The 72,089-nt window shown below is 43.0% G+C and overlaps 1 protein-coding gene across 1 annotated transcript; it reads left to right on the top strand.

Moving 5' to 3' along the window:
- Nucleotides 1–43,782: 43,782 nt before the first annotated feature.
- LOC112256731 (E3 ubiquitin-protein ligase TRIM35-like) lies at nt 43,783–51,237 on the top strand. Its single transcript, XM_024430186.2, has 2 exons — nt 43,783–43,987; nt 49,687–51,237. Exon 2 carries the CDS (start codon nt 49,700–49,702, stop codon nt 51,155–51,157), a length of 1,458 nt encoding a protein of 485 aa, XP_024285954.1. The 5' UTR covers nt 43,783–43,987; nt 49,687–49,699; the 3' UTR covers nt 51,158–51,237.
- Nucleotides 51,238–72,089: the final 20,852 nt, after the last annotated feature.

The raw sequence follows: 72,089 nt of genomic DNA, 5'->3' as shown, positions 1-72,089 counted from the left end.
GGGATCCCCTGCCCTGCTCCACTGCCCCATGCTGGGACTGATAATGGCTGGACATGGCCCTCTCCCTAACAGGCAGCTGCTCTCTGTCCTTGGCCAGGGGAACTAGAGGAGGGTTGGGGAAGAGGTGGGTTGGGGAGGTTGGACCTAGGCAGTACCACAGTCAATGGGCTGGTGTTGACAGCAGAGCCCCTGGCTGGCCTGGCTGGGAACAGGACAGTGAGTACTGGCCAGTCATCATGGTTCAGTCTGGGTATTCTGACCCAGAACCATGCCAGTAGTTCTGGGTCCAGTGGTATCAGGCAGGCAGGCATGTTGATTTACTTTACTGGCTTTATTGTCCCCCATGGGGATTTTTTTTTGCAGTGTCATTTACACGTTTAAAGTGGTGTTTTAATATTTTTTTAAACGACAATACAACTTTAAAAACAGTTAAATACCAATAAAAAGAGACTAGCCTGCTGGCCTTACTGGGTCAATGGGAACATTAGACCAAGCTATTTAGGAGGGATATCACACCTGGCACAAATGATTGTCTAGTTCTATTTTTCCTGCTGAGGGTTGTCCTATACCTGCACCAAGTGGGGAGTAGTTCAAAGTCCGGGTACAGGGGGTGGCTTGGGTCTAAAATTATTTTGTGAGCCTTGCGGAGGGCCCTGACCTTAAAGATCTCATCCAGACCTGTCTGTTTGACTCCAAGTACCTTGCTTGCTGTGGTGATAATCCTTCTCGGCATATTTCTCTGGCTGACAGTGGCATTGCCAAACCAACAAACAATACAAAAAGAAAAAATACTCTAAATAAAAGATTTGTAAAACAGAGTCAAAATAGTAGTCAACATTAAGATCCCAGCTTTTTGAGAAAGTACAGTCTCTGTTGACTCTTTTTGTGGATCAGGTCTATACATTTACTCCACTGAAGCTTATTGTCCAAGAAGACACCCAGGTATTTGTATTCCTCTACAATCTCTATATTCTGACCTCTGATAGATGTTGCAGAGGTAGGTGTTGTACGCTTCCTGACGTCTATGCACATCTCTAAGCGTTACTGTAGGTAATACTTTTTTGCCTCTTGTCCCCAACTCTGAGATGTTCTTGAAATCTAATCATGCTAAAACTCCTACACCTCCATCTCCCTCCCTATGTGTCTCTCTCTGTCTGTCTCCCATGCTCACATCTGTCGTTGGTGATTGAAGAGCCCGTTTCTCGCCAACCATTTTCCTCTCTTCCTGTGTTGTTTCTAGAGTATGTGATGTGTGATTCCTGAGACAGCCGGTGCTGGTTAGGCATCACGCTGGGGGACTTCCTTTGCTCTGGTTCCAAGAAAACAACACAGGTTAGCATGGAAACCAGATCTAAAGGAGGGAAAACTGAAGGTGACAGTGAGAGACCCGCCCGTATCAACCCTGACAGACGAACGGCTGGAGGAAGTTAGACTAGGGAAGGGATGGAGAGTATTTTCAATGCACCAAAGTGGGAAACATGTCAGATAATCAATAATACACCACTTGGTTAAGAAAAGAGAGACAGAAAAACTGCGATATGAAAGGGCGAGAAGGAGAAAGGGCGAAGAGGCTTTGAGGTAGAAGACAATTAGAGGTAGAATTGGAGAAGGGTGATAGAGGGAGAGGGGACCCCCACCAGATGTGAGAGCATTAATTATGCCTAATCAAAGCCAGTGTCAGTCTGGTGACAGCAGCAGACAGCCACGAGACAGTCAAGGTCACCAGTGACACACACACTCCTGTGTCTCCTGAGTGTGTGTGAGGAATGGATAGGAACACAGACCCACACCATGACATTGAGTTCCCAAATCCTTCTAAAGTTACAGCTCCCCATCCCTGAAGCCCAGGATTTAGTTTCCCTTTCATCCCACTTGGTAAAGACAATGCTGGTGTTTACACAATAAATAAATAAATAAATCCTATCATATGAAAATGTATGAGGTTATTTACCCACTAACTATGGTTAGTGTTAATGTGTGTTCTGTTGTGTCTGCGTGGTGTTGTATATTAAGTTAAGAGGATTACAGGTTGCTTGTTGAAGCGCAGGACTGGCTGATGGAGATAAAGCGGTGTGAATGTGGTGCAGGTGTTGTACTTAGAGCTTGACAAGGTGCACCGTGTTAGCTGGCATCTGTAGCACTGCAGCCGGGGACCAGCACAAAAAATCACATCGCACCACAAAGTTCACCCAAAGTTCCTGAAGTTGTGGGACATCATTTTCCTAACAGGGTACATACAGTATAACCTCCACAGGTTTCGTTAGTTTAGTCATTTGTACCGGATTTTTTTAATCTCTTGGGATTGTCCTTGATCTTCTTTAAGGGTAATCATTGTCGTTGAATTTGAATGGGTAAAGCAGCTTTGGCTGATTCACCCCATTTACATGGCATTCAGCTGTTATTTATATTGATGGTAATATGAAATATGTACGTATGACCACATCTGTTACATGATAGATATTGTGAAGATAATATTGTATCTTAATCTGTATTCAGTTCAGGTTGGAATTTGCTTGTGCTAATGTAATTACTCATGTGTGTGCTAATGTAACTACTCCTGTGTGTGCTAATGTAACTACTCCTGTGTGTGCTCATGTAACTACTCCTGTGTGTGCTCATGTAACTACTCCTGTGTGTGCTCATGTAACTACTCCTGTGTGTGCTAATGTAACTACTCCTGTGTGTGCTAATGTAACTACTCCTGTGTGTGCTAATGTAACTACTCCTGTGTGTGCTAATGTAACTACTCCTGTGTGTGCTAATGTAACTACTCCTGTGTGTGCTAATGTAACTACTCCTGTGTGTGCTAATGTAACTACTCCTGTGTGTGTAACTAATGTAATTACTCCTGTGTGTGCTAATGTAACTACTCCTGTGTGTGCTCATGTAACTACTCCTGTGTGTGCTGTAACTACTCCTGTGTGTGCTAAACTGTGTGTGCTCATGTAACTATGTAATTACTCTGTGTGTGCTCATGTAACTACTCCTGTGTGTGCTAATGTAACTACTCCTGTGTGTGCTAAACTGTAACTACTCCTGTGTGTGCTAATGTAACACTCCTGTGTGTGCTAATGTAACTACTCCTGTGTGTGCTCATGTAATGTAACTACTCCTGTGTGTGCTCATGTAACTACTCCTGTGTGTGCTAATGTAATGTACTCCTGTGTGTGCTAATGTAACTACTCCTGTGTGTGCTAATGTAACTACTCCTGTGTGTGCTAATGTAACTACTCCTGTGTGTGCTCATGTAACTACTCCTGTGTGTGCTCATGTAACTACTCCTGTGTGTGCTCATGTAACTACTCCTGTGTGTGCTAATGTAACTACTCCTGTGTGTGCTAATGTAACTACTCCTGTGTGTGCTCATGTAACTACTCCTGTGTGTGCTCATGTAACTACTCCTGTGTGTGCTAATGTAACTACTCCTGTGTGTGCTCATGTAACTACTCCTGTGTGTGCTCATGTAACTACTCCTGTGTGTGCTCCTAATGTAACTACTCCTGTGTGTGCTAATGTAACTACTCCTGTGTGTGCTCCTGTGTGTGCTCTATGTAATGTAACTACTATGTAACTACCCTGTGTGTGCTCATGTAACTACTCCTGTGTGTGCTAATGTAACTACTCCTGTGTGTGCTAATGTAACTACTCCTGTGTGTGCTCATGTAACTACTCCTGTGTGTGCTCATGTAACTACTCCTGTGTGTGCTAATGTAACTACTCCAGTTCTTAAAGAGAATGACAGAGAAATCCCAGATTGGCTTCAGATATTACCCATGAAACCTAATGTTCAAATTAGGAATATACGGATGGACATGCAAATGTGTCTGTGTATTCAGTGTCTTACATTTCCCGGCTCAGTTGAGCAAAAGCACATGTAGATGGAGAGTGGTGGCTGTCATCATTCCAACCCCTCTCTCCCTGGGTCCCCTGGGGGCCTCCGTACCATTGGCCACACTCCAGTGCTAATAGTCCCTGTTTGAGAGCCGGCCAGTTACCTTTCTGAGGTAATGCGCCTCACCACAATTTAGCCTGCTGCCATCCTACTGTAGGGAATTTCCCCAGTAGAATCTCTTTCTTCGATAGCCAGAATTATGAATGATACATGCAGAACAAGCCAATCAATCTGCCATATACACAGAAATGTGTGCGTGTCTCTCTATCTGTGTGTGTGTACATGCATCCATGCATGTGTGTGTAGTATACATTATTGCGTAAACAGTACTGTGTGTAGCCCCTGATGTCTTTTTTGCTGCTGAGTGAACAACAACTGGCAGCTAATCAGAGTTCCCCACAGCTTCATCCTCACCCTGTGGTATGTGATATTGTGCCTAGTATGGATGATATTGATATTATTCTGTCTGCTACTGGTCGTCATGAATGCCTGAGTCTCCTCCTCCCCTATCTGGCCCTGTAGGCAGACCATAGAGAGAGGAGCTATAAGCCTCAGACCTCCTCAGATAGGCTTGGCTAGGTAATCGAGCAGCGCTCAATATGACTGCTCAGCCCGTGGATTACTCCTCAATATGGGTTTACAACCCAATGAATGAATGGAGACACAATTCTGCAGCTCAGCTCACATAGCTTTAATACACCAGAGATTTAGAGAGAACTGAAAGGGAATGTCTTTTCTGATCTGTATCGGTTACAGTAGATTACTACTGTCTCGTGTCGTTGTCACACTGCAATACTTAATCCTGGATACATATCTCAAGATGTGACACTCTATAATCTTAATGCGAAGGTATGTCTGAAAGTCCTAGCTATAGTTCTGGACAGGATGAACAAGAAAGACTGAATGACTGTCAACTTTTTATCTGTCAACTTAGTCTCTGTGAAGATCAGTTTGTTTCAGATTCAGTTTCAGATTCAACACAGTATGTCTCCAATGGGTTTGGCACTGTCACTCAGGCCTCTGTGGTCTGACAGGGGTGACCCCAGCCTCACTCAGGCCTCTGTGGTCTGACAGGGGTGACCCCAGCCTCACTCAGGCCTCTGTGGTCTGACAGGGGACCCCAGCCTCACCCTCTGTGGTCTGAGCCTCTCACTCAGGCCTCTGTGGTCTGACAGGGGTGACCCCAGCCTCACTCAGGCCTCTGTGGTCTGACAGGGGTGACCCCAGCCTCACTCAGGCCTCTGTGGTCTGACAGGGTGACCCCAGTCTCACTCAGGCCTCTGTGGTCTGACAGGGGTGACCCCAGTCTCACTCAGGCCCCTGTGGTCTGACAGGGGTGACCCCAGTCTCACTCAGGCCTCTGTGGTCTGACAGGGGTGACCTCAGTCTCACTCAGGCCTCTGTGGTCTGACAGGGGTGACCCCAGCCTCACACAGGCCTCTGTGGTCTGACAGGGGTGACCCCACCCTCACATAGGGCTCTCAGTGTGCATGTCAGTGTGTGTCTGAGGTACTGGTGATGTCAGTGCTGCGGACCCACTTTCCTGGGTTCTGTCTGGTAGGTATCAGCCAGGAGCAGCAGGACAGGTGTAAACCTAAAACAGCGATCCACCTGCAGCCCGACAGGGTCCTCACAAACAGCCCCCCACCCACCCACCATACCCTGCCAGGATGCCAGTCTTCACACGTTTTTCTCTTAATTAAACTGGTGCATGTTCACTGTGTGCTCACTGTGTGTTCACTGTGTGCTCACTGTGTGTTCACTGTGTGCTCACTGTGTGCTCACTGTGTGCTCACTGTGTGCTCACTGTGTATTCACTGTGTGCTCACTGTATGCTCACTGTGTGTTCACTGTGTATTCACTGTGTGCTCACTGTATGCTCACTGTGTGCTCACTGTGTATTCACTGTGTGCTCACTGTGTGCTCACTGTATGCTCACTGTATGCTGACTGTGTGTTCACTGTGTGCTCACTGTGTGTATACCGTGGCTAAGACACAAGACAGCAGTTTCCTAAGTTGCCCAACAGGAAGGAAGGGCTTTCTACAGTAGCAGAGCCAGCTGATGCTATTGGATCAAGATAGCCTGTCTTTGTAGAGGGATTCAAAGAGGGTTTTCAGTGCTAGTCTGAGAGAGCATTCAATGGTACTTCAACATGGTCAAGGGCATGAGCCGGGCACTTAGTAGGCATTACTGCATGATATCAATATTTGTTTTTCATGAAAAGTAAAAGGAGAAAGTAAAGGGAGTAAGAAGGTGTGATGAGATAGGAAGGTTATGTTAGTCATTTTATTGTTTGACCAAAACAATGTAAATCATAATTGTAGGAAACTGGAGAGTGCTGTTGAATAATATGTCACGTTGAATGTATGACATTCTAAAGACCTTACTCCACTCTACACTCCTAAAAGAGTTATTCAGCTGTTCCCATAGGAGAACCCATTGAAAAATGTGTTTGGGTTCCAGCTCGAATCCTTTTGAGTTCCATGTAGAAATCTTTCCACAAAGGGTTCTACATGGAACCCAAAAGAGTTCTATCTGGACCCCAAAAGGGTTCTCCTATAGTCACAGTCGATATTCACATAATTCCCCTTGACCACGCCCACAAATTGGGGAAAACCAACATTCTTTCTTATAGACCCCCATTGTAAAAGAGGCAAATTCGTCATACAGAAATAACAAAAATGCTGCTGTGTTGTTCAAAGTCAATGTAGCCAGGTAATAAATTCTAGCCTACAGTTCGCAATGCTCCCACATAGGGAAATAGAGCCTGTGAAAAGAGCCCTGTGGCTATTCAGTGTGGGAGAGTGGAAAATGTGGGGACCTTGTGTCCAAATAGGCTACACGTAGCTATGTGTGTGGAAAACATTTCATCACGGGTAACGCATTTAACTTGTCCGTTTGTAACTCCACTAACTACCTGTATCTGTATAGTCTCTTTGTTTGTGTTGTTGGTGTTGGCTAGCTTAATGTTCCAGTCAGTAGCTACTGCAACTAGCACTCACTCACTCAAGTGGCTGCTAGCATCGTCATGAAAAGGGGCATGAGGGAAGCCTTACAATATAACATTTTTCTAAGTAGTGAGAACACTAGGGAGAAGGCAATGTTTAAAAGTAATATTTGACATGTCGTACTTGGCCTCCTGAGTGACGCAGCGGTCTAAGGCCCTGCATTGCAGTGATTGAGGCATCACTACAGACCCGGGTTCGATCCCAGGCTGTGTCACTGGCGGCCATCACCGGGAGACCCATGAGGCGGCGCACAATTGGCCCAGTGTCGTCAAGATTAGGGGAGAGGTTGGCCGGCACGGATTTCCTTGTCCCATTGCACTCTAGTGCCTCCTTGTGGTGGGCTGGGTGCATGCAAGCTGGCCTCGGTTGGCAGCTTAATGTTTTTTCTTCCGATGCATTTGTGCGGCTGGCTTCCGGGTTAAGTGAGTGTCAGGGTCGTGTTTCGGAGGACACATGGCTCTCGACCTTTGCCTCTCCTTAGTCCATAGGGGAGTTGCAGCGATGGGACAAGACTGTAACTACCAACTGGATATCATGAGAAAATATAATACATGTTGTACTTTTCTAAAATGTAGTTGTGTAATTCACTAAAACAAGCAGACTACAAGAAAATTGTGTTTAAAAAAGGTCAAGTTTTTGCTGTGAGAGAATGGGGAGCCAATGGGGTAACCACAGGTTGTTTTCCCTACAGGCGGACATTCTATCTAATACTGACTGGGTCTATGGGGACAGCTGAAGAACCCTTTAGGTATCTTCTTTTGTATGAGTATGTGATGGTCTGTTTTTGGAATATAAAGTGGTTAGTCTATCACCATCCAGCTTTTCCTTCTATCTGCCAGTAGAAGTGGAATTGTGATTATCAGAGAGGATCTAAACTGGGTGAGGATGTTTCAAACGAGACACTGTTTTCCTCTGACTGTCTTCCCCCTCTCCATTTTATTATTCTATTCTCCATCTCTTTCAAACCACTTGAGCAGATTTCAAAACCACTCTTTATTTGGAGTTTATCACTCGAGAGATGCCCTTTAAGAATAAAGGGAGAAAAGACTACCTTAATTGTGAGCATGGAGAAGTACACGGAGCTATCCTTCCATACTGGCAGAGGCCCTCCTTTTTGTCATAAAAGGAGTAATCTCAGTCAAAGGAACAGGGAAGCCTTTATGGTGTAAATCAAAGCACCTCGAAGACTGGCCTCCTCCCAGGCAGCCAAACAGGGGGCTTTTGACTTCAGCTCTCTATGTCTCTCTTTTTTACCCCCTGTACTGTCTCAGTTCTCTCCCAGGCCATCTACCTCCAGTTAGAGCAGAGTAGGCATGTGTTGTGTATTTCATGTGTGTAGAGATGAGACTCTGTTGAAAGGGGTGCATGTGGGGGAATATCTGTAGTGTGTCTCAACACACAGCAGCATTCTTTAGAAAGCATGGTTTAAAGACTTGCATACTAACATGTAGGGTTGTTGTAGCCTTGGAAGACATGTTAATCAAACTACACAGCCAACTGGAATAAGGTCTTTATATTTCAATGTCACATTTTATGTTTTTTATTTTATTTTACCTTTATTTAACCAGGCAAGTCAGTTAAGAACACATTCTTATTTTCAATGACGGCCTGGGAACAGTGGGTTAACTGCCTGTTCAGGGGCAGAACGACAGATTTGTACCTTGTCAGCTCGGGGGTTTGAACTCGCAACCTTCCGGTTACTAGTCCAACGCTCTAACCACTAGGCTACGCAGCCGCCCCAATGTGTTTTGAGTATCACCACAGAATGCCCAATCGGACTACCAGGGACTTCAACTCTAGGGGAAACGGTTTGGTTGTCACACTCTTTACTCACATGTGTATTTCCCAGGACCAGTACATCTTACAAGACTCTTTTTGACATTAATAGAAATACCAAGGTCTTTGGTTGAAATAGGGACCCTTTTTATCCTCATATCTTATTCCAACAAGGAGTTATAAGCCATCAAACACACTCTGTCCACTTGTGACAACCAGCCCCATCGCAGGGTTTATGCCTCGAGAACAACGTATTACATTTTGAGTAAATGTGTATGTGTATACGTGTTTGCACATGCATGTGTTTATGTGTGGGTACGTGACAGAAAAAAAACATGTCTGTGAGAGAGAGCACAGATACCTCTGCCCAACGGATGGACAGATGATGCATCGGGAAGATGCCGTTTAGACATCATTTGCTAATTGGCAAGAAGTCTCACAGATGTATTTAGAATACCTCCATTCTAAATTCTACAGTTTCTACATCGGTCAGGCATCAACATTCTATTCTGATGTCCCGGCGAAGTCTTCCCAAACACCCTCCATATTCCCTACACATTTTGATATGTCGGCCAAAGGTGTTCATGTTTACTGGGAAGAGAGCGACAGCAACAGCCCAAAAGAGCTGGGGATTTACAGTATACGGGCAGTGGCAATGTCCCTGAACAATAATAGAGTTGATAGTGACAACCAACTCTACATTTCATGTGACAACCATCCCCCCCAATGCTAATTAAGATGCAAATTACCTCGTGGCTTGACCTAGCAACTCAGAAGTAGGTTTGGAATGTAGCTCTCTCTTTCCTCTTTTCAACAAACAGATTTTGTCATGTATAATCCCATAATTCAAACATTTATAAAGAAAATACCAAGACATCTTTCTCACCTATGGAAAAAGACAAATTCCCCTCACCTCAATGTTTTGTCATGCCGACTTGAATTGACAAGGTGGAGAATTCACACATTTTAATCTTCAAATTATTACACAGCATCCTCAAGATTGGGAGTAATAAGCACCTTGACAACCAACCAAATCAAATCAAATTTATATATACAGTGGGGCAAAAAAGTATTTAGTCAGCCACCAATTGTGCTAATTCTCCCACTTAAAAAGATGAGAGAGGCCTGTAATTTTCATCATAGGTACACTTCAACTATGACAGACATAATGAGAGAAAAAATCCAGAAAATCACATTGTAGGATTTTTTATGAATTTATTTGCAAATTATGGTGGAAAATAAGTATTTGGTCACCTACAAACAAGCAAGATTTCTGGCTCTCACAGACCTGTAACTTCTTCTTCTTTAAGAGGCTCCTCTGTCCTCCACTCGTTACCTGTATTAATGGCACCTGTTTGAACGCAGTGAGTTGCTGCGCAACAGCCTTTTCTAAAAATTTTGAGAGGAATGGAAGATTCAATATAGGCCGATAGTTTTTTATATTTTCTGGGTCAAGGTTTGGCTTTTTCATGAGAGGCTTTATTACTGCCACTTTTAGTGAGTTTGGTACACATCAGGTGGATAGAGATCCGTTTATTATGCTTATTATGCTCATAGGAGTGCCAAGCACAGGAAGCAGCTCTTTCAGTAGTTTAGTTGGAATAGGGTCCAGTATGCAGCTTGAAGGTTTTAGAGGCCATGATTATTTTCATCATTGTGTCAAGAGATATAGTACTAAAACACTTGAGTGTCTCTCTTGATCCTAGGTCCTGGTAGAGTTGTGCAGACTCAGGACAACTGAGCTTTGAAGGAATACGCAGATTTAAAGAGGAGTCCATAATTTGCTTTCTAATAATCATGATCTTTTCCTCAAATAAGTTCATGAATGTATTACTGCTGATGTGAAAGCCATCCTCACTTGGGGAATGCTGCTTTTTAGTTAGCTTTACGACAGTATCAAAAATACATTTCGGATTGTTCTTATTTTCCTCAATTAAGTTGGAAAAATAGGATGATCGAGCAGTAGTAAGGGCTCTTCGATACTGCACGGTACTGTCTTTCCAAGCTAGTTGGAAGACTTCCAGTTTGGTGTGGCGCCATTTCCGTTCCAATTTTCTGGAAGCTTTCTTCAGAGCTCGGGTATTTTCAGGGAGCTAGTTTCTTATGAGAAATGTTTTTAGTTTTTAGGGGTGCAACTGCATCTAGGGTATTGCGCAAGGTTAAATTGAGTTCCTCAGTTAGGTGGTTAACTGATTTTTGTCCTCTGACGTCCTTGGGTAGGCAGTGGGAGTCTGGAAGGGCATCAAGGAATCTTTGTGTTGTCTGTGAATTTGTAGCACAACTTTTGATGCTCCTTGGTTGGGGTCTGAGCAGATTATTTGTTGCAATTGCAAACGTAATAAAATTGTTGTCCGATAGTCCAGGATTATGAGGAAAAACATTAAGATCCACAACATTTATTCCATGGGACAAAACTAGGTCCAGAGTATGACTGTGACAGTGAGTAGGTCCAGAGACATGTTGGACAAAACCCACTGAGTCGATGATGGCTCCGAAAGCCTTTTGGAGTGGGTCTGTGGACTTTTCCATGTGAATATTAAAGTCACCAAAACTGTGAATATTGTCTGCTATGACTACAAGGTCCGATAGGAATTCAGGGAACTCAATGAGGAACGCTGTATATGGCCCAGGAGGCCTGTAAACAGTAGCTATAAAAAGTGATTGAGTAGGCTGCATAGATTTTATGACTAGAAGCTCAAAAGATGAAAACGTCTTTTTTTTTTGTAAATTGAAATTTGCTAACGTAAATGTATGCACGGGGGATATGGTCACTAGTAAACAGTAAATTCATCAGGCTTAAGTCATGTTTCAGTCAGGCCAATCACATCAAGATTATGATCAGGATGCACGGGGGGATATGGTCACTAGTAAACAGTAAATTCATCAGGCTTAAGTCATGTTTCAGTCAGGCCAATCACATCAAGATTATGATCAGTCATCAGCTCATCACTCCCCCTAACTGGGAGAGGGCCAGAGACAATTACCATCACTCCTCAGATCCCCCAGAAAGAGGGCACATCTTCTTTCTCGCTGATTTACATGCTGAAGCTATGTTGCACTTGGTGACCTCTGACTGTTTCATCCTAACATCGTTGGTGCCGACGTGGATAACAATATCCCTATACTCTCTACACTCGCCAGTTATAGCTTTAGCCAGCACCAGCTTCAGATTAGCCTTAACGTCGGTAGCCCTGCCCCCTGGTAAACAGTGTATGATCGCTGGATGATTCGTTTTAAGTCTAATACTGTGGGTAATGGAGTCGCCAATGGGTTTTCAATTTGTCAGAGCTAATGGTGGGAAGCTTCGGCATCTCAGACCCCATAACGGGAGGAGTAGAGACAAGAGAAGGCTCGTCCTCAGACTCCGGCTCGCTGCTTAATTGACTCAACCCTTGAGTCAACCACCCCCGGTCCCACATACTTTGCATTGCTTTGATGCATTGCTTTGATGATTCTTTTTAGAACCAGTCTTCCTAACATTACACATAAGCCTTCCCTGTGACATTTGCTTCATGTCAATGCCTCTGAAGCTTCAAGGACATCTGAAACTGGCTAGTGACTCGTTATCACCTAATTGATATATAATTTATGAGCAGTCCTGGGAACGCTAATTGCCTGTCACTCTGCTTTCATAGCGTTCCTCTGATGTTTATCAACAAAGCCCAGTGAAATACAAACTAGTCTACATTCCTCACTGAAAAGACAGTCTTCTCAGCATCTCTGCTGACTCAAAAGTAAGCCCCAGCCTTGGTTTAGCCCTCATATTATGTTGCGGGTCAATCAGACCCATTTCCACTTTTGAGTTGTCTACAATACTAGTGAACCTCTTTTTTTTCCATTAAATTAAATGGCTTTTCCTCATTTAGGGTCGTGAACCTAACTTCATAATGTGGACACACTGACGTGTTGTGTAATGTCTGTGTAGATTTTGTGTACAAACATGATGTTGTGGGTCATTTTGACCCGGAGGCTTTCATGTGTATAGATATTTCCACGGGTCCAAAATAAACAAGTGTCTTTGATGTATTTTGTTTTGACTGGTTCTGGATGCACTTTTATAATTCTGTTTGGGTGAAAAGGAGCTTTCTCAAGCTTCTCTTATTGCGAAAGCAGCAGATCTCTGACACAGACACTGAAAGATGAACTACAAACAGAAATGGCTTGTTTTTGAGAAAGGTCATATGTTTAGCAAATAAATCTTAAATATAGAGTTTTTGGAAGCAAATGTTCTTGTATTTCTTCTTCCTGAAAGGTCTGACAAGACAAAATCAAGTTTGGGCTGTTTTTACTTGATTCTTTGACTGTCTTGAGTGTGTTTAAACTGTGCGGGTCAATACCATAATGGACGTTAAAAATAAATCAGCAAAGCACAACGGTTAGTTTAGCGTCTACAGATGTAGGATCTTAATTTGATTATTCTTTAGTTGCTGCGAATTTTCCTGCACAGTTTAAAATTTCCACTTTAAAATTTCAGATTGTGTTTGCCTAACAAAAAATGTATCAGCCCCTACAAAAAATGTCAATGAATTATAATCCACATCATAATTCACATTTCCTGTTGCTGAAAGATTGTTTTCCTGCTGTAGCAAACTGGTTCAAATTAAGATCCTACATCTGTATGTGCACATCTCATATGTGCCGCTATTATGTCTTTCACGAATCATTTTGACTCAGAATCATATCAGTGTATGCATGCAGAAGGTTGTCTGCTTATTGAACACAGAGGTCCTTTGTAGCCAATCAACAGAGTGCTGATATGTTCTGTAACAGAAAGTTCTTCATTATCACATTGAAGCCCTCAAAGGAATTGACAGTATGTGCGAGGCCTGCTGTATGAATGAAGAAGAAAGAAACACCCTTAACTGTAGATTTTCCGTTTGTGTGGGCTTAAATCTTTCCTCTTTATAACCCAGACCTGGTTCCTTGAAATGGCTTTCATATCTCTGGAATTGAATCATAGGTATTTCAGAGAACTGCCTCTGACATCTGGTTCTCCTTCCACACACCTTATTCCTCAGCAAAAGTGTAGGCGGCTGGCATAACCAAATCAATTTGCACACTTCTGCTGCAGACACAGGAGACAGATTGTTGTTTGGCATTCCTTACAGCCACAGAAAATCTGCTTTTGGACAGTTTCCCATGCCATATGTGTACAATATGTTGTATACATAGTATATGTGTGTAGACTCTTGAGGAGGGAATGTGCAGAGGCTCTCACATAAAGGAAAGGCATTGGTAGTTGACTCTAATCGGGGCTGTGATATTAATGAGGGGAGGGTAATCTGTCATTTTCCACTCTGTGTCTGTCAGCCTCATTCAGGCGGCCATCCATCAGGCTGCCAGGCCAGGCAGGACTGCTGTGTATGCCCACCGAGTGATTGTGTTTAATGACCACACATAATTCATGCCGCAAGATTAAGATGCTCCACTTTCTCGCATTGACAAACTACCCGTTTATTTAAGATTAACACTCAAAACGGCTACAGGCCATATAACTACAGAAGAGAAGGACCCTGTCTGAGATAGAGGCATGAGGGTTTTAATTCCAGAGAGTTGTCTCCCCTCAGTGGTGGCTGTAGGAAGCGAAAGCTACTGGTCTTCTGTTGCATCCAGGGGTGCAACTTTGGTTTTAGAAGTGTCGGGGCACAAGTATTATACTTTTAGAAGTGTCGGGGCACAAGTATTATACTTTTAGAAGTGTCGGGGCACAAGTATTATACTTTTAGAAGTGTCGGGGCACAAGTATTATACACTGCTCAAAAAAATAAAGGGAACACTTAAACAACACAATGTAACTCCAAGTCAATCACACTTCTGTGAAATCAAACTGTCCACTTAGGAAGCAACACTAATTGACAATAAATATCACATGCTGTTGTGCAAATGGTATAGACAACAGGTGGAAATTATAGGCAATTAGCAAGACACCTCCAATATAGGAGTGGTTCTGCAGGTGGTGACCACATACCACTTCTCAGTTCCTATGCTTCCTGGCTGATGTTTTGGTCACTTTTGAATGCTGGCGGTGCTTTCACTCTAGTGGTAGCACGCCGTGGAGAACGTTCTGCTGCCTGCAACATCCTCCAGCATGACCGGTTTGGCAGTGAGTCAGTCATAGTGTGGTGTGGCATTTCTTTGGGGGGACGCACAGCCCTCCATGTGCTCGCCAGAGGTAGCCTGACTGCCATTAGGTACCGAGATGAGATCCTCAGACCCCTTGTGAGACCATATGCTGGTGCGTTTGGCCCTGGGTTCCTCCTAATGCAAGACAATGCGAGACCTCATGTGGCTGGAGAGTGTCAGCAGTTCCTGCAAGAGGAAGGCATTGATGCTATGGACTTTCCCCAGACCTGAATCCAATTGAGCACATCTGGGACATCATGTCTCGCTCCATCCACCAACGCCACGTTGCACCACAGACTGTCCAGGAGTTGGCGGATGCTTTAGTCCAGGTCTGGGAGGAGATCCCTCAGGAGACCATCCGCCACCTCATCAGGAGCATGCCCAGGTGTTGTAGGGAGGTCATACAGGCACGTGGAAAACACACACACTACTGAGCCTCATTTTGACTTGTTTTAAGGACATTACATCAAAGTTGGATCAGCCTGTAGTGTTTTTCCACTTTAATTTTGAGTGTGACTCCAAATCCAGACCTCCAAGGGTTGATAAATTTGATTTCCATTGATACATTTTGTGTGATTTTGTTGTCAGCACATTCAACTATGTAAAGAAAAAAGTATTTAATAAGAATATTTCATTCATTCAGATCTAGGATGTGTTATTTTAGTTTTCCCTTAATTTTTTGGAGCAGTGTATATATTTTTTTATCCTGTCGGATAAACACTCCAAACAGCCTACTGGACTGCTCGGAGTCGTCCGAATGCTCCTAAACCACACCGTTGACTCGTATCATATCACATTCCAATGATCAAACTGGGGGTGACAAAAATGCAATTTCAGAATGTGGGGGGGACATGTCCCCCTGTCCCCAGTGAAAGTTGTCCCCCTGGGTGCACCTATCAAAGATAGTAAAAGGTGATCATAAGGACCTCATATTTCCTGCTTATGTCATCAGTTATGGTGAAATGGTCAAAGCTGATGCAATGTGCAGTATTGTATCTGACCGTTCCATCCTCATATGCTATTATTACTGTGTGTTTGGAAAGACGTGTTATTCACTCTCTCTTTGTCTCCTTCCATTACCCTCTCTCTCCTTTCCCCTTTCTTCCCACCTCCTTCTATTGTTCCCTCTCCTTTCTCTCTCCATCTCTCTCTTTCTCTCTTTCTCTCTTTCTCTCTTTCTTGCCATCGCTCTCGCTCTCTCTTTCTCATGGTCTCCCCAGCCCTAAGTTCTTTCTACTAAACCCACCGTAGTGTGCCTAATGAACAGCATTCATCAAAGTCCTATCCCTTTGATCAGAGCAAATCCCCTCTGCTATACCTAGTACTGTGCTCCCCAGATCCCCTCTGCTATACCTAGTACTGTGCTCTCCAGATCCCCTCTGCTATACCTAGTACTGTGCTCTCCAGATCCCCTCTGCTATGCCTAGTACCTAGATCCCCTCTGCTATACCTAGTACTGTGCTCTCCAGATCCCCTCTGCTATGCCTAGTACTGTGCTCCCCAGATCCCCTCTGCTATACCTAGTACTGTGCTCTCCAGATCCCCTCTGCTATACCTAGTACTGTGCTCTCCAGATCCCCTCTGCTATACCTAGTACTGTGCTCTCCAGATCCCCTCTGCTATACCTAGTACTGTGCTCCCCAGATCCCCTCTGCTATGCCTAGTACTGTGCTCCCCAGATCCCCTCTGCTATACCTAGTACTGTGCTCTCCAGATCCCCTCTGCTATACCTAGTACTGTGCTCTCCAGATCCCCTCTGCTATACCTAGTACTGTGCTCTCCAGATCCCCTCTGCTATACCTAGTACTGTGCTCCCCAGATCCCCTCTGCTATACCTAGTACTGTGCTCTCCAGATCCCCTCTGCTATGCCTAGTACTGTGCTCCCCAGATCCCCTCTGCTATACCTAGTACTGTGCTCTCCAGATCCCCTCTGCTATGCCTAGTACTGTGCTCCCCAGATCCCCTCTGCTATACCTAGTACTGTGCTCCCAGATCCCCTCTGCTATGCCTAGTACTGTGCTCCCCAGATCCCCTCTGCTATGCCTAGTACTGTGCTCCCCAGATCCCCTCTGCTATGCCTAGTACTGTGCTCCCCAGATCCCCTCTGCTATACCTAGTACTGTGCTCCCCAGATCCCCTCTGCTATACCTAGTACTGTGCTCCCCAGATCCCCTCTGCTATACCTAGGACTGTGCTCCCCAGATCCCCTCTGCTATGCCTAGTACTGTGCTCCCCAGTGTTGTTCTGCTGCCATTCCCTATACACTCGTAACTTGTCATGTAAAAGGCACTCCTATTATGTACTATGTTATTATAGTGCTGTCCTCCCCCTACTCTGCTGCGTAATGCGGCCATGTTGATATGATGTTCTCCAACACTGAGTGTCTTATTGAGTGATGGATGCATAGCACTGTGTGAGAAAGAAGAATGGACAGAGAAAAGATTTTTGCTTGATCTCTTCAGTTTCTCTAGAAAATATCATTTGTCCACCAATAACCCACCAGATATCAATTTAGAATAGCATTCCGGTGTGTTGATTCAGCGAGAACCATTTTGATTCCGTTACAGTACACAGAGACTCAACAATGAGGTACAGGCATTATTCATCCATAGCCATCAGTGGATGAGCTCAACCATCCCGATAAAGCCTGTGATGCCCCCATTCACTCCAAATGGCTGCAGAGTCATTAAGCAGCTCCTGTGTGTCTCAGAAAGAAAGGGAGAGAAAGAAGAAAGAATAGTGTGACAATGGTCATGTGGTCAGGGTCTCGGGACAGATGCAGGGGGAGGAGGAAGAGGAGGCTTGTTGGCAAGATAAATCTATTAACCAGTCTTACAGATTTCCCTCGCTGCGTACATACCCCCATCATCCCCACCACCACCCCTGCCAGTGTAAAAGCTCTGGTCCGACCATTAGCATTCATCAGGCTGTAAAGAGAAAATTATGGTCTGTTTGCAGCTGGGGCCTGTGCCATGTTTGGCCCGCTGAGCGATCACTCGTGGAGGGGATCCAGCACCCTCAGAACCCCTCCATCTCCCTCCTAATGAGGGACAGGATACACCACCACAGCTAATGGAACAGTGGTGAGGCAAGGCTGGCTATGGATCATCATCTTCTGCTGCACAAAGCCAGTGAGGCAGGTTGTGGTGTAATTAACTAAGGTTTTATTCAGACTGAGGAGATGGGGACCTCACAGAGATAAATCCATTGGAATCACATGAGTACACTACCTTTGTGTGCATCCTTTTATGTTTGTACTGGGATCTTGTGTATGAGAGGAGACATTGGGGTATCTGTGTCTACATACACTGAGTGTACAAAACATTAGGAACATTTTCCACTGACCAGGTGAAAGCTTTGATCCCTTATTGATTCACGTCAATCAGTGTAGATGAAGGGAAGGGGACAGGTTAAAGAAGGATGTTTAAGCCTTGAGACAATTGAGACATGGATTGTGTATGTGTACCATTTGGAGGGTGAATATGCATGACAAAATATTGAAGTGCCTTTGAAAGGGGTATGGTAGTATGTGCCAGGCACACTGGTTCGAGTGAGTCAAGAACTGCAATGCTGCTGGGTTTTTCACATTCAACAGTTTCTCATGTGTAATGTGTATCAAGAATGGTCATCCACCCAAAGAACATCCATCCAACTTGACACAACTGCGGAGGCGTCCCTGTGGAACGCTTTCGACACCTTGTCAAGTTCATGAGGAAAAGGGGGGGTTCATATCAATATTAGGAAGATATTCCTAGTGTTTTGTACACTCAGTGTACTGTGTGGAGAACATCTCTGCTTTTAATGAGTGTGTTCCAGTAAACCTGTTACTGAAGGGTAAAAGCATAAATCCACACTCTATTAGAACACAATTGATGCATATTGAGTTTCAGCTATATATTCAACAAGAACCTCAGGCTAGTCCTGACTCCTAACGACTCTGCCGAGCACTGTGGCATGAACAGCCATTCAAATCCTAAATAGAAATGTTCAAATGAAATATCAATTAGGCTGTAAGAGAAGGCTAGTGTTACTTTGTGATTAAAGGAGCTCATTAAGAGTGCCAGCATTCTTGTTAAAGCCGTCAGATCACGTTGAATTTTCCCACAGACCATCTAACTAGTCTGTGTTAGACTTCTATTCCCCGTGTGGAAACCTTTGTTATCAGACTAAAGTTTCACCATAGTGGGGAAGCATAAATCTGAGAAGGTCCTTAAATATCTATTATGATGTTCTAATGGGAGTCCATAATCATCATAATAATCACTTCATATGCATAGATGTTTTTGTGAGCTCTATAAAGCGCTCCTCCGTATCATTCATGTACTGTATCATGCCATCTGAAATTAGCTACAGCTGGTCACTACAATCACTTTTCACATATTTATGCATACATATTTTTGAGGATTCTGCTTTTGATAGCATAGGGATTGAGAATAATCATTCCTGCTGATGTAGGCTATTTCAGCTCTCATCACGGGAGACAATAAAAAAACATACATTTTTAATCATGGGTGGGTTTTTATTCCTATTCTGACCTCCAGCCCATAAAAAGTCCTCTCAATAATTAATTATTTTCCCTCTATGGACCACACATATATATATATATATACAGTGGGGAGAACAAGTATTGGATACACTGCCGATTTTGCAGGTTTTCCTACTTACAAAGCATGTAGAGGTCTGTAATTTTTTATCATAGGTACACTTTGACTGTGAGAGACAGAATCTAAAACAAAAATCCAGAAAATCACATGGTATGATTTTTAATTAATTAATTTGCAAAATACATTTAGTATTTGGTAGCATTGCCTTAAAATTGTTTAACTTGGGTCAAACGTTTCGGGTTGCCTTCCACAAGCTTCCCACAATAAGTTATATATATATATATATATATATATATATATATATATATATATATATATATATATATATACACAAACACTCACAATCACAGTTGAAATGGAGGAGGGTTTGTGGGGGATGAGAGTTGCCTGCTGATGATTTACTTGGTTCTTTACTAGGGATGCACGATATATCGGGGAACATATCGGAATCAGCCGATATTAGCTAAAAATGCCAACATCGGCATCGACCTGATATCGAGTTTAACAGCGATGTGAAAAACCGATGTCAAAGCTGCATACCTATATAATGACGTAATGACGCCACGTAAAATCTTGCGCTACACGTGCAACACAGCATTCCTAACCTAGCTCACAATGTCTGCTGTGTGAATCGAGCAGTCAACTAGTTGAGCAGTCATTTGAAAGAGTAATAAAATTTCAGCGAGACAACTCAAAGGCGAAATCCATTAACGCCAAGATAATGGAATTCATTGCCCTTGACAATCAACCTTTCTCTGTTGTGGGTGATGTTCGCTTTCGCGACTGGTCGAGCACCGGTACACACTAACGTTACCAAATGTGTTATTGTTCAGATGTTGTCCTACCGGAGTTACACAGTAATAGCGTCACTGCTATTAGCTACACGACATACTATGGAACGCCTTTTGGGTCTTTGCGTGTCAGAAAATATACACATCAAATAACACTATTTGACAATAACACTATATGACGCGTTAAATAAGCTTTTCATTTGACACGTCAAATAACACAGTTCTATTATAGAATGTTGTGTGTTCTGAATTTGCACGTGAAAGCCAAGCACCACCACTACTATAAGTTAGCACTGTCAAAACTGTACAAAAAGTCTGCAAACAAGCAAACACCGGCCACAAATGATGTGTTTACAATACTACATTGGTAATAAAGCATTATTTATTTGACCTCAACTTCTGGGATAGCTAGCTAGCTTTAGCTTGGTACCTAGCTAGCACCAATAGAACCAGCCTGAATATAAAAACCAGTAGAAACTGCAGTCATTTTCACTATTCTTAGCAATGATTTAGGAATCCTTGTGAGTAAGTATTAGCTAGATACCCACTTGTTGTTCGCCTATTGAAATTGAACTTTAGTTCCTGAAAATAAATAACTAGCCAGCTACTTAACCCTGTTGCCCAAAGCGAACTTTATAAGCAGCCAGCTAGCTTCATCTGGCTAGTGAGGCTTGACCTGGCCGGGTTATGTGTTATGAAGCTAGTACAATAAGGATTAGGGACAATGGTTGAATTTGTGGTTTGCCTTCAAAATAAAAGTACCTCTTTGAGAGTGATGCAGAAGGTTACAATTGGTGGAATTGTGATATATTTAGACGAGATATTGTTAAACAAGGTTGGAATGTGAAGCAATGAAATGGGGTATCAGTCTACTCGGTGACACCCACAGAACACAACTGGGAAGAGTTTACGCAAATATTAGCGATGTAGCTCTTATCGCGGGACTGTGACTGTGTGAAATCACCTCCCCAGTCAGCCTATTGTGTGTATTGACATTCATATTGCACTGTACAGCTTTATCTAAGGATTGGGATCAATGAAAAGGGGTAACAGTCTACTCAATACCCAATATATTTTTTCCCAACGTCCTCCTCAGAGTTATCAGACTCCAAAACATCCACGCAGTATTGTTTTTCTCTGGTAGTGTTTTTCCTCTGTGTTCAATACACATAGGTTGGCAATAAATGTGGCTCAATTCACAGTTGTTTCAGAGTCCCGCAATAAGAACTACAATAATAATGTTGTCTGGGTGTCACTGAGTAGACTAATACCCCATGTCATTGATCCACAATCCAAAGGTAAGGCTGTACAGTGAAATAAGTATGCCCCCAATGCAATTCTAAAGTATAATACATCCAGTGTGATTTCAACAGATTTTTGTCAAAATAACAAATTATTGTCTTTTGTTGATTTGATATAACTTCATTCCAACCTCGTTTAGTGTTATCTTATCAATTTTGGAATAATTCTACTATTTGTATTCATTTGCATCCCTGTCAGTGACAGTGATTTATTTTGAAGGCAAACTGCAAAGTCCACTATTGTGGCTAATCCTTATTGTGGCTAATCCTTATTGTGGCTAGCTTCACATACATGGGTCCGAACACCATTAATCAAATAAGAACTCTCTCATAAATTAGGGTTATTTTAGATGACACCTAGCTATTTAGTTAGCCTGCTAACATTAGCTACTGAAACAGATTGTCATTTTGCTATGTTTTGGGGAAGAACATTATTTGCATCCATGAGCTAGCTTTTTTTGATTTTTAAGTGTGCGAGACAACATTACCAGCATAATAGCATACGCATCGATGAATCGTTGTTACATATGAAATTCGAGTAATAGTGGAATCAATGTGTAATAGCTACGTAAAAAATTATGTGATGTGCAGTCATATTCAGGTCCTGATTGGTCAACAAGCTTATTTGAGATGTCAAATAGTGTTATTTGACGTGTATCTTTTTTTAAATCCTGGTTGTGTCACGCCCTGACTTTAGTTCCTTTTTTATGTCTCTATTTTGGTTTGGTCGGGGCGTGAGTTGTGGTGGGCATTCTATGTTGTTTTTCTATGTTTTCTTTTCTGTGTGTTTGGCCTGGTATGGTTCCCAATCAGAGGCAGCTGTCTATCGTTGTCTCTGATTGAGAACCATACTTAGGTAGCCTTTTCCCTCCTGGTGTTTGTGGGTAGTTGCTTTCTGTTTTGTACCTGACGGATCTGTTTTGGTTGTTCTTTTTGTTACTTTGTATCTAGTGTTCAGTTCTCTTTAATAAATGACGAACACGTACCACGCTGCGCTTTGGTCCTCACCTTCTTCCACCAACGGCCGTTACAGGTTGAGAATGAAACGACTGAACAAATAAACAACGAAACAGCACAGCAAGTAAGTGAAAGAAATAGGTTTTGATTATGTTTTACTGGTAATGGGGACATACGTAAATGCCAACAAAGTAACTTTTTGGTCAGTGTGGTGTGCATGTGTGTAACCTTTATTTAGCTAGGCAAATCAGTTAAGAACAAATTCTTATTTACACTGACGGCCTACGCTGGCCAAACCTGGACGACGCTGGGCCAATTGTGTCATGGCCGGATGTGAACCAGCCTGGATTCGAACCAGGGATTGTAGTCACGCCTCTTGCACTGCGATGCAGTGCCTTAGACCGCTGCGTCCGTGTGTGTGTTAACTATTTAACTGTACTAGAATGCTTAAAAGGCTGCTACAATTTTAAATATCGGATATCGGTATCGGCCAAAAATGTCATATCGGTGCATCACTCTAATTTGCCTCAATTCTATATTGGATTCCATACATTTTTCTCCCAATAATTTTCTTCCTCACCATCTCCCACACATGAGATATCCAGTATGGAACCACTGGTTGGAACAAAATGATGTTCCTCTGTCTGCTTTCCTGTTACAGTTTTTTACAATTCCTTTGGCACTAATTTCAGAACCTTGTGATCATTTTTCAATACGCTAGACACACAACTCAAAACAGTCATCACTTGAAACACAGGCTGTCCGATGTTCAAAACATTGCATTGTGCATTCATATCTTTAAAGAACCCTTGAACTTGCAGAATCAATGGTTCAAATAACTAATTTATCAGGAAATACCATAGGAACATTAATTTAGATCTCCCACACACAAGATACCGATAGTTTCACTGTAGTTTTTCGTTCAATCATTAAATATTGTAGTACAAAATGTGATACATGTTTCATTATGGTACTACACGTAAATACATCACTGTAAAAGGACTAGTAAAGAGAATACTACAGACACAGTGGAATCATTGAACAAAATCTGAAATTTATTGATGAAATACAATACAATCACTCATAGGTTTCTTTGAATCAAAGCAAAAATAATTAGCTACAAAAAAAGAAAAAAACTACAGTAAAACATCAACTGCAGTGTTCCTCACCTGGCTTGTAAAAAGCAAAACAAAGGATTGATTACTGTACTTCTATATTTCCCTCAACCCTGTCTTGTGGATTTGGCCATAGGTTCTCATCCACATCACAATGGATGTTTTCATTAGCCAAACATCTTGGGAAGAATCTTCAAGCATGGCGAATCCAGGCAGGAACCTGACATTATCCCACACAATGACATAGGTCATGCCATCAGCTCTAAAAAGTACATGCACTTACAATAAACAATTCCCGACAAGGACATGGGGGAAACAGAGGGAACATTTACAACATGTAATTAGGGAATTGAAACCAGGTGAGTGCGACAACCAGACAAAACAAATGGAACATGAAAAATAGATCGATGATGGCTAGAAGACCGGTGACCGCCAAACACTGCCTGAACAAGGAGAGGAACTGACTTCGGTGGAAGTCGTGACAGTCCTACCCAGTACAAACTTCCGGCCGCCTCGCTTCGCGTTCCTAGGAAACTATGCAGGTTTTTGTTTTTTTACGTGTTATTTCTTACATTAGTACCCCAGGTCATCATAGGTTTCATTACATACAGTCGAGAAGAACTACTGAATATAAGATCAGCGTCAACTCACCATCAGCACGACCAAGAATATGTTTTTCGCGACGCGGATCCTGTGTTCTGCCTTACAAACAGGACAACTGAGTGGATTCCATGCAGCGACCCAAAAAGACGACTCCGAAAAAGAGGGAAACGAGGCGGTCTTCTGGTCAGACTCCGTAGACGGGCACACCGTGCACCACTCCCTAGCATTCTTCTTGCCAATGTCCAGTCTCTTGACAACAAGGTTGATGAAATCCGAGCAAGGGTAGCATTCCAGAGGGACATCAGAGACTGTAACGTTCTTTGTTTCACGGAAACATGGCTCACTGGAACGACGCTATCCGAAGCGGTGCAGCCAGCGGGTTTCTCCATGCATCGCGCGGACAGAAACAAACATCTTTCTGGTAAGAAGAGGGGCGGGGGCGTATGCCTTATGGCCAAATCCTTCTGTTCACCTGATTTAGAATTCCTCACAATCAAATGTAGACCGCATTATCTACCAAGAGAATTCTCTTCGATCATAATCACAGCTGTATATATCCCCCCCAAGCAGACACATCGATGGCTCTGAACGAACTTTATTTAACTCTCTGCAAACTGGAAACGATTTATACGGAGGCTGCATTCATTGCAGCTGGGGATTTTAACAAGGCTAATCTGAAAACAAGACTCCCTAAATTTTATCAGCATATCGATTGCGCAACCAGGGGTGGAAAGACCCTGGATCATTGTTACTCTAACTTCCGCGACGCATATAAGGCCCTGCCCCGTCCCCCTTTCGGAAAAGCTGACCACGACTCCATTTTGTTGATCCCTGCCTACAGACAGAAACTAAAACAAGAAGCTCCCACGCTGAGGTCTGTCCAACGCTGGTCCGACCAAGCTGACTCCACACTCCAAGACTGCTTCCATCACGTGGACTGGGAGATGTTTCGTATTGCGTCAGACAACAACATTGACGAACACGCTGATTCGGTGTGCGAGTTCATTAGAACGTGCGTTGAAGATGTCGTTCCCATAGCAACGATTAAAACATTCCCTAACCAGAAACCGTGGATTGATGGCAGCATTCGTGTGAAACTGAAAGCGCGAACCACTGCTTTTAATCAGGGCAAGGTGTCTGGTTACATGACTGAATACAAACAGTGCAGCTATTCCCTCCGCAAGGCTATCAAACAAGCTAAGCGTCAGTACAGAGACAAAGTAGAATCTCAATTCAACGGCTCAGACACAAGAGGCATGTGGCAGGGTCTACAGTCAATCACGGACTACAGGAAGAAATTCAGCCCAGTCACGGACCAGGATGTCTTGCTCCCAGGCAGACTAAATAACTTTTTTGCCCGCTTTGAGGACAATACAGTGCCACTGACACGGCCTGCAATGAAAACATGCGGTCTCTCCTTCACTGCAGCCGAGGTGAGTAAGACATTTAAACGTGTTAACCCTCGCAAGGCTGCAGGCCCAGACGGCATCCCCAGCCGCGCCCTCAGAGCATGCGCAGACCAGCTGGCCGGTGTGTTTACGGACATATTCAATCAATCCCTATACCAGTCTGCTGTTCCCACATGCTTCAAGAGGGCCACCATTGTTCCTGTTCCCAAGAAAGCTAAGGTAACTGAGCTAAACGACTACCGCCCCGTAGCACTCACATCCGTCATCATGAAGTGCTTTGAGAGACTAGTCAAGGACCATATCACCTCCACCCTACCTGACACCCTAGACCCACTCCAATTTGCTTACCGCCCAAATAGGTCCACAGAAGATGCAATCTCAACCACACTGCACACTGCCCTAACCCATCTGGACAAGAGGAATACCTATGTGAGAATGCTGTTCATCGACTACAGCTCGGCATTCAACACCATAGCACCCTCCAAGCTCGTCATCAAGCTCGAGACCCTGGGTCTCGACCCCGCCCTGTGCAACTGGGTACTGGACTTCCTGACGGGCCGCCCCCAGGTGGTGAGGGTAGGCAACAAAATCTCCTCCCCGCTGATCCTCAACACTGGGGCCCCACAAGGGTGCGTTCTGAGCCCTCACCTGTACTCCCTGTTCACCCACGACTGCGTGGCCACGCACGCCTCCAACTCAATCATCAAGTTTACGGACGACACAACAGTGGTAGGCTTGATTACCAACAACGACGAGACGGCCTACAGGGAGGAGGTGAGGGCCCTCGGAGTGTGGTGTCAGGAAAATAACCTCACACTCAACGTCAACAAAACTAAGGAGATGATTGTGGACTTCAGGAAACAGCAGAGGGAACACCCCCCTATCCACATCGATGGAACAGTAGTGGAGAGGGTAGCAAGTTTCAAGTTCCTCGGCATACACATCACAGACAAACTGAATTGGTCCACTCACACAGACAGCATCGTGAAGAAGGCGCAGCAGTGCCTCTTCAACCTCAGGAGGCTGAAGAAATTCGGCTTGTCACCAAAAGCACTCACAAACTTTTACAGATGCACAATCGAGAGCATCCTGGCGGGCTGTATCACCGCCTGGTACGGCAACTGCTCCGCCCTCAACCGTAAGGCTCTCCAGAGGGTAGTGAGGTCTGCACAACGCTTCACCGGGGGCAAACTACCTGCCCTCCAGGACACCTACACCACCCGATGTTACAGGAAGGCCATAAAGATCATCAAGGACATCAACCACCCGAGCCACTGCCTGTTCACCCCGCTATCATCCAGAAGGCGAGGTCAGTACAGGTGCATCAAAGCTGGGACCGAGAGACTGAAAAACAGCTTCTATCTCAAGGCCATCAGACTGTTAAACAGCCACCACTAACATTGAGTGGCTGCTGCCAACACACTGACACTGACACTGACTCAACTCCAGCCACTTTAATAATGGGAATTGATGGGAAATTATGTAAATATATCACTAGCCACTTTAAACAATGCTACCTTATATAATGTTTACATACCCTACATTATTCATCTCATATGCATACGTATATACTGTACACTATATCATCGACTGCATCCTTATGTAATACATGTATCACTAGCCACTTTAACTATGCCACTTTGTTTACATACTCATCTCATATGTATATACTGTACTCGATATCAGCTACTGTATCTTGCCTATGCTGCTCTGTACCATCACTCATTCATATATCCTTATGTACATATTCTTTATCCCCTTACACCGTGTATAAGACAGTAGTTTTGGAATTGTTAGTTAGATTACTTGTTGGTTATTACTGCATTGTCGGAACTAGAAGCACAAGCATTTCGCTACACTCGCATTAACATCTGCTAACCATGTGTATGTGACAAATAAAATTTGATTTGATTTAGATAGGTGTACCTAATAAAGTGGTCAGTGAGTGTACAGTAATGTCAAATCTGAAAACATGGTCTGGAAAAGTGGTACATGAGACCATAGAAATGGTGTCTGATAAAGAATGATGATGAAATATTTCATGATCCAAACATGGAATATTGTTCGTCAGTTTCCATAAAACTATGCATTAAGAGTAATGCAACAGTTACTTATCATTTTGAGCAGTTGTATCAATTGATAGTTAGATCACTGTAATGAAATGAACAGACAGTCATCTCAGATGTAATGTGTGAATTGCATTTTGAAATGGTAATACTTTGATGTTATGTCATTTTGAACAGGTGATTTTAGTTCAATGAACAAATGATCTTAGCTTTATGTGTATTGTATCTAAGCAATTGGAAAAAGTGTTAGACTTTTGAAAAATGTGCATTTTGATCATTGGTTGGGAGTTTTGTGTCTAGAGTTTTGAAAAATGAAATCAAGGTTCCCGAAATTAGTGACAGAGTGATTGTAAAAAAAAACGGTAACTCTGACATGAATATTCCAGAAATGCAAATATTTATTTGGACCAATACATGCATGTGGTTATGGAAACAAATCTAATTTTATTGGTCACGTGCTGAAATGCTTACTTATGAGCCCGCTCCCAGCAGCACAGAGTTAAAAAGTAAGATAAATATTTGCTCAATTTTAAAAAAGAAATACTAACACAATAAAAACAATAATGAGGCTATACACAAGGGGAACTACTACCGAGTCAATGAGGTAATACATTATGTAAATGTGGGTAGGGGTAAAAGTGACTAGCCAACCAGGATATATAATCAATAGAGTAGCAGCATACAGTATGTGAAGTGAGTGTGTGTGTGTGTGTGCCGTCAATATGTACGTGTGTGTGTTGGAGTGTCAGTGTAGTATGTGTGAGTATGTGGGTAGAGTCTAGTGAGTGTGCATAGGGCCAGTGCAAGGGAGCCAGTGCAAAACAGTTCAGATTAATAAATAAATAAATGGTCCGGGTAGCCATTTCATTAATTGTTCAGCAGTCTTATGGCTTAGGGTAGAAGCTGTTCAGGTGCCTTTTGGTCCCAGACTTCGGTACCTATTTCTGTGCAGTAGCAGAGAGAACAGTCTATGACTTGGGTGGCTGGAGTCCTTTACAATTTTTGTGCCTTCTTCTGACTCCATCTGGTATAGAGCTCCGGGATAGCAGGGAGTTCAGCCCCAGTGATCTACTGGGCCATATTGAGAGCCTCTTGCCAGTCAAGAGGCTCTCAATTGTGCAACTGTAGAACTTGAGGATCTGAGGGCCCATACCAAATCTTTTCAGCCTCCTGATGGGGAAGCGGCATTGTCGTGCCCTCTTCATGACTCTGTTGGTGTGTTTGGACCATGATGGGTCACCGAGGAAATTGAAGCTTTCGACCCACACCACTATAGCCCTGTCGGTGTGAATTGGCCACCCATTTCCCATAGTCAACAATAAGCTCCTTTGTCTTGCCCACATTGAGGGATATGTTGTTGTCCTGGCACCAAACCTCCAAGTCTCTGATCTCCTCCCTTTAGGCTGTCTCATCGTCTTCGGTGATCAGCCCTACCACCTCCGTGTTGGCTGTGTGACGACCCTCCCACTCTGTCTGCCGTATTCTCTCTTTGTTCTTGTTTCCTTATTAGGATGCCGGTGGGCGGAGATGGGAGGGTCATCAGCTACATGGGAAACACCTGGGCCAGGTGTGTCCCAGGATAAATAGACCTCTTCCACATTCATGGAGGAGACTCTCTCCATGCAGACACCTTTATAGATTGTGTTGTGGTTCTTGGTGGCCTTTTGTTTGTTTGGTTTGGCACCTTTCAACACCCTGCATTGTCACATTCATGCATGCAAAACACTCACTTACACTACTGATTACTGATTACACACATTTTCCTTAGTTGCTTTAGTTAATAAATATATATTTTGTTACTCCTTATCTCCACGTTGTCTCCCTTTTGTTACGGGCTTTGAGCCGGTTCGTGACAGCTGAAAACTTAATGATTGTGTTGGAGTTGTGCGCGGCCATGTAGTCGTAGGTGAACAGGTAGTTCAGGAGGGGACTGAGTACACACCCCTGAGGGGCTCCCATGTTGTTGATCAGCATGGCAGATGTGTTGTTGTCTACCCTCATCACCTAGGGGCAGCCTGTCAGGAAGTCCATAATCCATTTGCAGATGGAGGTGTTCAGTCCCAGGGTCCTCAGCTTAGTGATGTGCTTGGAGGGCACTATCATGTTGAACGCTGTGCTGTAGTCAATGAACAGTACTCTCACATAGCTGTTCCTTTTGTTCAGGTGGGAAAGGGCAGTGTGGAGTAGGGCTGTTACGGTGACCGTATTACCGCCACACCGGCAGTCACGAGTCATGATGGCAGTCAAATTCCAGGTGACCGTTTAGTCACAGTAATTAGGATTCTCCAAGCTCTGATGCTGCTGATGGTCATTAGTAGCCCACCAACTTGTTAACTGCCTGGTACTCATCACTCTATTGTCCATCTAATCACTCTGACATCAATGCAAATGTAATCGCAAATCTAATCAAACACTTCCTGAGAGCCCATGAGCTCATGTTGGGCAACATTTCTATAGGCTATGCAATTGCGGGAGAAAACCGAGTGATGGCCTCCATTAAAAAGAGGAGGATCCCATCAGCTTTCTATAGGCTAGGCCTAATATATTTATTTCTCAACTTTCCTAATATTAAGCACATTGCTTCTCTTTACAACAGGAGTATAGCCTACCTGGCTGGCATGAAAATAGACCAGATTAAATCAAGAATAGGTGATGGGTGACAATATTAGCCTATCACTTGTGAATGACATATTATCACTTGTGAATGATGCCCAGCTTAAGGCAAACAACGCATGCTTTTTTTGCGACTTGTTCAAATCATAGTCGCACACCTCATGTAGCCTAGCCCATAGGTCTATTGTTATGCTCGTCGTCGGATGATAAATGACCGGACCAAGGTGCAGCATGGTAGGCTGCGTGGTACATTCTCTCTTTATTTGAAAACGTAACACCGGGAAAAAACAATGAACACAAACCGAACGTAAAGCTAGTCGTGCATAAAGCAACGAACAAAGACAAGATCCCACAAATCCCCAAAGGAAACTGACAACTTATATCTGATTCCCAATCAGACAACGATAGACAGCTGCCTCCGATTGGGAATCAAACACACCAACATAGAAACAGAACCTAGAATTCCCACCCTAATCACACCCTGACCTAACCAAATAGAAAAATAAAAAGGCTCTCTAAGGTCAGGGCGTGACACCTACAGTGGGGCAAAAAAAGTATTTAGTCAGCCACCAATTGTGCAAGTTCTCCCACTTAAAAAGATGAGAGGCCTGTAATTTTCATCATAGGTACACTTCAACTATGACAGACAAAATGAGAAAAAAAATCCAGAAATCACATTGTAGGATTTTTAATGAATTTATTTGCAAATTATGGTGGAAAATAAGTATTTGGTCACCTACAAACAAGCAAGATTTCTGGCTCTCACAGACCTGTAACTTCTTCTTTAAGAGGCTCCTCTGTCCTCCACTCGTTACCTGTATTAATGGCACCTGTTTGAACTTGTTATCAGTATAAAAGACACCTGTCCACAACCTCAAACAGTCACACTCCAAACTCCACTATGGCCAAGACCAAAGAGCTGTCAAAGGACACCAGAAACAAAATTGTAGACCTGCACCAGGCTGGGAAGACTGAATCTGCAATAGGTAAGCAGCTTGGTTTGAAGAAATCAACTGTGGGAGCAATTATTAGGAAATGGAAGACATACAGTGCCTTGCGAAAGTATTCGGCCCCCTTGAACTTTGCGACCTTTTGCCACATTTCAGGCTTCAAACATAAAGATATAAAACTGTATTTTTTTGTGAAGAATCAACAACAAGTGGGACACAATCATGAAGTGGAACGGCATTTATTGGATATTTCAAACTTTTTTAACAAATCAAAAACTGAAAAATTGGGCGTGCAAAATTATTCAGCCCCTTTACTTTCAGTGCAGCAAACTCTCTCCAGAAGTTCAGTGAGGATCTCTGAATGATCCAATGTTGACCAGGGGCTGAATAATTTTGCACGCCCAATTTTTCAGTTTTTGATTTGTTAAAAAAGTTTGAAATATCCAATAAATGTCGTTCCACTTCATGATTGTGTCCCACTTGTTGTTGATTCTTCACAAAAAAATACAGTTTTATATCTTTATGTTTGAAGCCTGAAATGTGGCAAAAGGTCGCAAAGTTCAAGGGGGCCGAATACTTTCGCAAGGCACTGTACAAGACCACTGATAATCTCCCTCGATCTGGGGCTCCACGCAAGATCTCACCCTGTGGGGTCAAAATGATCACAAGAACGGTGAGCAAAAATCCCAGAACCACACGGGGGACCTAGTGAATGACCTGCAGAGAGCTGGGACCAAAGTAACAAAGCCTACCATCAGTAACACACTACGACGCCAGGGACTCAAATCCTGTAGTGCCAGACGTGTCCCCCTGCTTAAGCCAGTACATGTCCAGGCCCATCTGAAGTTTGCTAGATTATTTGGATGATCCAGAGGAAGATTGGGAGAATGTCATATGGTCAGATCAAACCAAAATAGAACTTTTTGGTAAAAACTAAACTCTTCGTGTTTGGAGGGCAAAGAATGCTGAGTTGCATCCAAAGAACACCATACCTACTGTGAAGCATGGGGGTGGAAACATCATGCTTTAGGGTTGTTTTTCTGCAAAGGGACCAGGACGACTGATCCGTGTAAAGGAAAGAATGAATGGGGCCATGTATCGTGAGATTTTTAGTTGAAACCTCCTTCCATCAGCAAGGGCATTGAAGATGAAACGTGGCTGAGTCTTTCAGCATGACAATGATCCCAAACACACCGCCCGGGCAACGAAGGAGTGGCTTCGTAAGAAGCATTTCAAGGTCCTGGAGTGGCCTAGCCAGTCTCCAGATCTCAACCCCATAGAAAATATTTGGAGGGAGTTGAAAGTCCATGTTGCCCAGCAACAGCCCCAAAACATCACTGCTCTAGAGGAGATCTGCATGCAGGAATGGGCCAAAATACCAGCAACAGTGTGTGTGTGTGTGACAACCTTGTGAAGACTTACAGAAAACATTTGACCTCTGTCATTGCCAACAAAGGGTATATAACAAAGTATTGAGAAACTTTTGTTATTGACCAAATACTTATTTTCCACCATAATTTGCAAATAAATTCATAAAAAATCCTACAATGTGATTTTCTGGATTTTTTTTTCTCATTTTGTCTGTCATAGTTGAAGTGTACCTATGATATAAATTACAGGCCTCATCTTTTTAAGTGGGAGAACTTGCACAATTGGTGGCTGACTAAATACTTTTTTGCCCCACTGTATATGGTTTTTGAAGTGGCTAAATAACTTCTTAAAATGAAGCACATTAATCCGCTATACAACTGGTGTAGAGCCTATCTGGCAAACTTATTCAGCGCGTGAGTTCCAAGTTTGGGAAAGATGATTTTCACCATAAAAATGCACCTTTATAATAAAAGCCTTACATGCATAATTGCATTTGTCAATTTTGAGAATGTTTTTTTCCTGCTAATGGAACATTTGAGTTTATACTGCCGTATGCGCATTGCTGCACATATAATGTGAAGAAACAGCTCAGTAGTGTATCAACATTTTAAGCCAAGCATTCTCATCTGTTTCGTCAGGCTCATTGCTTAAAACAGTTTTTTTATGCTAGTGGTTGTATTAATTTGGGATCTATTGCATACCACAACTGTCCCGGACTATTTTTTGGAATATTTATTCCAAAAATAGGTCAACTTTTGCACTATGGGAGATAGTAGATTGACATAGGCTAGTGCGTTTGTTGTTCGTTAGGCCTACACATCTTGGGCACAGGGACTATGGTGGTTTGCTTGAAACATGTAGGTTTTACAGAATGGGTCAGAGTGAGGTTGAACATTTCAGTGAAGACACTTGCCAGCTGCTCAGCGCATGCTCTCAGTCCATGTCCTGGTAATCCGTCTGGCCCTGCAGCCTTGTGAATGTTAACCTGTTTAAAGGTCTTACTCATATCAACTACTAGAGCGTGATCTTACAGTCGTCCAGAACTCATCTGGTAGGCTCACTTCCCTGGGCAAATCTCGGCTGGTTTCCCTTTGTAATCCTTGATAGCAGTGGTGGGCCGTCAGGGCCAGCAATGCCTTTCTCTGCTGGCCTAAAAATCAGAATATAATTTTTTTTAAATATATTTTCCCACAAATATGTATTAAATTATTCCCCAGAGTAAGAGTTACACTCTTCATTTCATAGCGTTCCTCTTGGTTGCACTGCTTCCAGCCCCAGGTTGAGATTTGGAGGGCTGGTCTTTATGTTAGATATTTTATCCAATCATATTCAGCCATCATGTGTTGCCAGAGATCTAAAATCTGCCCTCAGGCCTTCAGAATCAACAGTGCGGGCGCTTGTGACTTAAAGTGAATGGAAATTAAAATTTAGTGTCAACGAATCAGCTTTAGAGTTGGCTATTGTACGCCTGCTGGCTGGCTCCAGTGTTACACAGGAGCCAGCTAGCAGGCGTAGTGCATGCACGTCTTTTGATTGGATTACCAATATTGAGAGGCAGGTCCTATATGGGCAGGTCTCAGAACTAGGAAACTGAAATTGATCAACAAATTAATTTGCGTACTACTAAGCTGTTTTTTTCAACCCACAATGGCGGAAGGAGAAGATATCGATTTGGTCGAGGATATAATTCTAACGCCATTCTCAAGACAAACTTTTCAAGAACAGTTAGACATTGTCAGGAGAGGTAGACGCCGACGCTACAAAGTCTGTCACAGGCGGGAAAGGGGTTCGTTCGCCACTTTCAACTATGGGCGCTATCAATGACTCACAGGCTCCGAGAAGCACGGCAAACTGTACTGCTGGGAATGCCTATTATTTGCAAGTGATCGATTTGGTGTTTGGAGCCACACTGGCTTTGCAAACCTGAGTTGTCTAACCAAGGCAGCAACGAGACACCAAAGTACGGCTGGGCACTTACAAGCAATGGTGCTTTTGAAAACTTTTGGGGACACCCGAGTGGATCTACAGCTCAACGAACAAGCGCGCAGGGCAACGAAGCTGCACAATGAAAAGGTATTGTACTCTTCCCCTGCAATTCTCTGAATAAAAATGTCAATTTCAAGGTGACGCAACGCCTGGATATACTGCGTTTCTGTCTAAATGTATAGTGTCTAGAGCCATGGCATCATAATGATGGTAATAAGAGGTGGATTAATTCGGGTGGGACTGTGTAGGACTTCACTGAAGGCCCAGGCCCCAGAACCACGGCACGCTACTGCTTGATAGTTTGCAAGCCCTGCCACATCCAACAAGCTTTAGAGCCGGTGTAGTAAGATTTGATCTTAGTCCTGTATTGACGCTTTGCCTGTTATGGTTCGTTGGTGGGCAAAGCAGGATTTCTTATAAGCGTCTGGATTTGTGTCCTGCTCCTTGAAGGCAGCTCTAGCCTTTAGCACAGTACGGATGTTGCCTGTAATCCATGGCTTCTGGTTGGGATATGTACCAGTTGAGGCTCCTCAGAGAAGGAAGGGGAATTTCATACACATAAAAATAGTGAAACATTAATAAAGTTATCATTTTTAGATCAAACTATACTAAATATATTCACATCACCAAATAATTGATTAAAACACTGTTTTGCAATGAAGTTCTATAATAGCCTCAACTGCGTTCTGTAGGGTAGCACCATGGTGTAGCCGGGGGACAGCTAGTGTCCGTTCTCCTCTGGGTCATTAACTTCAATCCAAAACCTAGAAGCCTCGTGGTTGTCACCCCCTTTCCATAGACTTGCACAGTAATGATGATAAATTCTGGCGGACGTCCTCCAACCTATCAGAGCTCTTGCAGCATGAACTGACATGTTGTCCACACAATAAAAGGATCAGAGAATGAATCTAGTACTGAAAGCATAGGCTACAGCTAACTAGAACTGTGTCACGCCCTGACCTTGGAGCCCTTTTATGTCTCTATTTTGGTTTGGTCAGGGTATGATTTGAGTGGGCATTGTATGTTCTTTATTTCTATGATTTATATTTCTATGTTTTGGCCAGGTATGGTTCTCAATCAGGGACAGCTGTCTATCGTTGTCTCTGATTGGGAATCATACTTAGGCAGCCCTTTTTCCCCACCTGTGATTGTGGGAGGTTGACTTTGTTAGGCTATAATGCCTCTATGTCAAGCTTCACGGTCATTGTTTTTTTGGCGACATTTACCTAAATAAACAGCAATGTATGCTCACCACGCCACAATTTGGTCTACTTCTTATGATGCCCATGACACTGCTTGCATACAATGAGGTGAGTAGTCTCTCTGAGAGAAATACAATAGTTCAACAGTTTTGAACAAATTAATTTCTTCAAAAATGAAGCAGAAGCAAGAGAGCTATATTTCATATTTTTTCAATTACTTAGCTAGCAAATGCAGCTAGCTAGTTTAGCCTACTCAAACACCCGGCTCAAACAGAGAGGGATGCTATGTTACCTAGCTGGCTATGGCTAGCTATCCAACACTAGAACTCATCCAAGTCATGGTATTTTTGTGTGTAGTGATTAGCATGTCTAATATGTTTTTCTTTAGCTTAGTCACAGACCGCTGATGTGTTGTGCACTGAAGTCCACCAGCAAAGGGAAAAGGTAGGTGGAGTGAGCGTATAAAGGAATTATACAACAATCTGGCTGCTTTGAAAGTGAAATGTTTGCATCTTATCATTCCACCAATTCTGTTGAATAATATTTCTTAAATGGAAGCAAACTGAACGAAACTGGGATAAACATACCTGAACTGTTGGTATTGAACCTGTCAACGTCTGTCAACTTGATTACTCAAATTTCTCTCAACCTGTGTACCTACGTTGTAAACTTTAATTTATAGGCTAAATTGTAGCAACCTCATGATGGGTATGGAGAAAATAAGAGTATCAGGTAGTAGCCTAAACCTATCGCTGTTACATTGAACTGGCTGAATGGAATATGAATGACAGTCATCCAATATGCTGTAATAGAAGTAATCCCTCATCATAAATGGCACAACCCAGCCCCTCTGCTGCACTCTACACCTGCATAACGACCCAGCCCCTCTGCTGCACTCTACACCTGCATAACGACCCAGCCCCTCTGCTGCACTCTACACCTGCATAACGACCCAGCCCCTCTGCTGCACTCTACACCTGCATAATGACCCAGCCCCTCTGCTGCACTCTACACCTGTATAACGCCCCAGCCCCTCTGCTGCACTCTACACCTGTATAACGACCCAGCCCCTCTGCTGCACTCTACACCTGTATAACGACCCAGCCCCTCTGCTGCACTCTACACCTGTATAACGCCCCAGCCCCTCTGCTGCACTCTACACCTGTATAACGCCCCAGCCCCTCTGCTGCACTCTACACCTGTATAACGACCCAGCCCCTCTGCTGCACTCTACCAGTGGCCTTAAGGTGAAGGATATTAATCTACTTTAACAATGACTTGTGGCTTGTTTGAAATGCTTTCAGTGTTGTGGCAAGATTAGCAGTTCTGTAGAATTAACAAAGAATGATAATATCCATTGGGACTTGTATGCTTGTGTAGGTTAATGAAGAAGAGAAGCACCCAAAATAATAGCTAAACCACAGCCATGAGCAATTTGATGGCACCGAATAGCAGTGTTCACACGCAAACACACACAGTCCCGGAGCGTACAGGCAGTGTTGATCCTGGCGCAAATTCTGGCGCTTGAAATGGGAAGCATGTTACCATGAATTATGCAACAAATTGCATCAGACTAACAACCTGTTCCTCTCAACTGGTGGTGCCCCCTGGTTCAACTGATTTAAAGAGAGCTCAACTTCAAAAAGTCTAACAGTAACCAAGCTGTGAGTTTCCCAGGTCCACTGTGTGTACTGTCGTTGCTACTCCCTTTATGCTCGTTTGGTTGACGTCTCATAAACCCAATGTGCATGCAGTAGATTCAAAACATTTTTCTTTCCTGTTTAGATGACATATCACATGTAAATCAACTCTATGGAAACTGTGAGGATTTCCGTTGATCTGAACACAGCACCGTCCCGGACCAGTAAGATGAGTCTGGCCGTCAGACACATTTGTATGGATTTGAAACGGATGCTATATTTGATCTGAGTACCTGTCATTTCCTATAACATACCAAGTCTCTAACTTAATCCCTTTCTAAATCTTGAAGCATGGCAAGTTGATTACATATGAGCTTTACCTAGATGTTTTGAAGGAGAAAAATCTACCCCTCAAATACCTAGGTCCTACGGTATGATAGGTTCTTTAAAGATCTATGAATACTAATGGGAGCTTAAGACAGATTGTCCTGCAGTTCCGTACTGAAACTATATGCAGCAAATACATGATATCTTTATGTGGTTCTGTATTGCAGGGTTTATACAACTACTGTTGATTTTATAACTCTTCAGTGTTCCAGTAACTACTGAAAGTGAAGTGATTGGCCAGAGAGACACCTCACTCACGAGGGAAGGCTTAAATCCACTGCTGCTTGAAATGGAACAATGAAAAGCAGTAGCAGAGACTACTGCTCTCAAGGACGGCAGCAGCTGAGCATCCCTGCAACATAATAACCTCAGGCGGATTTATAGAGCTGGTAGAATTAGCTGTATGTCTCTGCAGGTTTACAGTATTTCCATCTCCTTCCATGACATTTAGAGAGCAACAGAGATCCTGTGTGGCAAAGCATTTATCCTGGCTCTCCTCAATGACTCCCCTGAAGAACCCCATAAAGAGTGAAATGCCAATGGACATTTGGGAAATTGAAGGGAATTTGATTGTTCATGGTCCATAGCAGATCTAGGGGGGTAATTGGTAATAGTGTAAGCTATGATATTCTTACCTCATCTGTTGGTGGTGTGTAAAGACAAGTCCATGCTACTTCCTCCATCCCCAGGACTGGATCAATACTGAATTAGCCTCGCTCAATTATTCAGAGTTGACTTGTGATGGGCTCTCATTAGTGTTACACTGCTGACTAACAGCAGGTAGCCATTTGAGCCTGGGAATGGTCCCGTTTCACTAAACAGGTTCTATAATTCACACTGTGGAGTCCAACATCTAAAACTACCTCACTGACTGTCTGCATGAATCCATTTTATATTCTACTGTATGCTACGGTATATATTGCAGCAGGCCTTTGTATTTGTCCTTCTTACCCACCACAGTGTTACCAACCTGTCTTTCCCAAACCAGCAGCACGCTGGGCCAGCCATAGTGTGGCATAGTGTGGACACCAGATGTGGTGGTGGTACTGGCGGCCGCTTGGAGGAAATGGTGTCACTCACCCAGCAGACAACCTAGTTCTCCTCTTGATCACTGTGTTGAATATTTCAGGAGGTGTGTGCTGCATTCCCCTGAGTTATCTGCCATCCCACTGATGATACCAGGTCATTATCATTAGTCTGAATTTGTGCATGTTCAGTCAGATTATAAATAATATTTTAAGGAAACTGCTAAATGGAACGTAGGAAACATTGTTATCTGAAATTGAACTAGGCAGTCTGGATTCTAGGGTGGAATTCGGTCACGGAAGGTGTATGTCATCAGGTGGAGATTGGGTTGGTTGCCAAGCGGAGATAAATGGCTGTGTATAATTATGTGTCTTTTATCAGGCTGAGGCAGCCAGGCGCTGGTACACAACAGCTCTGCTCTGTCACGGCTCCTGAATGGCAGCTTTGGCCAGGAAGTGCCATGCCAGCATGGAGGGACCAATGGCACAGAGAGAGACAAGGTGCCTTTCAGGGAACTTACAGCACAGAACCAGCCAGACTAACACAGCTATTGGAAAATACTGGAAGTTACTATTTTTCTACTGTTACCTTTCCTCCTCATTTGTTGTTGTGAGATTTTCATGTAAGGCTGATATGAAAATATTCCAGAGGCCTTTGCTGCAACCATCATATTTTTCTGTGACTGTGGTCATTCACTATGTTACGTGTGGCTTGGTAGACATGGGTAGGGTCACAAGCTATGTTTCTGTGCTACATGTATATTGTGATGTACACTGCCCCCTGTATTCCATATGAAAACATGCTGGAAGGCTAAAGCAGGAAACTTTCATAGCAGTATGTGTCAGTCAAGAATTCTAAATGCAATTCAGTTACAGAGAAACCCCTCCTGAGTGCTGGTGTTTGTGTATGGTATTTTTGGGAGGCATTATAGACAGAAACAGGTACATCTTACTACCCTGCTCAGCATTCTTAATACAGCCTGAATCTGCCCTGACTGGGGATTTCAGATGGGTTTTTGCCCCCTGCCCCACCTACTGTAGAGACACACATACATACATCACACCTGGTGCGTGTGATGTGAGTTGACACTGGAACACTTACTGTATGCTGGAATATTCAGGCCAATGAGCCATTACCAGTAGATCAGCAGTGCCTGGGCGAAGTGACAAAAGGATGCTCCTTACACGCTGCGTTAGAGCACTGTCCCGGAAAGGGAAGACAAGACATGTCTGCTCCCAAGGTGAAGCAGGTTATGCAGCTGGAAAGGATGACATTGAGTTCCTCATGCATGCGCGCGCGCGCACACACACACACACGATGAGTAATCGATAGGAGAACAAAATGTAGAGGAAGCTACCATGGCCCTATCACTAATCCAAAAAGTAACAACTATAGCAAATGAACAGTTATGGGATAGCTTTCTCTTATCCTCTTATTTTGGTTGGTCTGTTTTGTCCTTTTTGACACAGGTCTCCCTCTTCCCTCTCACTGTCGGCCATTTTGGCCTCATCTTCAACTGACTCAAGGTGAAAGTTGCTTTTTCTTTAAGCTGAGGCCATTTAGAAGATGAAATTGGAGGTCAGCTTCAATAATGTGCTCTGTTATGATGAGTAACATTATCAGGGAACAAAGAAAGCATTAGGATGAAAACAGACTCCCATTTACTTATTCATTTGGTTTTCTCAAGCCACACTTGATTTAATCTCCAGCCCAATAACGCTCTTCAAATTACCAATATTTTTGTGAAACACTCCCATCTTCCCAGATGCATTACCACTGTAATAACCAAGCTTTATCCCCATTATCAATTCACAGAGAAGGCACCGGTGAGATCAGCGTAAACCTGATTACAGGATGACTCGTCGGTGATAAAGTCATTTCCGTAAGCTGTTTGGAGGCCATATTACATGTCACACGTCTTTGAGATAATGCACTATTTAATTAGAAACGGGATATCTCACATTGTTTTTTTACGAGGGACACTTTCAAAAAGCTAGAAGAGGCATCAGAGAATCAGACAGAGGATAGGATGGATAATTGTTGCTCATGCAACAGGGTGTATTTCTCCTGTGCTCCAGGGATGTATTTCTACTCAAGAGCTCTATTCAGAAATGTTGTCCTTCTGATTCACACTCAAATTGACAGAATTCATTCTGATGGATGTCATTTCATATGGAGGATGATGTTTTCTGATTTGCAAGATCCTAGGAAGTTTCTGTTTTTTCTTAAGTTATTTGTGGTTGTTGTGACTTCTTTAAAGTCATTTTTTTTCTCAATCATATTTTGAATGACTTGTAGAAAATACACTATGACACTGTCATAAAGCATTATGACCATCCTGTGTCACTTTACTTGTACTAACAAAATATATTTCATGACACTCATGAAGCATTATGACCATCATAAACATGTAAGCCAGATAGGCCAATCACGTACATGCCCTGATGTCAGTTATCAGTAACAAAGAGGGTGTCTTGTCCTGATCCTGAAATCTGCTCCTGCATTCATCCCAGTCATCAGCAGCAGAGGTAGGTGCATGTCTGACATTGGGGTAGATGCATGTCTAACATCAATGTGTGCACTATTACAATGATAATTTAATAATGTCAATATCAGAAAATGTTAAAATAACAAACATAATGTTGACAAGTAGTCTATGGTGTAATGGAATGTTTTGCCTTGTGGTAGTTTTTTAGGGTTTAGACACTCTTATGTAGGTGTCATAACCAGCCATAAAATAATGCAATATGTCTATATGCAATATGTCTATATAACTATATGGGTCATGACAGACTGTCAAGTTATGACCGTGTCACAATGTGTTATGATGCTGGGTGTTAAGTAAAGTGTTACACACACAGACTCTCTGTGTAAAGCAGGTCCCATCTGTGCAGTGTAAATTACATGCTAATGTATTTGTTTGCTTGGGCAGCGTGACGGACTCATCGGAGCATGAAAGCTTGGTGGTTTGTTGGTGCAGTGTTTCAGCAGGAGTTCCTCAGCCAGCAGGACACGGCAGGAGGGACGCCCAGGGGCTTTGACCTTGTACCATGTCACTATCCTGGGGTGAGAGGGTGCCAAAATACTGGCCCTACTCAGACTGTGGGCCACTGATAACACTACTTAAAAATCCCCCAATATTTAATGCTTCTTATGTGTCCAGTCCCAAGTGAGACTTTCTGAAAAATACATTTTAAGGAGGAAGAGACATTGCTAGGTGGAAAGGTTGAAGCAGAAATGAACTTATGGTGACTCCATCTCCAACCTCCAATGCATCTGATCTAACTTAACTAGCATATGTAATTACTTGTCAACCGTGCAAAGGTTAATGTATGGTGTGTGAGCTGTTCATGTATAATGTATATATCTTTTTGGGGGGAAAAATGCACATTTAGATGTTATATTCGATTTGTATGTGAGCTCAGCATTCCCCTCATAGTGGAGATGTACTCTAGGTAATCACAATCCAACCTACAGAAGCACACCCACAGTAAGCTCTCCCTATAATATATTCTTCTCATGTTATATGAGGCTTTGGCACTTAATTTGTACTGGGAGGTGGAGAGTTGATAGTATAGAAGGTCTGATAGGAACACTGTGAGGAGATCAACATGCTGCTAATGGGATGTATGCTATCATGGTTTTAGCCACCCACAGGCCCTGAATCCCAGGTGACAGCTTTGTGACATAACAAATGTCCTGTGAGGAGAGCAGAGTTTGAACTATCAAACTGTGATCACTTGTGGTCCATGGCAGAGAATAAACTAGGATGGCAGGACCTCCTGACAGGGCTGTGACATGCACTTCTCCACTCCGCACCACACTGGGAGGCACCGCTCTGATTTGTGGCCTCAGTGTCATGCGGCAGTGAGGGAATAAATAAAGACTGGGCACCTGTCACCTAGAGAAGTATAAACAATTTGTTCTAAATTAGATGCCCATAAAACACTCACCCACTTTCTCAACTAAGGCCCTATTTTCTCTCTTTCTCTCTCTTAACTGTTATGAAAAGGAATCGGCTGTTCCCTATCAGTCAGTGAAAGTAGTCCTCAGCATGTTACAGCCGCTGTCCTGACCGCTACTCGATCCGCCTGTAACATCCAGAGCGTTGTGTCCCATTGCCCCATTTCCCCCCAAAGCATGATGTTTCCTCCTACTGGCTGAGTCTGCCAGGTCTGTTTAAAATTAGATTAGAATTTATGAAGATTGCATCACCTGGCTCACTGGTGTAATATATGCTGTTGTAATTCACGTTCGGCCGTTCATTTCCTAAGCAGCCAAGGGCCCCAATATTTCACCATGACAATGTAATCACAGGTCCACATTAAAAATAACTTATTGTTTAGAATCGGGGCCGAAAAAAAACAGACTATAAAACTATAGCCGTCTTGTCATTCACGTGGATGTTTACCTAAGAACTGAGGTCAAAGTGATTTAAGCACACAGCTTACAACCTTATTGATCACAGGGGGGGCTTTTCACAGACACACACACACACACAGACAGACATGCAGAACAGAGGATTCGCAAGCCCTTTGTGTACTGATTAGCAGGACATCTCAATGACTTGTGATCCAGGGAATAAGTAAATGGATAAGTAAACTAAATGTTTTGATTCATACCTTAAAGCAGGTCTATTCTGTCTTGGCGGTATTGCTGTCTGGTCTTCGACGCTTGATATCATTGCATGCATTGAGCAACACATCATTTCTTCTGTCACTACTCACTTCTGTTTGTCTACCTGATTTAGTAGTTGACCTTTGGGCATTTTGTCACTCATACCATTGTATAACATTACAGATTTCAATAGCCTGTGAATTAGGCCAACTGTTTGGTATTAAAACAGTTTTCTGCAGTCAAATGACCAAATCGCCCTCTACATTTACCACTCTCTCTGTCGCCCTCATTTCCTTCCTGACAATGTGTTTCTGCTGCAGAAGAAACATTGGCAGGGAACGAAGGAAGTGAGTGAGCAACAGGGGGGCTCAGGGTAGGATAGAATCAGAGAGTATATAAAAGGTAACTTATTCAGTGGTTCTGAGATGACATACGGTCTGAAATCGTTGGGCTGTCTATTGTCAGAAGGATTTAGCCTTGGCCAATGAGAGAGGAGTAGGAGTGTGGAAATCACAGGACGCTATAGAAGGCAGTGAAGATACATCAAGGTATGGTTTAAAAATGTCTTCTATACTTTGTTTCTGCTGATGGGTTTCCTTTAGTGCATTAATGTAACCGTTTCTCAGTGCTGTTTCTGTTCACGGGGGCCATTTCAGAGCCATTATCGAGCTTGTCAATTCCCCTTTCCCTCCCTGTTTTAATGAACATGTTTTCTAAGCAGATCAATACTTTATTTTTTCATGTCTCACTCTTTTCGCAAATATTCCTTCGCAAATCAATACAGTCCTTGATGCGCTGCATCACCACCTCCCCCACATGCATTTCCTGCCCCACCTTCCAAACACACAAGGTTGTCACTGCATGGTAAGACGTGTAGTGGTGCTCAGCTTTAATTCCATTCATCTTATGGGCATTGCTGCAACCTTTTTCTACCTGATCAAGGCTTTCACTAAATATTGGTATTTATTAAATAAGCTTACAGTGAGTACGTTGTTGACCCAGGGCAAATGTAGGATGTACAGTCACAATCTGTGATATATTCCTATGTAAAAACAGAGCAGTACAGCACAAAAGGTTTGCTGAAAAGGAGCAAGTATGATGTCATCGCTAGCCTCAGCCCTCTTCTAGCCGACGAAATCGATTTAAACATTAAACAGACTCAGGACATTAGAGATGTGTTATTTCCACATGGGAGCAGAGAGGTGGTTCTCATGAAACACATATCCATTCTCAGATAGTTGCAGGTCTGTGTTAGATTGGGGACTTTGTTTTACTGGAGATGTTGGGTTGGTAGGGGCTTGTGTGATTACTGCTTACACTGATTTATAACTAACTTTGAATTATCTGAGGGGGACTAGAGCCTGTGCCAACATCTACATCCTCTGATATTAGGACAGGAAGGGGAGAGGGAGCCCTCTCTGGTTACCGCCCCTGCCCCTATTGTCTGAGACTGAGACGGGGATTCGCTCTGCCTCCTGGAGTTTCAGCAAGCCTCAGTGGACCAGGCCAGACGGATGTGTCTGAAATATATACCCGGTATGGGATCTGAGGATTTCTAATGGAAATATGAAGCCATGTTCTACTGGACATGGAAGTTGAACTAACGTTCCCTGGTGACCTATAAATTAGACTGTTGTGAGGGCCACACAAATCACTGCCTCAGCCTATCTCTCCTCTACTGTAGAAAGACACTGGCAGCTCCTGAGTTATAATGACTTTGTAGCTGTCTATACACGGTACAATTTTTGACAAATATCCACACAAAATCCCAGTTGAATATGAATTTTATATTCCTGACTTTCATTTTAGGTGTTATCCCTAATTGGATTCAGTTCGCAGTTCAAGTGGCCAGCTTTATCATATCTGTGATTTATAGTAATCATCATGTCATTTCCATTGAAGGGTTAGTTTATTTCTGCTGAGAACCTCGAAGGCCATTAAATCTTGGTAATGAGATTTTCATTATAAAAAGAGCAGGAGACGATTCATGGCCCCTCAGAGGCTGAGCAGCGACATTACTCCCACTTCCTTCACATAATCAATGAAGATAACCAAAGTCAAAGGATCATGACTCTTCTGTAAATATTGTTGTTTCTAAACTCACATGGGAAAGAACTAACAGTGAGTCAGGTGTGTGTGTGTGTGGTTGTATTTCTGAGGGAGCCATTCCTTACCTCTCGATTGGCTGTTTACATTCACGAACACTAAGTAAACAATGTGCTCTGTCTGAAACCATCCCAGAGGAATCTTTCAGCATAGCCTGTCTGCATGGCATCTGTAACAATGCGCTCTCTCCTTTGCTCTCATCTCTTTTTCGTGCAAGAATAGCATGGCGGCTTATGTAAGGCCTAACCCCTGTATTTCGAGGCAAATTGAGCCGTAGAAACTCATTGGTGTAATTTGGATAATGAATTCCGAAGATATCCCCACTGCTTTGGTAAGCCTGGTATGATCGATGCTCATGTTAATTCTACAGCCTTGTTCTTTAAATCAATATTAAGCCTTAATTCCTGATTCTGATTCATTTGTCAACCTGTGAGTTGAATTTAGTGAGGGTAGCCAGGAATGGCTTACATGACTTCCATGACAAATGAATTTGATAATGGAAATGAAGAAAGGAATTATTCCACGGTATGAACATACGTCTCATGTGGAGTCTTGAAGTCTGAAGGGTGGTGTGCAACATCAACATGTCTTGTTCATATGTTAGGGACATAACAAGGGTTGTTGCTCACAGCAAACACACCAGAACCAAAAAAAACATTGTCCCCACTGACAGTAATATTGTTCGAAGTAACATGTTCATTACCATCATGATTATCATAAATTAGGAGTTTTGGGAGCCTGTAGAGCAGTGGTATTCAAACTTTTACAGCGGGGACCCCAGTTATTTTTGGCAGAATTTCTCGCGACCCCACCTCACCCCAAATATAATGAACAACTTAAAAATTGTTGCATTTATTCAAAATGTTATTTTCAAATTATCTTTCTCAAAAGCATTTGTTGTCCCATACAATAATCTGTACTCTTAAATAATTAATTGTTAAAAAAAATTGTAAATGAAATAAAATGGTAAAACACTGCAATTCCTTGTTTGAATACCACTGCTGTAGCGGGAGGGGACTAGGGTGAGAAGGGTTATTTTGGAGCAGGACTGTTTTTGTGTCTCATAATTATTTTTTATGTCAGTCATTAAACTGTCCCTTGGGGGAGTGTTGCAGCAGCAGTCATCTCTGTTTGGGCCTTAGATTATCATCAGTGCTGCTTTTCCATTAACCTTCCTCTGTTGCCTTATCCCTTATCCCTCAGGATGCAGTCACTGAGGCAGTTTCTGCTAATCCAAACAGTTATCTAAAAATGTACACTCCCCTACGTATTCATTCGGATAGTGAGGCTTAAATATGTCGACATTTGGCTCTATACTCCAGCATTTTGGATTTGAGATCAAATGCTTCATTTGAGGCGACAGTACAACGTCACCTTTCAGTTTGAAGTTTTTTTTAATACGTTTTTGGACAAATCAACTTAGTGTATTGAAGTAGTCATTAGTATTTGGTCCCATATACCTAACAAGCAATGACTACATCAAGCTTGTGGCTCTAGGTATTTTCAGTTTGTTATGGTTGTGTTTCAGATTATGTTTTGCCCAATACAAACTTTATTTAATAATTCAGTGACATTTTGAAGTCACTTTTATTGTAAAAAATAAGATGTTTCTGAATACTTCTACATTAATGTGGAATTGTGGATAATGATGAGTGAAAGTTAGAGGAATAAAGATCATACACCCCCCCCCCCAAAAAAAAATGCTAACCCTGTTATGGGGTCATGATATTTGTGCATCATTTGTGCAATCTGAAACACAATCAAAACAAGGTAGCCTAGTGGTTAGAGTTGAACTAGAAACCGAAAGGTTGTGAGATCAAATCCCTGAGCTGACAAGGTGAAAATCTGTTGTTCTGCCCCTGAACAAGGCAGAATAACCCACTGTTTCTAGGCTGTCATTGAAAATAAGAATTTGTTCTTAACTGACTTGCCTAGTTAAATAAAGGTAACCAACATTTGATCTCAAATCGAAAATGCTGGCATATGGAGCTGATTTAGTTGTAGCTTCACTGTCCAAATAAATACAGAGTGTATGTCAACTATACATACCACATTTAATGCGTTCTAATATAATATAGACTTTAGAAGACTCTACTTTATTTATCTTTTTAATTTCAAAGCTATAATGCGTGTGAGGGCGTAAAAATCATCTGTCCTCGGTTGCAACACTCACTACCGAGTTCCAAACTGCCTCTGGAAGCAATGTCAGCATAAGAACTGTTCGTCAGGAGCTTTATGAAATGGGTTTCCATGGCCAAGCAGCCGCACACAAGCCTAAGATCAGCATACACAATGCCAAGCGTCGGCTGAAGCGGTGTAAAACACGCCGCCATTGGACTCTGGAGCAGTGGAAACGCATTCTCCGGAGTGATGAATCACGCTTCACCATCCGGCAGTCCAACGGACGAATCTGGGTTTAGAGAACGATACCTGCCCCGCATTGTGCCAACTGTAAAGTTTGGTGGAGGAGGAATAATGGCCTGGGGCTGTTTTTTCATGTTTCGGAATAGGCCCCTTAGTTCCAGCGAAGGGAAGTCTTAACGCTACAGTATACAATGACATTCTCAACGATTCTGTGCTTCCAACTTAGTGACAACAGTTTGGGAAAGGCCCTTTCCTGTTTCAGCATAACAATGCCCCTGTGTACAAAGCGAGGTCCAAACAAAAATGGTTTGTCGAGATGGGTGTGGAAGAACTTGACTGGCCTGCACAGAGCCCTGACGTCAACGCCATTGAACAGCTTAGGGATGAATTGGAACGCCAACTGTGAGCCAGGCCTAATCACCCAACATCAGTGCCCAACCTCACTAATGCTCTTTTGTCTGAATGGAAGCAAGTCCCCGCAGTAATGCACCAATATCTAGTGGAAAGCCTTCCCAGAAGAGTGGAGGCTGTTACAGCAGCAAAGGATGGGGACCAACTCTGTATTAATGCCCATGATATACCCCACAAGACATGCCACCAGAGGTCTCTTCACAATCCCCAAGTCCAGAACAGACATTGAGAGGTGCACAGTACTACATATAGCTATGACTACATGTAACCTTATTCCACATCAGGTAACTGATGCAGTAGAATCAGATTTTTTAAACTAAAAATACACCTCGTGTGGACTGTGAATAGACACACACACAGCTACAGACACATGGATACGCACACGTATATTGTTATATGGTGGTATTATACATTTTGTATTGTAGATATGTAGTGATGTAATGTTATGATGTACTGTTGTTGTTTTTGTCTAATGTAAGTGCCTTAACGTGTTTGGACCCTAGGAAGATTAGTTGCTGCCTCGGAAGCAGCAAATGGGGATCCTAATAAATACAAATACCATTGATTTTGGAATGAGATGTTCAATGAGCAGGTGTCCACATACTTTTAGTACAGTAAGGTAGTCATGGTTGACTGCTGAGCAGCGTTTTGAAATCACTGAAGTTCGTAGTCGGTCTCCGCCTCCTCTTGACTTCACATATCCTTTTTCCCGTTCCCGGAAACATTCAACTCTGCACCCAAGGTGTGGCTGTTGGCCATCCACATGTTTTCTTTCTGACTGGTGAGAGAAAGCAATAAACTTCTGCTTTGTCTACGATGTAAATTGATATATTTAAGTCCCTCTCTGAAAGCAGGTTGGTTTAAATGATCATTTTCATGACTGGTCTGAAAAAGCCCACAGTAAATGCAATATGTTACAGTATTTTTACCTAACTAGGCAAGTCAGTTAAGAACAAATTCTTATTTTCAATGACGGCCTAGGAACAGTGGGTTAACTGCCTGTTTAGGGGCAGAACGACAGATTTGCACCTTGGGGATTTAAACTTAGAACCTTTTGGTTACTAGTCCAACGCTCTAACCACTAGGCTACCCTGCCACCCCAGTATGTGATAAATTCATGTAGAAACGTGTTTGGTCAAACTTTGAAGACCGAATAAATACTACAAGACTTCGCAATGTTGGGTTGTTGGGCAGATTTTGGGTAGTGTGCCAAAATGAGAAGTTTCATTTCTAAGAGAGCCTTAAGTTTAGTTTCTATCTCTCTCCCACTCACACACCTCCTATTCACTCACCCTTACTCTCCCTCTTACACACACATATTTTTATATATACTCTCATTTGAACTAATCTCTCACTTACTCTACAGCACTCCTGTGAGGATGGCAGCCAGTTTCTCTCTCCTGGAAGAGGACCTGTCGTGTATAGTGTGCTATCAGACATTCAGGGAGCCAGTGATCCTGCTCTGCAGCCACAGCTTCTGCAAGGCCTGTCTGGAGGAGAGCTGGAGTAAACAGGAGACGCAGGACTGCCCAGTCTGCAGAAGGTCCTCCAGAGACCAGTCGCCTCCCAACCTGGCCCTGAGACATGTCTGTGAGACTCTGAGGGAGAGGGAGATTAAGGACACTCCTGGGCCCACAGAGGAGGCGACAGAGGGGCCCTCACAGGGTGAAAACACCAGCCACAGGGGGTTACAGGGTGTGTGTGGTTTACACTCCCAGAGGCTCCAGCTCTTCTGCCTTGAGGATGAATGTCTGGTGTGTGTGGAGTGTGTGTCGGAGCATGCAGGCCACAGCTTCTGCTCTCTCGTGAAGGCAGCAGGCCAGAGGAGGGAGGGGCTCAGACCCACACTGGAGGCCTTGGAGGAGAAAATGTCTGCCTTCTGCAAAGCCAAGCTAAACTGTGACAAAATGGCTGCTCACATTGGGGTGCAGGCCCAGCTAGCAGAGAAGCAGATAATGAATGAGTTTGAAAAGCTACACTGCTTCCTGAGAGAAGAGGAGGTGGAGAGGCTAGCTGCGCTGAAGGAGGAAGAGGAGGAGAAGAATAAAAGGATAAAGGAGAGAGTGAAGGAGATAAGTGAGATGATGTCATCTCTGTCAGACACAATCAGAGCTGTGGAGGAGAAGCTGGCAGTGGATGATTTGTTGTTTCTGCAGCGCTACAACACTATGATGGAGAGAGTACGGAGTGTGCCTAAGGACCCACAGCTGTGCTCAGGATTACTGATCAACTTGGCCAAACACCTGGGCAATCTCAAGTTCCAGGTCTGGGAGAAGATGCAGGGGGCAGTGAAATACATGCCTGTAGTTCTAGAACCAAACACCGCACATCCCTATCTTTATCCATCTGAAGATCTGACCAGCCTACGATCTGAAGATAAAGGACAGAGTCTCCCAGACAACCCAGAGAGGTTTGATTCATACCGTGACATCCTGGGTTCAGAGGGGTTCACTTCAGGGACACACTTCTGGGATGTGGAAGTCGGAGAAAATGATGACTGGAGGGTAGGCGTGGCCAGTGAGTCTGTTAGTAGGAAACATGAGTTAGATGAAGAAGGAAGTGGAATATGGGCTGTTGGGGTAGCTAATGGTGAACCTTATAAAATGAAGAAGAAGACCCAGAGGATCAGAGTTTCGCTGAAGTGGGACAAACAGGAGGTGTCCTTCATTGATCTTAGTTCATACACACAAACCCTCAGAACATTTAATCACAAATTTACAGAGAAGATGTATCCATACTTTTATTTGTTAAATGGTCAACCACTACAGATCCTTCCAGGGAAAGTCTCTGTAAACGTGGAAAACCATGTGGAAAACCATGATATGGAATTGTTTTAACGTGGCTATACCATGGATCATTTAGTTACTTGATTTAGAATTTTAGGATTATTTGATAAAATATTGAGTTTGGTCTTTACTGCTATAGCCCATAGAAATGCATTGAATAACACATTAATAAATGGCAAAACAGACAGTCAAAAAATAAATCATAAAGATAAGGTTTTGAAGTGTCTGTCCTATACAGTATCTAAGATATACTGTTCAAGAAAATTCAGGAAATATGTCAATATTTTTTACACATTTTAACCCTTTTTTTGTTGGCACAAAACTACTTCCACACTTTCATAATTCTTTACAACCGGTTTTGGGTTACTTTCAGATGAGTCCTGTGACACTTGTAGGGGTTGTAGAACAAAACAGAGAACGCCTTCGTGTCCGTGAGGGTCTCCCCTTTCCATATTAGTTTTTTGACAAAACCATTCGGATGCTACAGATGTTTGGTAACCTAACAGTGCAGTTCAAAGGACAAATCTTGACCAAGACGGCAGGGAAGATTACAGGAATGACACTTACCTCGTCTTTCCAGGATATTTTAGATGAGACCAGAAGAGAGAGCAAAGTATAACATTTCTTTTCTGCTATTCTCATCAATGTTACTTTCCTTTGGTTTTGTGGCTTTTGATGCTAAACAGAATCTATCCCATTGTTATTTAAAAAATATGTTTAGAGAATTTCTGTGATTGAACTAAAGTAGATTCATGCCTATTGTTCATTTAGAATCGTCAGCTTGCCAAACTCCTTATCAATGTGCAAGACAGGACTTGTATAAAAAGGTAAATATTGAAAAAAGGCTAGTAAATTGATGTATTTCTTCTTCAATAAAAGAGACAATGGCCAAATATTTTCTGTTTTGGGTTAACTTCCAGAAGATGGAATTCCAACCCTTCTAAATGACTATGCCTGGTGTTGTTGGAGCCATGGGGAATATAGGCATGAGGATGACCAGACACGGAGAATCTGCTTCGTCACGCAGCTCTGCCTCACCTTGTCTCAATCTCTCCATCCTGTCTCCTCTCCTTTCTCCATGGCCCAGTCGGCTTGATCGCATCAATAGAAATCCTATTCAAACCCATACTGGAGAAGAGCTGAAAATCAATGGTTTGCATATCACCTGATTAGATCTGTGTGTGTGTGTGCCGGCTTGTTGTGTGGGGCATGGGGTCGGGCCCCGCGGGCGGCAGCCCCTTTACATGGGACACAGTAATGAGATTACCCCGGTCTCCAGGACCCCACACAGCAGACACAGTGATCAGATTAGGGAAAAGGACACTGAAACTTTTAGAAAGCTGTGACTTCATCCCTGTCTGTCTGTCTGAGGGGAATGAAGCTCTCTCTCAGTAGGCCTACTGTTTTTACTTGAGCCTTTCGACCAGTTCTCTTTTTTCTCTCTGGCGATCGTGCATCAGTGTTCCTGTGTGCCTGCCGCTATGCAAGTGTGACCGCTTTGGGAATCGTGGCGAAGCAGCTGTTGGGTGTGTAGAGGCTCTTGGCTGTCTGCGGAAGCCTGCGCTAGCTGAAGGTGTTGGCCATGGGGGGGGGTTTATCATGTCACTTTGATGGATTAGTGATCTCATTACTAGCTCCAACGATTAGGTCACCGGCCCAGGAGACAGCAAACCACCTACCAGGAGACAGCAAACCACCTACTGTGAAATGCTGATGCTAGACTTGTCCACCGGTTCTAAGTCACCAACAAGTGCCCCTTGCATCAATGCCAAGCAGAGCTCCAGATAGTCAGAGGGCCTCTGTGAATAATAGGCCAGAGTCCCCTTAGAGAGGAAGGAAGCAGATATCATGGAATCAGTGCAACACACCCACACACAGAAACACTTACTGTAAACCCCCAGTCCAACTCTCTCACCACCAAGAAGTGCCCTCCCTCACCATAATGAGATTCCTCTCTTCCCATGAGCCCACCTTCATTTGCTCAGTGGTGCATTCTCTGGCTGTTAAACTGAAGGATGGACTGTACAGGTTGTCTGGCTTTTATCTTTTTCCATGATTCATCTTCATCTCTCCTTTGAAAGGGAGAGGTACACCAGTGTTTTTAGTAATTATTACATCTGAGACAAGCAGATCTAACCGGCACAGGAGAGGAGGTAAAATAGACTTATCTTATGAGGGTCTTCTCATACTTTCCTGGAGGCATGGAAACATTACTGTACCAAGAGAGATGATTGTATTGAGGTTTCTGGGATATTACAGTAGAAGCTATGGCATCAGGTGGCCATGCTCTCGTCATACAGTCAAACGATGCCATGGTGACATCATCTATCCCACACCACTTTACAGCTGGATTCACATGACATACATGTGATTAAGTTGGGAAAACAGTTTGTTTCATTACCGCTCCAGAAATCACACTATTGCCCATTTCATAAGTTGTAGCTTGTCTATTTCAACTTAAAGCTCTCTATGTTAGAGGGACATTTGTGTTTCTGCGGGTTTCAGCATGTTCCTAATGACAGACCCGGTCCGATATCTGGAAATATTCACTTTCTATATTATATTGTGCAATGCCATCAAAATCAGACTGGACTGTATGCCTGGCAGCAGCTTTAAGAACATTATTCCCTTCCTTCTCCCTGTCTCTTGCGGGGTCACTTAGAGGTCATTTCCTACAATTAGTTGCACCAACAGCATGGACTTTCATGGAATGTTGATTTCTCTAATACTGTATGTAACCACACACTACAACCAGGTAACTCATTTCAAATGGTAAGTCTAATAATGTAACTGTCTGTCACAATGTAACTCTTGGTACATTTCATCCAACCTGTATTCTGGAGAAAGTACAATATATACTATGTAAGGACATTTCGCATTGATATTCATATCTTAGTATATGTAGTTTCTGCTCAAATAAAGCAGTTGGCATTTCCATATCGACGCCTCAATAAACAATAGCTATAGCAGACAAACAATGCTGGATAGGAAGCAATGGGAGGGTACACGTTAGGTGTAAACTAAAAGAAGACCTCCAGCTGTGGTAAAAGCCTGGGCCATGTGAAGCAGAGGCAGCAGCATCAAAGATAAGATGGGTGTTCTCTCTGCTTTCCATTCTCTGGGCTCCTGCAGAGCCTTTTGTCTGCATACATACACAACTGTGGATGGATGCGTTTTATAGCCTGTGTCATGGAGAAATACACTCCTATTCTCAGTGATTGCTGTCGCCTGCCGGGCATGCTTAAAACATTGTCATTGTTTTATTGGCGTAACGAATGGATCTGATAAGACTGCTTCTGCCAAGGACCTGCACATGCCATGTGTACAATAGCATGCTTTAGTAGTTCTGAAGTACAGCAGCTCAGGTGTAGAAATGTACAGTGTTGGTTGTTAACGTGACAAAGTCTCTTTTTGTGTGTTAGAAAACAATACCGTGTTGACATATGCATAGTAGTTGATGATCATTTCATAGGAATGTTTCAGTAAATGATATTAAAACTGTAAATAAAGTTCATACATCTTTGTTCCAGATCACTAGCCAAATTATTGAACTATGTTCCTAATATTGAGTTTCATCCCCTTTTGCCCTCGGAACAGCCTGAATTTGTCGGGGAATGGACTCTACAAGGTGATGAAAGCTTCCACAGGGATGCTGGCCCATGTTGACTCCAATGCTTCCCACAGTTGTGTCAAGTTGGCTGGATGTCCTTTGGGTGGTGGACCATTCTTGATACACACATAACTATTGAGCGTGAAAAATCCAGCAGTGTTGCAGTTCTTGACACTCTCAAACCGCTGCGCCTGGCACCTACTACCATACCCCGTTCAAAGGCACTTAAATATTTTGTCTTGCCCATTCACCCTCTGAATGGCACACATACATAATCAATGTCGCTTAAAAATCCTTCTTTAACCTGTCTCCTCCCCTTCATCTACACTGAAGCTATGGCCGGGGCGGCAGGGTAGCCTAGTGTTGGACTAGTAACCGAAAGGTTGCAAGTTCAAATCCCCAAGCTAACAAGGTACAAATCTGTCATTCTGCCCCTGAACAGCTAGTTAACCCACTGTTCCTAGGCTGTCATTGAAAATAAGAATTTGTTCTTAACTGACTTGCCTAGTTAAATAAAGGTAAGAAAAACTTTTAAAAAACTGATTGAAGTAGATTTAACAGGTGACAGGAATCATGGCTTTCACCTGGTCAGTCTATGTATGTCATGGAACGGGCAGTTGTTTTGTACACTCAGTGTATATTACAGTCTGAGAAATAGATTTGTTGTGGAGAGCCCTCTAACTGTGACTATGTTCAAAAGAAGTCTTGTCTGCCCTCTTCAGGTCTAGTCAATGAATGAGAACAGCTACAGTATATCTGTATGCAGATCCTCAAGGAGACTACTGTTCTGAACTCAAACCTTCTAGAGAGTCTAGGGAATATCTTATTTGCATTTAGATTCCTTTTGATTGGGCCCATTTCTCCTGACCAGCACTCTATCAACTACTGCAGGAGTCGATTCGTCCAACTACGGCCCAGAAAGACAATTCCATAGATGGCCCCATAGAGAAGTCAAATTAGAAAATTCCTAATAAGACAATACTTTTGTCATCACATTTGTGCACAAAACACCCATTGAATTATTCAAATAATTGTTGCTGAGGCTGCTTTCTTTTCCATCACTCACAGCTAATGTTTTTAAATGTTATATTCAAATAAAATATAATTGTATTTGTCACATGGTTCAGTCCTTTTCCAACAATGCAGAGTTAAGATGGCAAAAAATATAAAATAAGAATAATCATGCCCAGCTGGCAAGGGGAAGTGCTGGTTGGTTTGTTTAGCTGTCCAGATAGGGCTGCACAATTAATCCAATTCACATCGAAATTGCAATATTGACATGTGCCAATATCCATATCGTAAGAGATCCATATCACATGCAATATTTTGAAACACCACTCAGACGGGCGTAATGTTCATTTTTATAGTTTACAACATTTGTTGTCTCTCTCCGCCCCCTGTCACTCAAGAAGCACAGTTCCTCCTCCTTGCTGTTAGATTCGTGTATGGTTTGCATGCTGTTCTGTTAGGTCAAAAGCAGTCTGCAGATTGTTCCAAACAAGAACGATGCTGCTTTCCACTTTGCTTCTTAATATGAATCCAATGTAAATCATCATATTTATTTGATTCCAACAGTTCACCCAAGTGTTTTGATCTATACTGAACAAAAATATAAAATCAACATGCAACAATTTCAATGAGTTAAAGTTCCTTATGACTGGGGAAACAGATGTGCATCTGTTGGTCACAGATCCTTTAAAAGAAATGGGCCTCACAAAGGGTCCTCAGGATCTCGTCATGGCTTTCAAATTGCCTTAGATAAAATGCAATTGTATTTGTTGTCCGTAGCTTATGCCTGCACAAATCATAACCCCACCCTCACCATGGGACACTCTCTTCACAGTGTTGACATCAGCAAACCGCTTGCCAACAGGAGGCCATACATGTCTGCGGTTGTGAGGCCGGTTGGACGTACTGTCAAATTCTCTAAATCAACGTTTGAGGTGGCTTATGGTACAGAAATTAACATTAAATTATCTGGCAACAGCTCAGGTGGGCATTCATGCATTTAGCATTGCCAATTGCACGCACCCTCAACTTGAGACATCTGTGGCATTGTGTTGTGTGACAAAACTGCACATTTTAGAGTGTTTTTTATTTATTGTCCCCAGCACAAGGTGCACCTGTGTAATTATTATGTTTAATCAGATACTCTATATGCCACACCTGTCAGATGGATAGATTATCTTGGCAAAGGAGAAATGCTCACTAACAGGGCGTAAAACATTTGTTCACAAAATTTGAGCGAAATAAGATTGTGTGTATAGAACATTTCTGGGATCTTTTATTTCAGCTCATGAAACATGGGACCAACACTTTACATGTTGCGTTTATATTTTTGTTCAGTGTATATCGCAAGTGAAATTGCAATCGCAATATTTGCCAATATCGCGCACCCCTATGTCCACGTGCTTGGCACGCTCTGACAGAGTTCCCAGAGCATGTACAAGCTATACTGCTGTCTGTCCAGTGGGTACTGAGTGCTAGTGCACAGTGTGCAGGCATAGTAATCCCAGTAAAACCGGATATAGAAAGGTGGCAGCAACCACGAAACGGTGTATGCGAACGTGAGTAGATTACGTTGAAAACGTCTTGGATGTTGTCTCTAGTTCACATATACCTCAGTGGGTTTTACCAGTAATACACATCCATCCTAATACTCAGCGGCCTCAGGTGACCTCAGAGAATGGATGCAATTATCGCAGACCTAATGTCCTACTGAACAGCACTGTACTGTCGGCCTGCGTTCAGCCAGCTGGAGAGCAGCACTCAACACACACACCTTCATGATTGCATTTATAGGGTGACATCATCATACATCAGCGTACAATAAGAGACTGTAAATGGCTGTCAAGTCAGAAAGAGATTGTTTCTAACAGATGAAACGGACACAAGCGCTGCTCCCCTCAAATGTTCCTTTCACAAGCATACAGTCAGAGACTCCCATCACACCAAACACAAATGAATCCCTATTCCCCTTTGACTGCCTTCTGAATCAGATTGACTCTGGGGTTCAGTGAGAATATGAGAGGGATATTATCAGAGCTACATCAATCTGATTCATGATTACACATAGCCAGGGCCCCAATATTGAGTACTTATTATTCAGATAAGGGCCCAGAGTGACAGTGTCTGGTTCTATGAGTTATGACTTTATACAGTAATCTATGTAGCTATATAGATTACCTCCATACAGTAGAATGGACCAGGAGAATTAGAGCTGGACTCTTCTATCATTCACCAGTAACAGGATGGAGGGTTTATCCCATCTGATGCATCAGTCCCTTCTGACAAGGAGTTAATAAAGCCAGATCCATCCAAACCCCACATGGTCGGTTTGGGGCAGCGGGTGTGAAGTCAACTCCATGTTGCATTGGAGTGGAGAGGGGTTTTCCTGTGATTGTGCAGGCTTTTCTGACAAAGGATCAATCAAGCTGGATAGCCTGAACATTGTGCACTGAGTCCTCTCATCCCATCCAATCCACTGTGAAAAGACACTGGAGCAGATCAATGTGTGGGTTTAGTGAGGTCCATGGTGCTATAAAGCACCTGTCATGGTCTATACCCTCTTGACAAAGAATGAATCAAGTGAGATCTATCCAACCCATGTGTAGAGCTGTATGGTAGTGGTACTGTAGTAGTAAATGGGAGGATGAATTCTTGGGTTTAGTTAATAATGCCATTGAAAGAGTCCTTGGGAAATAATGAATCAAGCAGCATTCTCCAGAGAAACTGTCACTCCAATCCAATTTACCCTGAAGGGAATCACTGTGTTTGGGAAGATGAATGGTTGTCTAAAAAAGCTGCCTCTTAACAAACAGGAAAATGATGTTTCTAAAGGCGTGCTGTAAATTCATACTGTAGTAGACATGGTTGTGAGGACTTGGCTGTGGACCCATATCTGGTCACTGTAGAGTTGGGTACCATCAAGCAAAAGAAGGCCATTGACACTATTGAAGATTCCACTGAATTGACTTTGAATGGTAAATACAAGACAAGATACTGACAGGAGTCAGATATGCTTGAGGTGGTGTGAGCTGAACGTTTAGTGTTTATTTTGTGTGTTTGCTTCTTGGTTGTATTTCCCCCCCCCTTTTGGTACAGTACTGGAGCCATCATATTGGAACAGAAAGCAGCATGAGGTTGGGATTCATCAGTGATAAAACGAATATTGCTGGATAATGTTCATGGATTTTTACCATATGCTGAGCACATTTCTCCTGGAGGGGAAACTGTCAACCATTTGCAGATGAATTTGGGGTTTTATTAGCGCACAGTAAAATAAATGCTTAGATCTGGGGAATTAAAGCAATAGCCCAGCTTTACAGTCAAAGGAATCTGTAATATAAAAGCTGAACGCTTGAGTGGTGGCATACTAATGCAAAATATGGTGGGAAATGGAGGTATTGGATATCTTTTGTTTTTATTTGATGCCAAACATTTTAATGTACTGCTTTGAAGCCATTATTTTAGGCTCTTTGTACATTTTCTCTTTAGATTCATATCAGACTGAAAAAGCCATGAGGCAAACCTTTTGTGAATATTTTATGTAGATATTGTCCATTTTTTTTTTATAATAACAGAAATGTGTTTCATTATTCAGTATTGGAACAGTGAAGACCACAGCCACCCCATTGGATAGGACTCCCTTGTAATAGTCAATAGATCAATAACATAATACTTTTAGCATAAATATTTATCTGTAATTTACAATCTGTTAAAACTATGAGAATAGAAAGGTTCAGAACATTTGTGAAACCTCACAGCTGAGTTGAAGAATATGACAAATATAAATCTAATATGGGTGGTGTTAAGGAAAGAAATTCCACTTTTAACAAGCCACACCTGTTAATTGAAATGCATTCCAGGTGACTACCTCATGAAGCTGGTTGAGAGAATGCCAAGGGTGTGCAAAGCTGTTATAGAATGCAAACAGTGGCTACTTTGAAGAGTCTCAAATATAAAATACATTTAAATTATTTACACTTTTTTGGATACTATATGATTTCATATGTGTTATTTCTTAGTTTTGATGTCTTCACTAGTATTGTACAATGTAGAAAATAGTAAAAATAAAGAGACCCTGGAATGAGTAGGTGTCCAAACTTTTGACTGGTACTGTATATATGTACATATACAGTTGAAGTCGGAAGTTTACATACACCTTAGCCAAATACATTTAAACTCAGTTTTTCACAATTCCTGACATTTAATCCTAGTAACAATCTCCAGTTATAGGTCAGTTAGGATAACCACTTTATTTTAAGAATGTGAAATGTCAGAATAATAGTAGAGAGAAGGATTTATTTCAGCTTTTATGTCTTTCATCACATTCCCAGTGGGTCAGAAGTTTTACATACAATCAATTAGTATTTGGTAGCATTGCTTTTAAATTGTTTAACTTAGGTCAAACGTTTCGGGTAGACTTCCACAAGCTTCCCACAATAAGCTGGGTGAATTTTGGCCCATTACTCCTGACAGAGCTGGTGTAACTGAGTCAGGTGTGTAGGCCTCTTTGCTCGCACACGCTTTTTTAATTCTGCCCACATATTTTCTATGGGATTGAGGCCAGGGCTTTGTGATGGCCGCTCCAATACCTGGACTTTGTTGTCTTTAAGCCATTTTGCCACAACTTTGGAAGTATGCTTGGGATCATTGTCCATTTGGAAGATCCATTTGCGACCAAGCTTTAACTTCCTGACTCATGTCTTGAGATGTTGCTTCAATATAGCCACATAATTCTCCCACCTCATGATGGCATCTATTTTTTGAAGTGCATCAGTCCCTCCTGCAGCAAAGCAGCCCCACCACATGATGCTGCCACCCCCGTGCTTCATGGTTGGGATGGTGTTCTTCGGCTTGCAAACCTCCCCCTTTTTCCTCCAAACATAACGATGGTCATTATGGCCAAGCAGTTCTGTTTTTGTTTCATCAGATCAGAGGACATTTTTCCAAAAAGTACCATCTTTGTCCCCAAGTCGTCTGGCTTTTTTATGGCGGTTTTGGAGCAGTGGCTTCTTCCTTGCTGAGCGGCCTTTCAGGTTACGTCGATATAGGACTCGTTTTACTGTGGATATAGATACTTTTGTACCTGTTTCCTCCAGCATCTTCACAAGGTCCATTGCTGTTGTTCTGGGATTGATTTGGGCTTTTCGCACCAAAGTACGTTCATCTCTAGGAGACAGAACGTGTCTCCTTCCTAAGCAGTATGATGGCTGCGTGGTCCCATTGTGTTTATACTTGCATACTATTGTTTGTACCGATGAACATGGTACCTTCAGGCATTTGGAAATTGCCCCCAAGGATGAACCAGACTTTTGGAGGTGTACAATTTTTTTTCTGAGGTCTTGGCTGATTTCTGTAGATTTTCCCATGATGTCAAGCAAAGGGGCACTGAGGTTGAAGGTAGGCCTTGAAATACATCCACAGGTACACCTCCAATTGACTCAAATTATGTCAATTAGCCTATCAGAAGCTTCTAAAGCCATGACATAATTTTCTGGAATTTGCCAAGCTGTTTAAAGGCACAGTCAACTTAGTGTATGTAAACTTCTGATCCACTGGAATTGTGATACAGTGAATTATAAGTGAAATACTTTGTCTGTAAACAATTGTTGCAAAAATGACTTGTGTCATGCACAAAGTAGATGTCCTAACCGACTTGCCAAAACTATAGTTTGTTAATCAGAATTTTGTGGAGTGGTTGTCAAACATGTTTTAATGACTCCAACCTAAGTGCATGTAAACTTCTGATTTCAACTGTATATATTTACAAAAATATATATGGGGGATTGGAAATGATGCAGACAATTACATTTATGGAAGCTTCAATCTATCTGCAATATTAAAGCTGATCTACCCCCTAAAAAATCTATATAAAGGACTCCCTTGTTGGGCCTTTGGGGAGGGGACTGGCTCCCAAAGATGAACTATATCTCACATTGTGACATGATACCGAGAGTCCTGTGTGGTAGAGAGTCCACATCTCAGTAGATCCAGATGGGTGATGTAAGAAATAATTGCGTAGATCAATAAATCTCTGTGTTTTTAAACCGCTTAGGTGGTGTAGGGGTCCTCCCTGAAGAGGACGAGGTATGTGGGAATGTAATCAAACATCTCTCGTTCCCTAAACAACAACAGATGAGCCGAGGGGTGGGGGTGGGGGGGTATGATTGAACCACAGAGGGACTGTACAATCCTTGCTTGTCTTTAGGCCTGGTATTGTACGACAATTTAAACACAATAGGTCACAAAAGTGAACAGTGTCTTATCTGTTTCTGATTAAACATCAGATATCGTCAGCCATCATGAACCACTGTGGTGGACATAATTACGATATTGTGTAGGCTATCAGTAAATAAATAAAGTTAGTGTAACCATATCACATCTCCATTCTCCATGACAGAGAATAGAGCAGTCCCAGCAGAGGTGATGGTGATCCTCCAGGTTAGTCTCTCTGATTCCCATTGTGGTGTGTCCTGTCAGGATGAGCAATGGCTGAGATTGGGGGATTGTCTGACCAGAGAGATGTATGGATCAGGAAGCAGTAAATCCAGCCTGGGCTTCCATTTGTTTACATCTCCTGTTTCCCGCCAAACAAACTGTTAGATTTCCCAGGAGACCTCCTGGCCCTCATGCCGTGTCCTTAGTGGACATGCTTTATGGGCGGCTGTGCCAGATAAAAACAATTAAATCACAATTGTTTTTAAATCTGTGTGTGTGCGCGAGGGGGGAGGGTGTTGGGTCTCAGACACAGCTAAATTATTAGTGCAGAATGAGAGGACATCCCATATATCGCCATGTCGATCATGTACTTCATTCTGTTGAATTACCTGGTGTGATTCATTTCACAGGAAAACTATTACGGTCAAATGTTACATTAATCCGTCTCCTGATTCATTCATCAAACCCTGCATCAGCAAGTATATAGGGGAGAGGAATCTGTTTTTCAAAGCAGCATCTAATTTCTGTGAGCCTGTGATTGATTATTGTAACGGCTTTCATCCTGGGAAGGAGAGGAGGACCAAAATGCAGCGTGGTTAGAGTTCATGTTTTTTAATAAGAAAACTAAACATGAACACATACAAAATAACAAATGTGGCAAAACCCAAAACAGTCCTATCTGGTGCAGAGAAGACAAAGACAGGAAACAACCACCCACAAAATCCCAACACAAAAACAGGCTACCTAAATATGGTTCCCAATCAGAGACAATGACTAACACCTGCCTCTGATTGAGAACCATATCAGGCCAAACATAGAAATAGACAAACTAGACACACAACATAGAATGCCCACCCAGCTCACGTCCTGACCAACACTAAAACAAGGAAAACACACAAGAACTATGGTCAGAACGTGACAATTATGGAATAATCATGTGTGTGAATCTGATGTGACAGAGTGGAGTCCTATCCAGAAAGTAGCTGCTGAAGGTGAGTGTGGATATGATTCAACTCTAGTGCCTATGGATAAAAATATACCATCTTGTCGTTATTTAAATACAGCATTTGTATCAAATGTACTTTTCTTTTGAATCTATGAACTGAATTAAATATTTGAGCTAATTTCAATAGTTACTATTTTAAATCCGAACAAGGCCTCACCACTGTGCATTTTGTACCTCCCAAGAGCATAAAATTAATATTGGGCGCCAGGTAACCTAGCGGTTAACAGCATTGGGCCAGTAACCGAAAGGTCGCTGGTTTGAATCCCTGAGTTACCTAGGTGAAAGATCTGTCTGTGCCCTTGAACAAGACACTTAACCCTTATTGCTCCCCTAAGTCGCTCTGAATAAGAGTGTCTGCTAAATGACTTAAATAATTTGGCATTTCATATAATTTGGGATTTTATCTAGGAAGATAGATACAAATTTGGAAGGAAAACCTGCACAATTATTGGTTACAAGTTTAGCATCCAAGGACGAAGTTAAATTAAGTTGTTTACTCTGCATCTCCTGCTTGATTTGTAAGTATTTCTGTCTGGGTGTTTTACTCACAGACAACATGACATATTTCACCAGTGAAGGATGTGACCCAGGTTGTTTATTTCCCATGATGAAATTGTCCAGAGTTTGATGACTTCGTAAATAACCCGTCCATGGACCCACCAGCAGCAGTAGAACCCACCCACCCTCTGTGACCATTGCAATTGTTACTGTGTAATCAAAGGTCTGCCCTGCAGTCAGCAGGTACTGTAGGAAAGGCCATTAGCTGCCACATTTGCAGTCAAATGCTATAGCAATGGGATAGGACTTGCTGCATTGTCTATTTGCCAAGTGAAAATGCATTAACACTCAGATGTTTTCCTAATGGACTCCATCTTTGACATAGCCTAGTATGTCCTGATTTGGTTGGAATATCTACAGACCCTGTGGAAAGAGTTAAGAGTTATCCTGTTCCTCTGGTGCTGGATGACCTTGTCCATGTTCTCTCTGGTCTAGAGATAGACTGATATTTATGGACCAGATCCTTGGCTGCTTGCGTTTCCTGGACATCTCTGTTCCGCCTGTGCTATTGCAACCAACTCCTTTTCTGTAGCTATTCCACTTGCTGCACTCCTGTCCCACAGATAGGAACCCTTTCACTAACCATATCCTAGGTCTGTGATGCCTTTTTCACCATGGCTAACCTGATTAGAGTTAATCAGCAGACCTGGTCATATACAATTTCACAATTTGATCTAATTCACCACCAATTAACAGACATGTGACATTAGGCGGACTATGTATTTTTGTAAATAACAGCTGGTGCACGATATCTAAGGAAGTCTCAAGCTATCGCTCGCCTGAGGTAGAGTATCTCATGATAAACTGTAGATCAAACTACCTACCTAGAGAGTTTTCATCTGTATTTTTCATAGCTGTTTACATACCACCACAGTTAGAGGCTGGCACTAAGACAGCATTGAATGAGCTGTATTCTGCCATAAGTAAACAAGAAAATGCTCACCCAGAGGCAGTGCTCCTAGTAGCTGGGGACTTTAATGAAGGGAAACTTAAATCCATTTTACCAAATTTCTATCAGCATGTTAAATGTGAAAACAGAGGGAAAAAAAACTCTGGACCACTTTTACTTCACACACAGAGACGCATACAAAGCTCTTCTTCACCCTCCATTTGGCAAATCTGACCATAATTCTATCCTCCTTATTCCTGCTTAGAAGCAAACAATTTAAGCAGGAAGCACCAGAGACTAGATCATGAAAAAAGTGGTCAGATAAAGCAGATGCTAAGCTACAGGACTGTTTTTCTAGCACACACTGGAATATGTTCCTCCGATGGCATTGAGGAGTACAACACATCAGCCGTTGGCTTCATCAATAACTGCATCGATAACGTCGTCCCCACAGTGACCGTACATACATACCCCAACCAGAAGCTATGGATTACAGGCAACATCCACACTGAGCTAAAGGCTAGAGCTGCCGCTTTCAAGGAGAGGGACTCTAAACAGGAAGCTTATAAAAAATCCCGCTATGCCCTCCGACGAACCATCAAACAGGCAAAGCATCAGTACAGGACTAAGATCGAATTGTACTACACCAGCTCTGACGCTCGTCAGATGTGGCAGGGCTTGCAAACCATTACAGACTACAAAGGGAAGCACAGCCGAGAGCTGCCCAGGGACACGAGCCTACCAGATGAGCTAAACTACTTCTATGCTCACTTCAAGGCAAATAACACTGAAACATGCATGAGAGCACCAGCTGTTCTGGAAGACTGTGTGATCACACTCTCCGCAGCCGATGTGAGTAAGACCTTTAGATAGGTCAACATTTACAAGGCCGCAGGGCCAGATGGATTACCAGGACGTGTACTGCGAGCATGCACTGACCAACTGGCAAGTGTCTTCACTGACATTTTAAACCTCTCCCTGTCCGAGTCTGTAATACCAACATGTTTTAAGCAGACCACCATTGTGCCTGTGCCCAAAAACACTAAGGTAACCTGCCTAAACGACTACTGCTTTGAAAGGCTGGTCATGGCTCACATCAACACCATTATCCCAGAAACCCTAGACCCTCTCCAATTTGCATACCACCCCAACAGATCCACAGATGATGCAACCTCTATTGCACTCCACACTACCCTTTCCCACCTGGACAAAAGGAACACCTATGTGAGAATGCTATTCATTGACTACAGCTCAGCATTCAACACTATAGTGCCCTCAAAGCTCATTAATAAGCTAAGGACCCTGGGACTAAACACCTCCCTCTGCAGCTGAATCCTGGACTTCCTGACGGGCTTCCCCCAGGTGATAAGGGTAGGTAATAACACATCCGCCACACTGGTCCGAAAACACAGGGGCCCCTCAGGGGTGTGTGCTCAGTCCCCTCCTGTACTCCATGTTCACTCATGACTGCATGGCCAGGCACGACTCCAACACCATCATTAACTTCACTAGGGTAGCGGGCAGCATTCGGAATTTTGGATTTTGGATGAAAACCCATGTATAACACATGTATGTTTCATGAATTTTTATAATGTGTATTTCCCACACCCTCTAGCGAGGTTAAGTTTGCCGATGACACAACAGTGGTCGATTTGATCACCAACAACGACGAGACAGCCTAAAAAGAGGACCAAGCATGCCCTCATTCTCCTTGTCGGGGCTACAGTGGAGCAGGTTGAGAGCTTCAAGTTCCTTGGTGTCCACATCTCCAAAAAACTAACATGGTCCAAGCACACCAAGACAGTCATGAAGAGGGCACGACAAAACCTATTCCCCATCAGGAGACTGAAAAGATTTGGCATGGATCCTCAGATCCTCAAAGGGCTCTACAGCTGCACCATCGAGAGCATCCTGACTGGTTGCATCACTGCCTGGTATTGCAACTGCTCGGCCTCCGACCACAAGACACTACAGATGGTAGTGCGTATGGCCCAGTACATCACTGGGGCCAAGCTTCCTGCCATCCAGGATCTCTATACCAGGCAGTGTCAGAGGAAGTCCCTAAAAATTGTCAAAAACTCCAGCCATCCTAGTCATAGACTGTTCACTTTGCTACCGCATGGCAAGCGGTACCGGATCGCCAAGTCTAGGTCCAAGAGGCTTGCAAACATCTTCTAGCGCCCAAGCCATAAGACTCCTGAACACCTAATCAAATGGCTACCCAGACTATTTGCATTGCCCCTTCCCTCTTTTACACCCCTGTTACTCTCTGTTGTTATCATCTATACATAGTCACTTTAATAGCTCTACCTACATGTACATATTACCTCAACTAACCGGTGCCCCCGCACATTGACTCTGTACCGGTACCCCCCTGTATATAGTCTCGCTATTGTTATTTTACTGCTTCTCTTTAATTACTTGTAACTTTTATTTCTTATTATTTTCCTATTTTTTAAATTGCATTGTTGGTTAGGGGCTCGTAAGTAAGCATTTCACTGTAATGTCTACACCTGTTGAATTCAGCGCATGTGACTAATAAAATTTGATTTGATTTGAGTTGTCTATCTGTTAATACCAGACCAGCTGAATGTGCACAATCACAGGAAATATGGAAGGTGCTCTTGCATTGTTCTTGGATTCATTCATGTCTGGGTTCATGATGATAGGCTGTGTGTGACATTTAGTTGATGCAATGGACTCATTGCATGCAAGCTCTATGACCGGACGGCTACAACAGTGAGCGTGTTTATATCCATGCCTCCATCTACAATAGTCAGAGAATGTACAGCAGAGCAATAGGAGTATTAGCCTATGTTATAAAACCTCAATGATTGACTGTGTAGCCCTCTTCTTTATGATGATGCTGTACAACATACTGTATTATCACAAAGTAATGACCCAAAGTATTGTCTTTGTAATTCACTGTGAAATGTTGTCATGTTGCTGTTCAGATCTGCCTCCATCCCATGCGTTGTCAGCGCAACTTACTGACCCATGCATCCACAGTATAGGCAATCTATAAACACCTCCCCCCAACGCCTCCATGCCTGTATGAACCCGTGTGAGGAAGGGAGAACTTAAAGGCCCAAGTTAACGGGATCAATAAACATATTATGTGCGGTTGTTAATGGAAATGTCATCAGCAGAATCCTCACAGCTCTATCGAACGATGAGCCAATCTCGCTTACTCTCTAAACCACTCACATGTAGAATAGCAGAAAGTTTCAAGGAGTGTTAAGTACAGTTGCAACCATTAAAAAAAAACTGACCAAATTTTCTAGACGATTAAATTTAACTGCCCTTCATCCCAGGATTGAGGAAGAGGAAAAAAAACTGTTATGATGGACTTAGACAAGCAGGGGTTTGGGGAAAGAGGAGAGCTTTGAGGATGAGTAACACATAAACATTTACTGCGGTGTCTCGTCTAGCCACTAGCCATCTGTATAGCCTTTGATAATCTCCTCGTTATTGAGTTACCATAAAGCCAGGCGGGTTTCTCTCTAAGTCCTGTATCAGTGGTTGATTGACCGTGACGCTGACCATACAGTGCCTTCAGAATAGATTCATACCCTTTGACTTACTCCACATTTTGTTTTGTTACAGTCTGAATTCTAACTTGATTAAATTGTTTTTATTCTCTCACCCATCTACACACAGTACCCCATAATGACAAAGAGAAAACATGTTTTTGCACATTTTTGCACATTTATTGAAAATAAAATACAGAAATATCACACCCCTGAGTCAATACTTTGTAGAAGCACCTTTGGCAGAGGTTACAGCTGGTCGTCTTTCTTGATATGTCTCTAAGAGCTTTCCACACCTGGACTGTGCCACATTTGGCCATTATTCTTTTCAAAATTCTTCAAGCGCTGTCAAATGTTGATCATCGCATTTTCAGGTCTTGCCTTAGATTTTCAAGCAGATTTAAGTCAAAACTGTAACTCGGACACTCAGGAACATTCACTGTGTTTTTGGTAAGCAACTCCACTTTTGGCCTTGTGTTTAGGTTATTGTCCTGCTGAAATTGTGATTAATCACTCAGTGTCTGGTGGAAAGCAGACTGCACCAGAGAGCATACAGGTCATAGTGGTGGGTAGTATATGTACCTTTGGTGACAAAACGGATGGCACTGTGATATACTGCATCCAATTTGCTGAGTAGAGTTTTGGAGGCTATTTTGTAAATTACATCGCCGAAGTCAAGGATCGGTAGGATGGTCAGTTTTACGAGGGTATGTTTGGCAGCATGAGTAAAGGATTCTTTGTTGCGAAATAGGAAGCCAATTCTAGATTTCATTTTGGATTGGAGATGCTTAATGTGAGTCTGGAAGGAGAGTTTACAGTCTAACCAGACACCTAGATTTTGTAGTTATATTCTAGGTCAGAACCGTCCAGAGTAGTGATGCTGGACAGGCGGGCAGGTGCGGGCAGCGATCGGTTGAAGAGCATGCATTTAGTTTTACTTGCATTTAAGAGCAGTTGGAGGCCACAGGATGAGTGTTGTATGTCATTGAAGCTCGTCTGGAGGTTAACACAGTGTCCAAAGAAGGGCCAGAAGTATACAGAATAGAGTCGCCTGCGCAGAGGTGGATCAGAGAATCACCAGCAGCAAGAGCGACATCATTGATATATACAGAGAAAAGAGTCGGCCCGAGAATTGAACCCTGTGGCACCCCCATAGAGACTGCCAGAGGTCCAAACAACAGGCCCTTCGATTTGACACACTGGACTCTGTCTGAGAAGTAGTTGGTGAACCAGGCGAGGCAGTCATTTGAGAAACTACGGCTGTTGAGTCTGCCGATAAGAATGTGGTGATGGACAGAGTTTAAAGCCTTGGCCAGGTTGGTGAATACAGCTGCACAGTATTGTTTCTTATCAATGGAGGTTATGATATCGTTGTACACCAAGTCACTCGGATCCGTTATATCATTACATGGTCCCTCCTATCATTGCTATGCGGATGATACTCAACTACTTTTCTCCTTCCCCTCTTCTGACACCCAGGTGGTGACACGCATCTCTGCTTGACTGGCAGATATCTCAACTTGGATGTTCGCCCACCACCTCAAGATCAACATTAACAAGAGAGAGCTGCTCTTCTTTCAGTGAAAAGCCTGCCCGTTCAAAGACCTCTTCACGGTTGACACGGTTGACAACTCCAGCGTGTCGCCCTCCCAGAGTGCATAGAACCATGGCGTGACCCTGGACAACACCCTGTCGTTCTCTGAAAACATCAAAGCAGTGGCTTGCTCCTGCAGGTTCATTTTCAACAACATCCATAAAGTACAACACTACCTCACACTGGAAGCGGCGCAGATTCTAATCCAGGCACTTGTCATCTCCTGCCTGGATTACTACAACTCGTGGTTGGCTGGGCTCCCAGCTTGTGCTTTCAAACCCCTGCAACTTATCCATAATTTGTATTTTTTATTTATTTCACCTTTATTTAACCAGGTAGGCAAGTTGAGAACAAGTTCTCATTTACAATTGCGACCTGGCCAAGATAAAGCAAAGCAGTTCGACAGATACAACGACACAGAGTTACACATGGAGTAAAACAAACATACAGTCAATAATACAATATAAACAAGTCTATATACGATGTGAGCAAATGAGGTGAGAAGGGAGGTAAAGGCAAATAAAGGCCATGGTGGCAAAGTAAATACAATATAGCAAGTAAAACACTGGAATGGTAGATTTGCAATGGAAGAATGTGCAAAGTAGAAATAAAAATAATGGGGTGCAAAGGAGCAAAATAAATAAATAAATTATATACAGTAGGGAAAGAGGTAGTTGTTTGGGCTAAATTATAGGTGGGCTATGTACAGGTGCAGTAATCTGTGAGCTGCTCTGACAGTTGGTGCTTAAAGCTAGTGAGGGAGATAAGTGTTTCCAGTTTCAGAGATTTTTGTTGTTCGTTCCAGTCATTGGCAGCAGAGAACTGGAAGGAGAGGCGGCCAAAGAAAGAAGTGGTTTTGGGGGTGACTAGAGAGATATACCTGCTGGAGCATGTGCTACAGGTGGGAGATGCTATGGTGACCAGCGAGCTGAGATAAGGGGGGACTTTACCTAGCAGGGTCTTGTAGATGACATGGAGCCAGTGGGTTTGGTGACGATTATGAAGCGAGGGCCAGCCAACGAGAGCGTACAGGTCGCAATGGTGGGTAGTATATGGGGCTTTGGTGACAAAACGGATTGCACTGTGATAGACTGCATCCAATTTGTTGAGTAGGGTATTGGAGGCTATTTTGTAAATGACATCGCCAAAGTCGAGGATTGGTAGGATGGTCAGTTTTACAAGGGTATGTTTGGCAGCATGAGTGAAGGATGCTTTGTTGCGAAATAGGAAGCCAATTCTAGATTTAACTTTGGATTGGAGATGTTTGATATGGGTCTGGAAGGAGAGTTTACAGTCTAACCAGACACCTAAGTATTTGTAGTTGTCCACGTATTCTAAGTCAGAGCCGTCCAGAGTAGTGATGTTGGACAGGCGGGTATGTGCAGGTAGCGATCGGTTGAAGAGCATGCATTTAGTTTTACTTGTATTTAAGAGCAATTGGAGGCCACGGAAGGAGAGTTGTATGGCATTGAAGCTTGCCTGGAGGGTTGTTAACACAGTGTCCAAAGAAGGGCCAGAAGTATACAGAATGGTGTCGTCTGCGTAGAGGTGGATCAGAGACTCACCAGCAGCAAGAGCGACCTCATTGATGTATACAGAGAAGAGAGTCAGTCCAAGAATTGAACCCTGTGGCACCCCCATAGAGACTGCCAGAGGTCCGGACAGCATCTCGCCTGATTTTCAACCTTTCCAAGTTCTCCTGTCACCCTGCTCCCCCGAAACACTCCACTGGCTTCCATTTAAAGCTCGCATACCATACTCCCCAACCCAAGCACTCTGCTCTGCCACCTCTAGTCTCTTTCGCCTTCCCACACTTATGGGAGGGCAGCTCCCACTCAGCCCAGTCCAAGCTCTTCTTTGTCCTGGCATCACAATGGTGGGACCAGCTTCCCCCTGAAGCTAGGACATCAGAGTCCCTGCCCATCTTCTGAAAGAACCCTGAAACCATCAAAGAGTATCTTAAATACTGATTAAATATTGATAATTGTATGTGTGGGGTACAGAGATGAGGTAGTAATTCAAAAATCATGTTAAACACTATTATTGCACACAGACTGATTACATGCAAGTTATTATGTGACTTGTTCAGGACATTTTTACTCCTGATCGTATTTAGGCTTGCCATAACAAAGTGGTTGAATACTTATTGACTCAAGACATTTCAGATTTTCATACTTTTTTGTTGATGTAATTTTTACCCCTTTTTGTGATATCCAATTGGTCCTTTCAGTCTTGTCCCATCGCTGCAACTCCGGTATGGACTCGGAAGAGGCGAAGATCGGGAGGCGTGCGTCCTCCGAAACACGCCCCTGCCAAGCCGCACTGGTTCTTGACACACTGCTTGCGTAACCCG

The sequence above is a fragment of the Oncorhynchus tshawytscha genome, linkage group LG08, assembly GCF_018296145.1.
Source record: "Oncorhynchus tshawytscha isolate Ot180627B linkage group LG08, Otsh_v2.0, whole genome shotgun sequence".
Classification (NCBI taxonomy): domain Eukaryota; kingdom Metazoa; phylum Chordata; class Actinopteri; order Salmoniformes; family Salmonidae; genus Oncorhynchus; species Oncorhynchus tshawytscha.
This window is presented reverse-complemented; position numbering and strand designations above follow the sequence as displayed.

What these genes read in the sequence shown, in the direction of transcription:
- LOC112256731 (XM_024430186.2), top strand. Translation starts at nt 49,700, where the DNA reads ATGGCAGCCAGTTTCTCTCTCCTGGAAGAGGACCTGTCGTGTATAGTG.